General features: G+C 41.3%; 3 protein-coding genes across 10 annotated transcripts; all 3 read right to left on the reverse strand.

The window, feature by feature from the left end:
• Positions 1–21,309: 21,309 nt before the first annotated feature.
• LOC122002558 (myb-related protein 1-like) lies at positions 21,310–23,180 on the reverse strand. Of its 5 annotated transcripts, none has more exons than XM_042557765.1 (7): positions 23,019–23,180; positions 22,737–22,947; positions 22,585–22,661; positions 22,462–22,510; positions 22,298–22,376; positions 22,148–22,217; positions 21,310–22,000 (listed from the first exon to the last, which is right to left on the reverse strand). In XM_042557765.1, the coding sequence occupies exons 2-7, from the start codon at positions 22,945–22,947 to the stop codon at positions 21,431–21,433; spliced, it is 1,056 nt and encodes a 351-aa protein (XP_042413699.1). In that variant the 5' UTR covers positions 23,019–23,180; the 3' UTR covers positions 21,310–21,430. The 5 variants fall into 5 exon arrangements, with proteins under 5 accessions (XP_042413699.1, XP_042413698.1, XP_042413697.1 ...); XM_042557764.1 differs by having other exon boundaries at positions 22,298–22,379; XM_042557763.1 differs by having other exon boundaries at positions 22,462–22,513.
• A 2,726-nt stretch (positions 23,181–25,906) lies between these two features.
• LOC122002560 (E3 ubiquitin-protein ligase SIRP1-like) lies at positions 25,907–27,925 on the reverse strand. 3 transcript variants are annotated; one of them, XM_042557766.1, is made up of 2 exons: positions 27,784–27,925; positions 25,907–27,081 (listed from the first exon to the last, which is right to left on the reverse strand). In XM_042557766.1, the coding sequence occupies exon 2, from the start codon at positions 27,047–27,049 to the stop codon at positions 26,021–26,023; it is 1,029 nt and encodes a 342-aa protein (XP_042413700.1). In that variant the 5' UTR covers positions 27,050–27,081; positions 27,784–27,925; the 3' UTR covers positions 25,907–26,020. The 3 variants fall into 3 exon arrangements, with proteins under 3 accessions (XP_042413700.1, XP_042413701.1, XP_042413702.1); XM_042557767.1 differs by having other exon boundaries at positions 25,907–27,072; positions 27,784–27,924; XM_042557768.1 differs by lacking the exon at positions 27,784–27,925 and adding an exon at positions 27,477–27,777.
• A 1,154-nt stretch (positions 27,926–29,079) lies between these two features.
• On the reverse strand, positions 29,080–48,928 carry LOC122002561 (probable complex I intermediate-associated protein 30). Of its 2 annotated transcripts, XM_042557769.1 has the most exons (6): positions 48,814–48,928; positions 47,791–47,961; positions 31,757–31,848; positions 29,855–29,935; positions 29,633–29,734; positions 29,080–29,542 (listed from the first exon to the last, which is right to left on the reverse strand). In XM_042557769.1, the coding sequence occupies exons 1-6, from the start codon at positions 48,863–48,865 to the stop codon at positions 29,345–29,347; spliced, it is 696 nt and encodes a 231-aa protein (XP_042413703.1). In that variant the 5' UTR covers positions 48,866–48,928; the 3' UTR covers positions 29,080–29,344. The 2 variants fall into 2 exon arrangements, with proteins under 2 accessions (XP_042413703.1, XP_042413704.1); XM_042557770.1 differs by lacking the exon at positions 31,757–31,848 and having other exon boundaries at positions 47,801–47,961.
• Positions 48,929–72,089: the final 23,161 nt, after the last annotated feature.

Consider the following 72,089-nt stretch of genomic DNA (forward strand, 5'->3'; position numbering starts at 1 on the left):
TATAGAGGTGAAGCATCATTTTGTAAGGGATCATGTAGCTAAGGGTGATATTATACTCAACTATGTTGAGTCAAAATCAAACCTAGCTGACATTTTCACAAAACCCTTACCTGAACTTGAGTTCAGCTCTCTTAGAAGACAAATAGGTATGTGTTGGGTAGAATAGATACTATAACATTATACTCTTACATTTTTTTATAAATTCTAGGTAAAATCTTGATTTTGTCAAAATCCCTACTTTTCTAAAATTTCAAAAATTGGACTTAGCCTAGGATTTTCCCCTAGAAATCATGTTCCCCTAGGACTCAGCCAGAGCATCTCACAAACACCTAGGTTTACCTTGATTGTGTTTGTAAAATATAGAACGGCGTGAGATGCATAGGGTACAGCCTGGACTCAAGAATGCTTATATCTGTGCATCGATATGAGTCTGGGCGTTAAATATGCAATAAACATTAATCAAGTTAAGTTCTCCAGCTCTAGTCAAGTCTATCTGGACCAAATAACTTAACTTGACTAACCAAGTGAAAGCTATTGTCCTGTGGACATTAAGCAAGTAACTCAAGGTTAGACAGTTGGCAAAGGATACTCAATCTGTTAGGTAAAAATGCCTATACTTTAGGGCTCTGATACCTGATCAACAACAATTACATTGCTATTCAACTTAACTCATACTTGGACTTAAGGACCAACTGAATAGATAACCTAAATCAAATTTTTAGCTACTCTCTCTCTTCAACTTAAAAATTAACAAGTTTTTTAAGCTAAGGCACTTTTCACTTAAGCTAAATTTTCAAAGTTCAATGTTTACAAAAGGCTTAGCTAAGTGGTTCATAAAGCAACTTTCAAATTTTCTCAAACTTATCCAACCTTGAAACCTAACGTTATATATTATTGCTAAGATATTTTCTAGGTTACCTTTCAGATAGTTTTACAAAATTTTAACTCAGTGCTTTCAAAATTTTAGGTGAAAAGTGGCTTTTCAACTTAGCCTGTTTTTTAAGTCTAATTTATTTTTCAAAAAAGAAAAATTGAAACTGGATTATTTTTTGATAAAGGCAAAGGGGGAGAATAAGAAAATTCAAAAGTAAACTTTAACTAAGTTAAAAGTAAAAATTTAAAAGAGGAAACCCTGTATTAAGGGGGAGCTTCACAAGAGTTTAAGTGTTAGCTTAAGTTAGGCGTTGATTTGATTTTATATACTTAAGCTTGCTCACTTAAAACCTTTTTATGCAGTTGTTTTTACTTAACTTTGAATTTGGGTTGCCATAATCAAAAAGGGGGAGATTGTTGGTGCGGGAAGCATCCGACGATCGAACCCAAGTTTTGATAATGGCAAAGGATTCAAAGTTAAGGTATGTTGTGATCTAACATGCTGAATGAGTATTTCAGGAAAAGTCCTAACTGCGGTTAGGCAGGTGAAAAACCCTAGGGGGTGGTAACCCTAGGTCCTAGGGGGTGGTAACCCTAGGTGGAGAAAAGTCCTAGCTGCGGTTAGGCAAAGGGAAAACCCCTAGGGGGTGGTAACCCTAGGTCATAGGGGGTGGTAACCCTATGCGGAAAGTCTTGGCAGGTTGATGACTTCAGGCAAAAGTCCTAGGGGGTGGTAACCCTAGGTGGAAAGTCCTGGTGTCGCGAACCAGGTGAAAGACTGGACTAGCCGGGAAGCGGATGTCCAGCAGAAAGTCCGGAAGTATCGAGTGCTGAGCAAAAGTCCAGTCGATCTGGAGGATCGTACTGGCAGCAGGTAAATCTCCTGATTGGAGTAGGTGAGGACGTGTTCTCCGTAGAGGGAACAGTAGGCGTCGGGTCGACCTAGGGTTTCCGGTCGGAAATTCGAAATCAGACCCGGACAGTCCGGAGACTGTCATAATTTCATATTCACACTATTATTTTGTGTTAACTTTGTGTTGCAGGTATTTTTGGATTAACATAGTTGCAGGTACCAAAAACACAAAGAAGAACTCGGATGAACAGTGTCCGAGGCGCCTCGGGTTCAAAATCCTGAGCTGGCGTGAGGAGGAGGCTTAAGGCGCCTTGGAGGGGTTTAAGGCGCCTTAGACAGCTTGGAGGCGCCTTGAATGGGTTTAAGGCGCCTTCAGGTCGCGGCAGTCAAAGAATTATCCCAGCGAGCAGAACGGGATAAGATTCAGGCTTAAGGCGCCTTGAAAGGGTTTAAGGCGCCTTGAACACTGTTTATAAAGGGGGTTCGACTAGCAGCTCAGGACAACAAGTTCCAAGCCTTCTTTACTCAACGTGCTGCTCCGAAAGAGTCCCGGAAGTGCTGCTACACGTCTACGACGACCCAGAGCTCCAAGATTCCTCTTTTTCGTCGTCGGTATAGATTTCTTTTATCGCATCTCTTGTAATACTTAGTCTGTAATAATCGAGCTTATAGTTGTTGCCCACCGGAAGCGATCAAGGATCGCGGGCCTTCGAGTAGGAGTCGCCTTAGGCTCCGAACGAAATAAATTCCTCTGTGTTTGTGTGTTTGCTTTTTTATTCCGCTGCGTCTTAATTACTCGAGTGTTTTACAAATCGAACGATTTAGCTACGAGTGCTATTCACCCCCCCTCTAGCACGTCTCGATCCAACAAAATGTGACATGATTATGGCCCCATCAACTACAATCTTCTCAAGCTAATGAGAATATCGAAAGCTTAACCTAGGTAAAAGCATCTTCTCCAAGTGCTTCTTTGGTCGTCGTGTGTTGTTATCCTTCTTCCTTTTTTATCATCGTCCAGTAGACTAGTTCTTTCTGAATTTGTACATTATAAAATTAAAAAAAAAAACCTCGAGTTACATTCGACAATAGTTTAAATTTACAACAAGAATGAAAAAGATGAAGGCATGACACGCAGACCGTATTATCAATTACAACATACACACACATCCAATCACATTGGGGTCATAATCATGCACCATGTCATATAACATTCACAATATCTTTATGACATAAAATCTATTATGATTTCAACAAAAAATTATGAGCTACAACGCCAGTGGTCTTGCTAGTCGGTCAGCAGGTGGGGGGGGTCAAGGGGTAGTGTCTCTTGCGGGGTGAGGGGCAACACCCTCGATGGAAAATTATTTTGCATACTCATTGTGTGAATTACTGTGATACCTGACGTTGGATCGAGACCACGCTAGAGGGGGGGGGGGGGTGAATAGCGTTCGTGGCTATTTCTTTCGATTCGTAAAACAAACGAGTAAAAACGCAGCGGAAATGAAAGAAACACAAGCAGATGAACACAGTGGATTTACTTCAGAAAATTATTTCTTTCGATCCTTGATCGCTTCCGGTGGGCAACAACTATAATTCGTAAAAGTTACAATCTGAATTACAATTAAAGCAGTAAGTAAACTAATACCGACAACAACAGATTGAAGAGTCTAAGCTTTGGGTTGTCGACGTCGAGTAGTAGCACTTCAAGGTCGTCTCGTATGCAGTACTTCACAAAAGAAAGCTTAGAGGATTGTATCATTGAAGCTGCAACTCGACCCTCTTTTTATATGACATTCAGGGTGCCTGGATCCTTTCCGGGCGCCTGGAGTGTGACGTGGCCAACCAACCAGGATGCTCCACGTGGCGAAGTCGCGGCAGGGATAAAGTTTGGTCCCGGGCGCCCGGACCTCCGGGCGCCCGGATCCATCCCGGGCGCCCGGACCACCTTTTTCCAGGAGCTCCTTCTCCTGCAAAACAAGGTTAGTCCGAGCAATTGCATACCCTGCAAGACAACGTTAGAAACTGATATTCCATACTAAAAAAAAGAGCTGACAGTCTTCGAACTGTCCGAGTCTGACTTCGGATTTTCCAACCGGAAATCCTAGGTCGACCTGACGCCTACTGTTCCCTCTACGGGGAACGCATCCTCACCTACTCCACTCAGGAGATTTACCTGTTGCCAGTTGATCCTCCAGATTGACTGGACTTTTGCTCAGCACTCGACGCTTCCGGACTTCCTGCTGGACATCCGCTTCCCGGCTAGTCCAGTCTTTCACCTGGTTCGCGACACCAGGACTTTCCACCTAGGGTTACCATCCCCTAGGACTTTTGCCTGAAGCCATCGACCTGCCAAGACTTTCCGCATAGGGTTACCACCCCCTATGACCTAGGGTTACCGCCCCCTAGGGTTTTCCCTTGCCTAACCGCAGCTAGGACTTTCCTGAAACACTCAGCAAAAGCTGTCAGATCACAAAGCACCTTAACTTTGAATCCTTTGTCATTATCAAAACTCGGGTTCGATCGTCGGATGCTTCCCGCACCAACAATCTCCCCCTTTTTGATTATGGCAACACGTAATTCAAAGTTAAGTAAAAATTATGCAGCACAAGAAACAAGATAACCAAGATAAGCATGATAGCAAAAATAGGCATAAACATAGCTCCCCCTTAATACAATCTCCCTTTAAAATATTTTCTTTGAATTTATTTCTTTCTTTGAATTTCTCTACTCTCCCCCTTTGCCATACATCAAAAATGAGCCAGTTTTGAAAAACTTAATTTTCAACTTCAGAAATTTGTTAACAGAGTTTTCAACTTCAGACATTTGTAAAAACAATTTTTAACTTCAGAAATTTTAAACAATGTTTTTTTAAAAAAGAACTTCAGAAATTTTAAAACTTTTCAACGTCAAAAGTTTGCTAACAAGATTTTCAACTTCAGAAATTTAAAAAAAAAATTTAACTTCAGAAATTTTCTAATAAAATTTTCAATTTTAAAGATTTTCAAATTTCCAAATTTCGAAATTTCCAAATTTCGAAGAGGTTTCAGCTTAAATAAGGTATCAGAGCCCTACAGTCCAAGCATGAGTAAAGATTTGTTTTGATCAGGTATCAGATCCCTTAAGTACAGACATGCTTAAACTTATTATTTCCTTCATCAACTGTCTAACCGTTTAGCTACTTGCTGATTGCCTAGAGGGCAATAGTGTTCACTTGGTTAGTCAAGTCAAGTCAATTGATCCAGTTAGATTGTACTTAGGCTGGAAGACTTGATTTGATTACTGTTAATCATGTATTTAACGCCCAGACTCATATTGATGCATAGAAATAAGCATTCTTGAGTCCAGGCTGTATCCTATGCATCTCACACCGTTCTATGTTTTACATACACAATCAGGGTAACTCTAGGTGTTTGTGAGATGCTCTGGCTGAGTCCTGGGGGAGCATGATTTCTAGGGTAAAATCTTAGACTACATCCAACTTTCGAAAGTCTAGTAAAGTGGGGATTTTGGAAAATCAGTTTTGCCTAGAAGTTTATAAGAAAGTGACTAAAAGACTAATCTATTAGATTAAGGTATAGTCAATCAAGCCTGAAGTGAAGTCGTCTGAAAAAGTCGACATAGATAAAAGAGTAATAATCGAGCTGTTACAAGCTGTACTAGAGTCATAATAGAGCTACAGTAGGAGCTACTGAGATGATGAGGGAGGTGGTCCGGAACCCAGCGACCGGAGTAGTGTCAGGATCTCAGTGTGACGAGCCCGGTCGTCCTCTCGTAGATCTCGGCGTAGGTCGGAGAGCTCCTGTCGTACGTCTCGTCGTAAGTCGGAGACCTCCTGTCGGACCTCTCGTCGAAGATCGGAGACCTCTCGCCGCATGGACTGATGAAACTCGGAGTTCTCGTGCTGGAGACTCGATATAGCCCTCTCTAGTCCGGAAACTCGATCGCTTAGAGTGCGGGGAGCTGGGTGTGGTGCTCGAGGTGGTGGTGGGGCAGGAGCAGCCTCCTCAGGAAATAGTGCCAACATGAACTCATCATGCTCTGTCTCCTCCGCCTGCTGGTGCTGTGCCCCCCTACGCCAGGTCATGGTACCCTCATCGTCTATATGGATATTTGCTAGGGAAAAGTTCCTAGCTCCTATGATGTCAAACTCGGTCATGTAGCGGATGTCACCTCTGGTGATATCAATGTGTAGTGAGGACATGTAAGCTGTCAGAATATGACAATAAGGCATATGTACTCGTCTGCTGGTCACGTATCCAGCTGCGTAAATAATAGTGGAAAAGATGTAAAGGCTGATGTCTATGTCTAACCTATGACATAGGGCATAGAGGAGGAAGGAGTGAAATGGGCGCATCACCGCAATGTCGTGAGTGGTCAGCGGTAGAATACAAAGTACTAGAACTCTATAAAGGGTGTAGTCCTGAATTCTAAGGTTAAGTGACCTAAACTGGGTCTCAGTGGGATCACGTTGGTCCTCAAAGAAATATGAATAGATCGTATCAAGGGTAATATGTGAGTAGGGATCTCCAAAAGGTAGCTCCCTAGGAGGATAGCATAAAAAGGTGCAGGGTGACTCTCGTAACCCTAAAAACTCACGAATGGTGGTGGGAGATAATGTGATATCCGTGCCAACTGCCCTAGTGGTATAGGAGTAGTCGTCTATTTTTACTAGGTTGTTGTAAAATTCGGCACATAAACTTATGTTGACTGGGCTGGTGTTCTCAACTAGGTTTCGTAGCCCATAGTGGTTTATAGCCTCGGAGACTGGAACACAAGATCGTAGAAAAAATGATCTGTCTATACATTTGGTTCTAATGGCCATGTAATTTGTTGACATAAACTTAATCCTAAGTTCGTCGGTGGGAAACCTAGGGTCAATGCTAGGGGTAGAGGGCCCAGCACCAGACTTAGTACGCTTCCTAAATTTCAAACTAATATTATATTGAGAAATAAACAAGCATTATAAGAAATAAAGTTTAGGAGGGGATAGACATTTTACCGAGGGGCCATTGAAAGAAATTTTAGAACTGACGACCTCGGTTGAGTCACGACTCCGTATCAACCGCGGAAAATTTAAATTTTGAAAGTCTTTGCAGGAAGCTTAGAAGCTTTAAGGAAAACTTGAGTGCAAGGGTAGGGGGCGCCTGCTGCCCCCTATATATAAGGGAGTCCGGGCGCCCGGACGTGTTCCGGGCGCCCGGGGTCATGTGAGGCGAGGTGCCCGGGTTCGCTGCGGGCGCCCGGGGTCTGAATACCGGGGGCGCCCGCCCCCGATTTTTGACTTCTTTTTTTTTAATTAACTTAAAGATGCTCAAGTAGACTTGATTTTTAACATGTTTAATTGAGAATTAATTCAAATTTTCAAATGAATTAAGTTGATTTGATTTGAAATTTAGTTTAAGTAACTTTGAGGAATATTCAATTTTTAGCTTTGAGGAATATTATTATTAAGTTAACAATAATTGTGCAAGATATAATATTTATTAAATTTGAAAAGTGTTTTAAAGTTTAATTTAAAAGATTTTTGAAAGATGAGTTTTAAAATAATTTTGAAATTGGGTTTAAAACAATTGAGTTTAAAATAATTTTGAAATTGGGTTTAAAATAATTTTGAAATTGGGTAAAATAATTTTGAAATAATTTTGTTGAATTAACTTGATTTAAGTCAATTTTAATTTAGTCATCTCACCCGATCTAAATTTTCAATCAGGGAACCCTATAATTGTTGTGAGATGAATTGAGGTTCAGTTTAAGGAATTGGTTTAACTTTGTGTTAGATTCAGGTTTAGCTTTGGGTTCAACAAGTAAGCATTCTTTGGATAAACTTCTGGGCTATGGTGAGTCACAAGGAACTCATTAAAGTAACCATGCCTTCGAGGTTTTCCAAATAGTCCTACCCATTGAGCTTAATACTAAACATTAGTCTAACTAGTTATGATCCATTTAAGGGTAGCTTCGGTCAGTTCCACTTGGCCAAATGCACCAGGTCGAAGCCATATCTTTCTAGACATGCGATGCCCAAGCTTCCCTAACGTACTATCATCCAAAAACTTCACCAGTACCGTGGGTCAAGTTAAACCTAGCCCATTTTATCTAACCTTAATTACCCTGCCGGGTAGTCTGCTCTTGGTTACCCTTATCGGGTGGATTAAGTTTGGAGGTGCCAGATAATCTGGAGCCTTCCTTTGGATTTTTTATTTTAACTTGATTTTAAATTAATTTAATTTCGATATTTGAATTTAAAATTTAATTTCGAATTTTGAATTTTTTGAATTTATTAATTTCGAATTTTGAATTTCTGAATTTAATATTTAATTTTGAATTTTGAATTTAATTTTTGAATTTAAAATTTAATTTCGAATTTTGAATTTATTATTTAATTTCGAATTTTTAATTTTTGAATTTAAAATTTAATTTCGAATTTTGAATTTTTTAAATTTATTAATTTCGAATTTTGAATTTTTTTTTTTGAATTTATTATTTAATTTCGAATTTTGAATTTAATTTTTGAATTTAAAATTTAATTTCGAATTTTGAATTTTTTGAATTTATTATTTAATTTCGAATTTTGAATTTTTGAATTTATTAATTAACTTCGAATTTTGAATTTTTTGAATTTATTATTTAATTTCGAATTTTGAATTTTTGAATTTATTAATTAACTTCGAATTTTGAATTTTTGAATTTATTATTTAACTTCGAATTTTATAGGTTAATTTTGAATAATTTTTTTTTTAATTTAAATTTTTAATATCGTTTTTCTTTTTGCTCCCCCTGGATCATGGCCTCGATATGGTCTATCGAGGTAGTGTATTTGATCCTTCGGGACCCAGTATTGACTAAGTCCAACTTGATTGATCAATTTGGACTTGGGGACCCATGCTTGGACTGAGTTACTACTTTGTTTGTTTATTAAGGAGAAGTAAGATTTATATTTACTTTTATATCCCAGCCCAGTTCTATTGTAAATGGTCCTTTGTGTCCCAAGAATTAAGTCCAAGTTCTTGGAGCCCAAAGAAAACCGTTCTAAGATAGTTTTTAAATCTTTAACCTGATTTTTTAGACTTGAATTTTCTTCCTCAAGTTTTTGAACTTGAGTTGGAAATTCAGTCTGACTTTGGTCATGTAAGGGTTTAGTGTTAGCCACTTCTTTAAGGACAATTATTTCCTTTAGAAGTGACTTAACTTTCAGGTTTGACTTAGCTAATTTGCGCAATAAATAACTAACTAAAATGTTTAACCGGGAGATACTTACAGCGGGGTCTGGTCCTTCGGAAACGGATATGGATCCGTGACTTTGCTCGGACTCTGCCTCAGACTCGCTCTCGCTTCCGGATTCGACGATTTGGTCCCGGGCCATTAATGCGAGTAGACTCGTTTGTTCGAGCTCGTCGTCGTCGTCCTCTGATGAAGATTCGTCCCTGTTGCCTTAAGGACCTTTTTCTTTCTTTGCTTTTTGGCCTCCTTCAGGTTAGGGCAGTTGGATTTGATGTGCCCTTTTTGATTGCACCCGTAGCATGTAACTTCAAACTTCATCTTTGAGTTCTGTGACCCTTCCTTCGTTTTCACTACCTTCTTTATATCTCTTTTGTTGAAGCCCTTCGTCTTGTAGAGCTTCTTTACGAGGTTTATCAGCTCGGTTGTAATTTCAATGTCTTCATCGTCTGAGTCTGGTTCAACTTCCGACTCCGGTTCCGTTCTTCGTCGTGATCTCGGCTCCCGTGTTCGACTTGTACCTGCAACCAACGCAATACCTTTCTCGATTGGCTGTGCATTAGTCTGCTCATGAAGTTCAAACTCACAAAATAATTCGTCTAATTTTATTGAAGACAAGTCCTTGGAAACTTTGTAAGCATCTACCATTGATGCCCACAATGTGTTCCTTGGAAACGAGTTTAAAACATACCTTATGACGTCCCGATTCTCTATCTTCTGTCCGATTCCGTGAAGAGAATTGAGGATGTCTTGGATTCTCGCATGTAGAGAACTCGCCGTCTCGCCTTCCTGCATCTTTAGATTATATAATTTATTAAGTAAAAGATCTCTTTTACTTACCTTGGTGTCGTTAGTGCCTTCGTGGAGTTCGACTAGTTTTTCCCAGAGCTCCTTTGCGGAAGAGAACGGGCCGACCCTGTTGAGTTCTTCTTTGGTAAGGCCGCACTGGAGGGTGCAGGTAGCTTTGGCGTCGGCTTCCACCTTTTTGATTAGAGAGGCGTCCCACTTCTCGCAGGGGGTTGGTTTGCCGTCGTCATCAAAAGGTAGCTGAAGTCCTGTCTTAATGATCATCCATGTTTCGAACTGGATCTTCAGATACGTCTCCATTCTTCCCTTCCAGTAACCGAAATCATCTCCGGAGAATAGTGGAGGACGAACAGTACTGAACCCCTCTTGTTGAGCCATTTGTAATATGCAACAAAAACAACAAAAATATATGTTCCAAGACTAAGTCTTGGATTAGTAGTGCGGGAATAAAGAATAGTAATAATTACGAGCTCGAGTGGTGTTGCACCAACTTCGGGCAAAAGCCGATTCGATAAAAGAATTAGAATAAAGCTATAAGGCTAGATTCTAATTGACTCCGAAAAATATAAAATCGAAAGAAAAATTTGTTTTGAAAGGTGGTTGCACCAATTCAAAATGACCCCGCTCTGATACCAATTGTTGGATTGAGACCACGCTAGAGGGGGGGTGAATAGCGTTCGTGGCTATTTCTTTCGATTCGTAAAACAAACGAGTAAAAACGCAGCGGAAATGAAAGAAACACAAGCAGATGAACACAGTGGATTTACTTCGTTCGGAGCCTTGATCGACTCCTACTCGAAGGCCCGCGATCCTTGATCGCTTCCGGTGGGCAACAACTATAATTCGTAAAAGTTACAATCTGAATTACAATTAAAGCAGTAAGTAAACTAATACCGACAACAACAGATCGAAGAGTCTGAGCTTTGGGTTGTCGACGTCGAGTAGTAGCATTTCAAGGTCGTCTCGTATGCAGTACTTCACAAAAGAAAGCTTAGAGGATTGTATCATTGAAGCTGCACCTCGACCCTCTTTTTATATGACATTCAGGGTGCCTGGATCCTTTCCGGGCGCCTGGAGTGTGACGTGGCCAACCAACCAGGATGCTCCACGTGGCGAAGTCGCGGCAGGGATAAAGTTTGGTCCCGGGCGCCCGGACCACCTTTTTCCAGGAGCTCCTTCTCCTGCAAAACAAGGTTAGTCTGAGCAATTGCATACCCTGCAAGACAACGTTAGAAACTGATATTCCATACTAAAAAAAAGAGCTGACAGTCTTCGAACTGTCCGAGTCTGACTTCGGATTTTCCAATCGGAAATCCTAGGTCGACTCGACGCCTACTGTTCCCTCTACGGGGAACGCGTCCTCACCTACTCCACTCAGGAGATTTACCTGTTGCCAGTCGATCCTCCAGATTGACTGGACTTTTGCTCAGCACTCGACGCTTCCGGACTTCCTGCTGGACATCCGCTTCCCGGCTAGTCCAGTCTTTCACCTGGTTCGCGACACCAGGACTTTCCACCTAGGGTTACCATCCCCTAGGACTTTTGCCTGAAGCCATCGACCTGCCAAGACTTTCCGCATAGGGTTACCACCCCCTATGACCTAGGGTTACCACCCCCTAGGGTTTTCCCTTGCCTAACCGCAGCTAGGACTTTCCTGAAACACTCAGCAAAAGCTGTCAGATCACAAAGCACCTTAACTTTGAATCCTTTGTCATTATCAAAACTCGGGTTTGATCGTCGGATGCTTCCCGCACCAACACCTGAGACCATGTTGCCCAGAAAATCGAGACCTTACTGTTCACAATAGTTTGGTCGAGATCTTACTGTTCACAACAGTTTGGCTGAGATCTTGTTGTTCACAACACAAACTGTTTCATTTCCAACAAAACAAAGATTCATAATCATGCAAATCATAGTAAACATCTCATGCAATTTCTATATTATATATAAAATTCTAACTACAACTTAGTATACACCTTCGCAAGTGGCTCAAATACCATTGTAAGGATCTAGAGTACTAAACACACAAAAAGTGTAGTAGAAAACTAACTAGATCCTTTCAGAAGATCCATGCGAAGGAGAAAATCATATATTAAGTTTGTTAAAAGGGAGTTATACCTTTGTTGTGTAAACACGAACTCCCAACAGCAAGAATCTCAACACGATCACGTGTTCGTGCCTCTTTCGGTATCCACACGAACAAGCCTTCCATTCACGAACTCACAAAGTGGAAAAGAAAACTAAGGTTGTGCTAACAACCACAAGGAAGAAAAGAGAAGAAGAAGATGAAGAACACAAGTGTTATCCACCAAATGAATCAACCCCCCCCCCCCCTTTTGTATTCATTCACCCAATAAGTCTTAATTGACATTAATTCTCCATTAATCCAATTAAGTCTTGATCTTCCTCTTCCTTGGTGAATTCGAGTTCACCCAATGAGTCTAAATCATTGATCCTCATCAATTCGAATTGACTTCATGAGTCTAATTCAAATTAGACTCAATCCAATAGTTGGATCAAATTGACTTTAACTTAATGATTCTAATTCGAATTAGACTTAATCCAATGATCTATCATATAAACTCATCTCCAAATCAACTTATCCTTTGTGTGTGATCCAATATATTCTCATAACGTTGGCAATATCTTTTAAACTATTTTAGATACATAAGCAATGAGTGACATCTAGTAATACATCATTTCTACCTAAGTAACGAGAATATCGAGACCCGACCTATCCTGTCCGTGACTATTATCTTATATAACTCAATCCTTCTATTCTTGATCTCTAGATTGATCAATGAGCTATAGACCGTGTCATTGATAACCATGATTTAGCTATATTATTTTGATTCATAATGCATATTTTTGATGGTCTATTCATAGCATAATCTCACATTTAGATTGTATTTCATAAATTGCATTTGAATTTGGATTTAATTGTAAATTGGCTTATAATTATGATATTTGATGCTAATATTTGATTCTTATTTTGTAGGCATCAAAAGGGTCATAGACCCGATCAGATTGGACCACATTTGGGCTCAAATCTAGGGCTAAATGAAGCAATCAAGCCTTGGAGTGTTTTGGACCATTCATTGAAAATCAAGCAGATCTGGGCCATCCGTTAAAGTTCTGACTCATCCAACCTAATGAGGAGTAGATCTGGACCATAGAGGAATATCAGTACTGTTGGATCATATTTTGGGCTATTTTTCACCGTTGATTGAGTCTTGATCATTCTCAGCCGTCCGATCAGTTTTGAGGAGGTTTAAAAGCTTCGTGAGAAGCTACAGTGCAGCTGGGCTCGACGTGTTCGCGATTTTGCTACAGTGTTCCTCCTTCTTCTTCCTTGCGGCGCCGTTGTTCCCATTCCATAATCCAGATCCGGTGGTTTTTTCTTCTTCACCGACAACAATCATCCAGCTGCCGGCGTTCATCTTCCGGTGATCAGAGAGCTTGAAGGAGGTCTCCAGATGGCGATTTTGAGTCTGTTCCGCCGCCGCATACCTGGTTGAGGAGGTTTCCAGATCGGCGTATTCGCATCCATCAGATGCTGAAGGGAGGTCTCCTTGAAGCTACTGATTTCTTTCCAATCTCCATTTCACAGCAATACTTGGACGATGTGGCCAATTCGATCCGGTTTGCAAATTCACAGATTCATGCTCTGTTCTTCGGCTGGTGAGGTTATCAGAGGAATGTGAGCTGAAAGGAGGTTTCCTGGAGCTAGGATCGTTCCCTGGTAATAGCTGTAGGCTTCGGGATTGTTGTTGAATGCTTATAGGGGTTCCGAGAGCATTTCTGTTGGTTTTACAGCAGATTGGAGGAGTTTGAGCTTGGATCCGGATTAAGCAATGTTTAGGGTTTTAGTTTCCTTAACTTTGTCTTTGAATTGTCCATGAATTTGCTCAGATCATCAGATCTGATTTTGTTCCTTTCCATTTCATTTTGTTTGAATCTCAATTGCAATTCTATTACTGTTTTCTTACTTGCAATCCAATTCCTTTAGATTTCTGTAATTTTAAACCCATGTTCAGTTTCAAAATTAGTTTGCAATTAGTTTTGGTTTTGAATTAGAGTTCTGATTTACATTAGTTATTTAATTTTGGTTATTTAGTTAGCTAACATTGTGTTCAAAATTGAATCTATGGTTGATGTGATGAGGATAAACTTGTGAATGCTTAACTCGAGATTTTTGGTTGTGGTCATCTGTTCAATGCATCTGTGATTGAGAATTTGAGCTTAATGATTGAATTTAGTGTGAATAAGGATTGGATGATACTTCGGTTTTACAAGTTTGGTTGAAATCTTGAGTATACTTATTACTTGTTATCTTTGCTCTATGCACCGGAATAGTTATGACTGAGAAGGAATTCAAATGTTGAATGCTAACTTTAGCTTGTTGATTGTTACCTAAATTGTATGTTGAAGATCATGTGAAGTGATTGGATAAATTGTTAATGGAAGAATTCGATTTAATGATACTAAATTGATCCTAATGTTTTGAGATGAAGTGGAAAATGTTTGGATAAGAAACACATTCTTTGAGTCATTTTAAATTGTTCTAGTGTACTTTTTGTAGGACCGTTGGGCCGGCTAGAAGGGGGGTTGAATAGCCCTGCAAGAATCAAAACGCAAACAACCCTTCTCGAACTCTTAAACTAACACTTGTATAAAATTAGCTAAGCAGAAATACAAGAAAGAAACGAGGCACCGTGTTTGACTTGGTTACAACCGGGGAGGTTGTTAATCCAAGGAAAGTGATCGCACTAAAAACTCTTTCGGGCGGAGAAGCCTCTTACACCGGTGAAAGCACAAAAACAGAAGCTAAACTAGAACAGTGAGCGCACAAGTGTTTGGAATGCTAATTACTAAGTTGATGAAAAAGCTTCTGGACCAAGGCTATATTTATAGCCTTGGTCGGGGCGCCTGGAAGGGTTCCGGGCACCCTGGGGGGATAAAACTTTATCCCCCAACGTTCAGATCGCGTAAATCGCGATCTTGGTTAAAATCAGGGTCCGGGCGCCCCGGAGGGCTCCGAGCGCCCCGGAGCCCAAAGTCAACAGCCGTTGACTTTTTCGTCCGGGACCTCTTCTCTAGTTCAGTCCCGCCTCGGTCCGGTTCTTCTCCTCCGGATCCGCTCACTTGGGTGATCTCTGCCATCCGGAAAAGGGCTCACCCGAACCCAACTTCCGGTCTTCTCGAGCGTGCTTCCCTCCGGCTTCTCGTCCCTCGGAATTGCCGTGTGTTTCCTTCTCGTCCGCCAGCGTACTCATCCGCAGTCTTTGTCCCTCGGTCGTCGACCTTCTCGCTAGCTGCGTCTCTTGCTCCCCGAGAAATCTTCCGCTCCGGCTTTCGTCCCTCGGAACCACCGCGCGCTTCCTTCTCGTTCGCCGGTGTACTCTTCCGCAGCACCTCGTCCCTCGGACTGCTGTCCTTCTCGCTAGCTGCGTCTTCCGCTCGACTACCTGTGTTCCTAAGCTCCTGCACACTTAGACACAAGGTTAAATACACACAGGACCTAACTTAACTTGTTGTTCACACCAAAACAACCTTGGGGTTCCAACAATCTTCCCCTTTTTGGTGTGATCAACCCAAGTTAAGCTAGGGTCAAAAATAGATATAAAAATTAAGACAAACTTAATTTTCAATTTAGTGCAAAAGGATAGAAACATAAATTTGCAATTTTCAATTTTCTACCTCCCCTAGACTTATACTCTTTCTTCTCCCCCATTGATCACAAAAAATGGGGTTCCAAGAAAAACAATCTAAGGGTTTAGAAAAGAATATAAAAAAATCTAAGTTTTTAAGAAGTTCAGAAAATATTTCTAAGTAATTTTGCTAAGATTTCTAGTTTTAGAAAAAAGTTTTTAGCTTATCAAAAACTGATTTTTGAGAATTTTTCTAAAAAGAATTTAAGTAAGAATTTTTCTTAAGTAAGAATTTGACTTAGGCAAAAAGTATTTTTCTAAGTATAAAAATTTTGAAAAAAAATGTTTAAAAAACTTTGAAAGCATTAATTAATTCTAATTTTAATGTTTTGACAGAAAGTTAATTAAATATTTATTTCAATATTTTGGCTTCCAGGTCATGGCGAGGTACTAGGCCTTCTTGGTTATTGGAGCAACAACCACTTCCTTAGACAAAGCCTTATAGAGAAACTTATTGTTTAATTTTCTCACTGAAAAGCGCTAATTTTAATTTTAAAACTTAGACTAAGCAAGATTTAGGAACCCAATAAAGGTTCCAGCCTACTGGATTGATTAAAAATTTCTTAGGGACATATTTTCTAGAGATATTCTTAATTTGTCCCGGGTGATATCTATAATACCAATTTAAAATTTTAAACTTTCTAGAATTAGATGAGCATGCATGGTTTTTCAAATTTTCTACTTGAATTTTCAAATCATTATTTTCAAGTTTCAATTTTTCATTTTCCAATTTTGATTTATCTAATTCTTCTAGAGGGCAAGACTTAGCTAAAATTATTTTTAAATTTTTTATTTCTTTTTCTAATTTACAGCAGTCTTTAGTTAATAACTTAACAAATTTATAAAGTTTATCGGGAGGAAGAGAACGTACCTGATTTACCTTATCGAGTTCATTTTCCGTGTCTCTCCCTGAACTGCTGCTTTCTTATGACGAAGCTCCCCCTTCATCGATGCTCTCGATGCTCATTTCGGAAGAGCTTGACTCGCAGTCGTCGTCTTGATGACTTGCCATTAGAGCAAGTCCGGAGAATGCCTCGACTTCCGACTCCGACGACGTATCGTCCCACGTCGCCTTTAGGGCTTTTCGCTTTTGGATAGACTTCTTACCCTTTTCCTTATTCTTGTTCTTCAGCTTGGGGCAATTGTCCTTGACGTGCCCTTCTTCGTCGCAGTGGTAGCAGCGGATCGTCCTTTTCTTCTTCCCCTGCAGATGGTTAGTAGATCTGGATTTACAAAGTTTCTTGAATCTTCTTACCATCATTACCATTTCCTCGTCGTCGAGAGAAGATTCCGACTCAGGTTCGTCTCTCGAAGCTTTGAGGGCGACGTTGTTCTTGGGCTCCTTCATTCCTGCACATCTTGACTCATGCACTTCAAATGTTGAAAAAAATTCTTCTAATGAAATTTTTTCTAAGTCCTTCGAAATATAAAAAGCATCTACTAGTGATGCCCATTTTGAATTTCTTGGAAATGAATTTAAGGCGTACCTGAGCGAATCTCGGTTACTTACCTTTTCTCCGAGATTCGTGAGTCCGATGATGATTTCTTTTATTCCGGAGTGCAGATGTACGACTGTCTCGTCTTCCCCAAGTTGCAGGCTGGTAAGCTGATTGCGAAGCAGATCTCGTCTAGCTAGTTTGGCTTCGGACGTACCTTCGTGCAGCTCGAGGAACTTCTCCCAAAGTTCCTTTGTGGAGTTGTATTTACCGATCCTGTTGACTTCTTGAGGCGGAAGAACGCTTAGCAGATGGTACTATGCTTTGCCGTTCGCCACGAAGTCAGCCTGCTCCTTTTTTGTCCATTTGTCTATTTCCTTGTCCTCTGGAGCTTCAAAACCAAATTTCATTGTTAAAAATAGTTCAATATCTGTTGTAAGAAATACCTGCATCAATTTTTTCCATGTAGCGAAGTCCCCTTCGTATTTCGGTGGGTGGATGCTTGGTCCGGCCATGACGTTGCTTCATTCGGCGGTTAGTCCTCCTGAAGCGCCTCGGATCTGATACCACTTGTAGGACCGTTGGGCCGGCTAGAAGGGGGGGTTGAATAGCCCTGCAAGAATCAAAATGCAAACAACCCTTCTCGAACTCTTAAACTAACACTTGTATAAAATTAGCTAAGCAGAAATACAAGAAAGAAACGAGGCACCGTGTTTGACTTGGTTACAACCAGGGAGGTTGTTAATCCAAGGAAAGTGATCACACTAAAAACTCGTTCGGGCGGAGAAGTCTCTTACACCGGTGAAAGCACAAAAACAGAAGCTAAACTAGAACAGTGAGCGCACAAATGTTTGGAATGCTAATTACTGAGTTGATGAAAAAGCTTCTGGACCAAGACTATATTTATAGCCTTGGTCGGGGCGCCTGGAAGGGTTCCGGGTACCCTGGGGGGATAAAACTTTATCTCCCAACGTTCAGATTGCGTAAATCGCGATCTTGGTCAAAATCAGGGTCCGGGCGCCCGGAAGGGTTCCGGGCGCCCCGGAGCCCAAAGTCAACAGCCATTGACTTTTTCGTCCGGGACCTCTTCTCTGGTTTAGTCCCGCCTCGGTCCGGTTCTTCTCCTCCGGATCCGCTCACTTGGGTGATCTCTGCCATCCGGAAAAGGGCTCACCCGAACCCAACTTCCGGTCTTCTCGAGCGTGCTTCCCTCCGGCTTCTCGTCCCTCGGAATTGCCGTGTGTTTCCTTCTCGTCCGCCAGCGTACTCATCCGCAGTCTTTGTCCCTCGGTCGTCGACCTTCTCGCTAGCTGCGTCTCTTGCTCCCCGAGCAATCTTCCGCTCCAGCTTTCGTCCCTCGGAACCACCGCGCGCTTCCTTCCGCAGCACCTCATCCCTCGGACTGCCGTCCTTCTCGCTAGCTGCGTCTTCCGCTCGACTACCTGTGTTCCTAAGCTCCTGCACACTTAGACACAAGGTTAAATACACACAGGACCTAACTTAACTTGTTGTTCACACCAAAATAACCTTGGGGTTCCAACACTTTTGGGGTTTAGTTGTATTCAAGTTAAATTAGATTTTTGATTGGAACCAATTCTAGAATGCACACACATACTAGTTATCCTTGGAAAAATACGACTTGGGACTTCTTACTACACGCATTTTCTTTAGCTTAAATGGGTTCCAATCTTTATTAATTTGGGGTGCCTTGTGACATGCAAAAAGGCCGACATCAGTCATCCTCTTATCAATCTTTGTGTTTCTTGTTCTCTAAGTAGACACACTTAATCAAATAAACTCAATATCTCATATTGACTCATTTGAGTATGGTTATGCATTCTTGTGTCCTACTAATCAAAGGGTCCACAGATATTGCTTCCGTCATATGAAAGGGATAGAACTCATCTACATCACTTGCATTCCTCCGCATAACTTATTACATACCCAGTAATTGACTTTATAGTTCACCCTGTTACAGGTGACGTTTGTCGATACCAAAGTACACAACTCTTTATATAGGAAACTGTAGTGACTTCATGTCTAAAAACTATTCATACTAATAATTACTGTGAAAATATTTATGACACTCCTATAACGATCCATGAAACATCTAATAGCAGATCAATTCAGTACATGTTCTCTAATATTTACACATGTGTCAACGTGATATCTCATATGATCATATTCATGACTTGTGAGATTAAGTCATCAATTGACCTACATGCTAATCTCAACGCATTAATATTATCCTTGCATATTAATACTTAACTAGGAATAGTTAAGAGTAGCGTTCTATATATCTACAATATTCCACTATCAATTCAATCAATTAATATGTTATAGACTAGAACCTCCTACTTAAGGATATTATTATACTTATTCATTCGGGACTAGACTGAAATAAATATAATAACCAACTTTATCTTTTATTAATTAGTGAAATATAATTAAAAAATATCTTTATTAATTATTTTATAATTGATACTAGGACTAATTCTAATAAGATTTTATGTCTCATTTGATATTGTCTCAACCATTAGACCCCGTTTTGCTTTTCTTGAATATTCTATGCCGGCTTCTTATTTCAAGGAGACCAAACTTACTAATCAGTAGGTGCATTTTTTAAATATTTTGAAACCATGTATGATGGGATTGAACTTTTGATATATCTGTTTGAATGCTTGACATTTAGTTTGGTTTTGGAATAGATGATGATTGTGATGTTGATGACAAATGGTATATAAATATTGTAAATGTATGTACAGTTTCAATAAAAATTAAAGCTTGATTGGGGGTACAGATTCAATAAATAGACGCGGATATAATAAATTTTCATCGTAAATTTAATCACCGATGTAAAAATTCTCCGTCACTAATTTGTGATTGATTTTTTAAAAGTGATCTCTAATTTAAAGATCGAATAATAAATTTTTGTTGCTAATTTAGTGACTGATATATTAAAAATTATCATTAACGTAGAGATCGAACTGCATATTTTTATTCTTTAAATTTAACGATCAATTTTAATTCGGTCTCTAAGTCTCTAAATTGATCATCTATTATATACAGTCACTGAAAATTAGCGACTAAGAAAATAAAGAATGATCCTTTCGGTCGTTAATTTGTCATTAAATATCGAATTTCTTGTGATTTATGTCAGTCGTCAAGTTATCACAACAACGCTAGGTAAGCTAAACCTTGCAAATTAGTATTTTAAGGTCGAGATGAAGGTGAGATCTTTTTTCTTAAGATAATATAATCTCACTGATGTTTACGATCGATTGACAATTTTCTTCCAAAATATAATAACTTAGGATTCAAAATAGGAGCATTCCAAATTTCAAATCTCGACAAATTTTTGAAGTCTTAGAACTCTTTAAAGAGGAGAGAGGAGTGAAGAATTCATGTAGGAAATTTACAATTTGAGTGGTGAATCGAGGAGAAGGAATAGAGTTCTTTTTAGGGGTGGAGGATTTCTCCCAAAGATGCTAAAGACACTTTTAATTAATTATTCTCTTTAATTAATCAGGTCGAGTTAATATTTTCATTCGATCATTCTAAACTAACCCTTTATCACTCAAATAATGTTAAATATTAATTTCTTAATCACTCAAAAAAATTAATTTATGATGATCTACCCTTAAAATAGTCATTATGTCCCTATCAATTTGGTTATGAAAATAATTTTCCAAACATTTTTATTGATCCATTACAATTGCTATCCTTCCCTTTACTATGGCGATCAATTTTCTGTCAACATTTTATATTTGTAAATGAAATATTTGTTCACCCCTCAGTCATTTTTTTAGAATAAGAAAATATTACTTGCAGTCATTCATGGATCACATGCAATTGTTTACTTCAGTTTTTCCAACGTATTGTCCATACCATCAATTAGTCTCTCGTTACTAGTAATGGGTGAATCTATCATCCTGGTGGTTCTATACGGTCGGTGTTATGATCATTTGTGAAAAAGTAAATCAGGAAGTTATAGTTGGTCAGTGCGGGGAGAAATTTTTTTTTCTCGACTTTATCGATATTCAAATCCTTATCATATGGGAGTAACGTAACTGATCTGCCCTGCACTAACCAACTCAATCATGCCCCAGGACCAATTAGTCTCTCATATGAAACCTCCTTCTGAGTCATGAAAACTTAAGAAAATCACTTGCAAATGACGAGCTTCAAAATATTACAAACACTTTAATGTCTTTAAAACTCCGAAGGATATTTTAGAAGATAAACTTTCAGTGGAAAAATCAATCTATCTCTTACTACATAGAGTTTTATTATTCTTAAAGATCGAGTGATTCAATGACGACCACAAAAAAATGTTAATTCAAGATTCTTTAATGTAAGAGTTTAGGGTTAATAATATGATCATAACAGGTAAATAAATCATAATTCTGTATGCTATCTTGAATGCTTTTGGCAACATAATGTTTTATTTTCAGCTTCATCTTAGCAGTAATCTTTTTGGGTCAATAATTTATTTGGTAAGCTTCCTTAAATCTCTCTCTTTCTCTCTTTTTTTATCAACTCCATCTGAAATCATTCAGGTCCAGTTCTTTACAACTTGATGAACCCTCACTACCATGATGGATGTTTAGTTCTAGTTCAGTTTTAAGACATGGCAACCCAAACTCTTCTAATTGCTTTTTACTACCTTTATCCAGAGTTGGTCTCTTGCTTTTTGGGTGTTCAAGAAATTTTTCTTCATCACTTTCCTCTTTCTCTACCTCAGCTTCATCTTTGCATCGAGGTCTAGCACTCGATTGCGCAATGTCTGAATCTCTTAGCATTGATGCAGTAAAAGGCTTCTTCTGCTCATGCTCATTCAAATCACTGTACCATGATGATAGAGGAAAATCTTGATGATATGGTCTTAATGCCATTCTAGTAGCAAGTGCCTCTTTCTCCTTTTGTAGTCCGTCGGATGAGGCTAAGGAAGGACCTACTCGAACCGAGTTACTGAAATATCCATTCGAGACTGTAGAGGCCAGATCAGAGAGGTTTCGGTTTGTGATCGTCTCCTGGGCCTTCTCCAGCACTGACTGCAAATATTTTCCTTGAGCCTCGATCCGCAATTGCAAATGTCGTTGCACCTTCACAGAAATGTCATTTGTCAACATGTATGATCCAATGAAACAGCAATGTGTTTAAGATGTTTTGCTACTACTCTTTCTTGTTTTACAGGATGCTATAACCAAGCAAATGAGTAGTCGTTCGATATGTTTGGATTGGCAAATTACCTCAACTTGTTCATGTAACTGCCTCTGTACTTCAATTTGCATTTTCAGTGCCTCATCTATCTGCATGGATCTGTGCTCAATGCACCATCAGCAAATGATTATCCTGTGTATTGAAATAGCAAACTCATTAAGGATTAGTTGTCTACATACTTGTTCGATGGCGTTGCAATGTTCATCAAAGATTCGTTGTTCTCCGGTGCCCTCTCTTGTACTAGTGCACTGCCGATCACTGCTGATTAAAATAAATCACCATTTAGCCTATACATTATGCAGAATTTTGGACCATGAACATAAACTTCAGCTGCTCTCCTTACCATTTTTGTTGCTTTCATTAATTATTTGAGTGTTTTTGCCAAGTCTGTACTTCTAGTGGACAAACAAAAGCAGGTTAGTGAATGCGATAATCACAAACAGATCGAAAAACAGTGAGTTAGTACCTGAAGATGACTTTTTAGATGGTACAAAGTTAGTCCTGGAATCCCCATTACTCTCATGATTGTTTTTGGAGTAGCCTCTGCAAGATGTAGTCTTCTTATGTAACTCATTAAGATCGATCATTTAGAGACAACAGCGACTGTTCTATACTCACTGTCGGCTCCTCCGAGTTGGTTCACTGCTTCTATAAACCTCTTGTGGAGCTCTGCATTCCATTTAAGCCGAGGCTTTACGTCGGTTGAGAGAACTAAGCCTGAATCTTCTGAAGCACTTCCTCTTTGTAGAAACAAATGCCTCTCTGGGGAAAATGCTGTCACAGAAGATAGGAGGCTGTTGTTTCCTTGATGAGGCTGGTGCTGATACATCTGCTTCAGAAAATTATACAGACATGTTGGATCGAGTAGACCGTTCTAAGACAAACAAATATATTTCTTACCTTTTTTCACTGGTTAGCTTCTTGCGCTGTTCGGTATACTTGAATTCCAAGGCATCCTCAACTAGAACATCATGTGTGCTCTTGTTGTCTAGGAAGGTGCTCAAATTCTCTTCAGCTCCCTTGATGATGAGGAAGGACCCCAAGGGCCTCCTTATAAGCAAAAAGGAAAGGGAATTTCGAGTTGTTCGGGCAGAACAGTCAAGTGCAATCTAATCTGCACAGCTTGAAAAGTGGGTGTCCATCAAATCCATTCGGCAAATTGTTTTTGCACTTAAAAGTATTGTTATGGTCCTTGGACAAACCATATGATTTCGATACCGTATCATGCTTACACTCGGTGTGCTTCGGTGCGTGCCAAGTCACACTTGGATGAACTTGAATGAGCTTCGCTATTTTAACTGCTATTTTAACTTCATTTAGTTCATTTGCTTCTAAAAATAAGAACATAACAATTAGATAGCCAACAAGGCGTAAAGATGTATCAAAAACTAGTCAAATTATCATTAGTAGAATTCATCTAGGCCGACTAGAACTTCGGTTTCATAACATACAAAAGTAACTAATCCTATTAATAGAAAATTATCCATGAAGAAGCTGATTGCTGATTTCTCGAGAACTTGGAACTTCCTTTATTCCCAGCCAATCAATAGCTAATAAGGAGTTCGAAAAGAGCATCTTATATGGTTGGTTATGATTTTTCTTCTTCTTCTTTTTTTTTGGATCTCATGGAAATCTTTAACATTTCATCTTTTATATAGCTAAATTGAAGAGTTTTATAGGTATTTTGATAGGAGGAGGTTGAAAGCTCAATTTTGACTGTTGCATCCAGAACCAGAACTGGATTCTTACTTTCCATAAAGAACAGAAAACTCTACTGTGCACAATTCCCCTATGTGCCTTTCATATAGTGAGTAGGGGAATCCGGCATAAGAACTCGATTCCCATCTATCTCCACTTAGTTTGGTACTTATTCAGTTATCCCAAAGAAAGAAAAGACCGGGAATCTGGAAAGTGTTCATTAGCAGTTAACCATAAACTGAATCAATTGTTCAGCAGATGAACTTGAGTCCCTATGGTTTCTGATGCAAGACATTACCTCTGGCTATCAGAACAGGTCGATTGTATTGCAATTCTGATTCACTAATGGAATCACAGTTTTGTGGTTGCGAATTGGAAGTCTTTTAGCTTTATCTTTCTTTCTTGCTTTGCATCTTTGCATATCCTCCAATCACTTCTTTTCGAAAAGCTGGCCTGCTTTTTTTCTCCTTTGGTGCATTTGCTTACCAAGTTAATGGTGGTGTTTGAATTTGTAAGAGTGCAAATCCCATATCTGAAATTTCTTCATGTCGAAATCCATGGGTTGTTTTAGATAGCGAAATAGGAGCCAGCGATATCAATTCTAATGACTTGATCGAGTTTATATTCAAATCGAAATTGATAATTTTAATTAGAATGCAAATTAACATTAGACGATAAACCGACCATTTGCATTTCTATGAGAAATATTTTTCTTAATCAAATGTTCCTTTTAGTATTGTAAAAAATGATTCATCATCCAACACCGTAGATAAACAAAAGGTGAACGGCAATTTATCAAAGTCCACACTCAACCTTGTAAATTGATCCAAAGACGCACTGTACTTTTTATATTAGGTCAAATCATTGGACCTAATATGAAATCATATCAGACCCAATGTAAACTCAATTTGAATGACTTTATGTTTTAGTTGGTTTTCCCGATAACATTTCAACAGTTTTAGAAACACCAAAATATACAATCGACAGTACTATTAGACTCTTTGCAACCTCAAAAATTCACAGAACTTTAAATGGATCTAATCTTAGATCAAAATTCATTGATAGATCTAGAGACTTTAAATTTGATCCATTTCAGATCCTTTGGATTTATGAGACGGTAAGGAGTTTAATGGTACTATCTATTGCATATTTCGACTTCTTTAAAGATGTTAAAATATTATAAAAAAAATACGTTAAACTCTAGCCTCATTTTGCTTGCATGTATGCATCATAAAGAGGGAGGAAAGAGAAGAAAGGTTCCGTGGATACAAGAGAGGAAAGAAAAAAAGAAATTGTATGTATAGAAAAGAAGAAAGAGAATAGAGAAACAATGAAAGGATAGAACGGGAAGAATAAAAAATTAAGTGTGTTTTTTGATAAATATCTAAGTATAATACGTCTTTTAATCAATCTGTAAATCTAAAAACAAATAAGTAGGTTAAGATGAACTAAAATTATTGGATTGTCAACTATTTCCATCGCACTTGTAGTCGCATGTCGCCCACCCCCAGCCCAATGCCTCGCTCATCCACACCGTTGCCACTATCACACCACTAAAATCGCCATGGTGCCTGTTGGGGTAGTTTAGTTCCATCGAGTCATCTTCTTCCTCAAAGAGGTTCATCGCCGGCGCGTCATTATTGGACCTCCAACTCAAGCATCCTCCGTCCAATTCCTGATAATGCGATACCTACTAGTGTCAACTCGAGTTCTCCGCAAATTGGTCGGTCTTGTTCGATCCAACCACAACAATCGTGATAGAGGATTCAAAGGGGGTCGTGTTACAATGTTGTATTCACTTCCCTCCCTCCGCCAATTCATGACCATGAAATACTTGTTAGTGTCAACTCTGATTCTCCACCTTCTTGTCTTCTTCGATCTAACCATGGCCTCCGAGCAAGCACGAACTGTGATGATCATGACGGAGCTAGTGTGTTTCAAGGTGGAGAGTAACTAGGACTTGTACTTAGCTCTCTCGTCTTACTTGCCCAACAAGTGAAAAACGGACTACTGAATTACAAGTCTACCGAGTTTACTTGCATCCACTTGCAGTCAATATTGTTAGCATTTGAACAGATGAAAAAGGCGAGTTAGGATCGAAGCACGGCCAAGTTATTCTTCCATCGTTCAAATAGCGAACAAAACAATATTTACAACAAACCACATGTCACTCATGAAACAACAGCAGAATGAATCAACATTTTTCAGCTTGCATCAGGATGAGAGTTACCTCCGGTGGTGGGCTGCGAGGAAGAGGATGGTTGTGTTGAGGAAGAATTTCCACTCCGGTGAGACCCCAGCAAAGAGAACAAGCCATTGAATGGCCAAGGAACGGGTAACCAGGAACCCCTCTCGCTCCCTCCATCGCTGCTGTCGCTACTACCACCACCACTATCACGAAGCTCCTCCCGATTAGCAGCATCTGAGACCTTTGACTCCTCTGTAGGCACCTGAAAACGGCAAACCGGACAGGAACTGTGGAGCTCAAGCCATGGCAGGATGCAATTGCCATGGAACTTATGCTTGCAAGGCATCTCCTTGGCCTTAGTGCCGATTTCAAAATCATCCAAGCAAATTGAGCAGCTCAGGTTCTCTGTAATCTTTATGGTGGGCATTGCCTCCACTGCTGATTTATGAGCAGGTGGAGTGCCATGAAAATTTGGATCGCTCTCGGCCAAATGCTGCAGGAGGAGATCTAGGCCTGGTCCGAAGAATGAATCTCTCAATGAGACACCGCTGTTGCTGCTGTTCGAGCTCTGTCCTCGTGCATTATTCGCGTCTAGAGAGCCCTCCATGGCATTGTTGATGAGATCCATAAGCAACTGTGTCCGGTCCCTGTCCCTCTCCCTATCATTCTCATCTCCATCAGAATCCAATCCATTGCCCTCCCTAAGGGCACGGAGCATCTGTAGAATGGCTGGGCTCCGTCTCCGCCGCCGGTTACTAGCAGCTTCCGAGTCATGTCCCCGGCCAGAGTTGCCCTCTTCTTCTTCACGGCGGAGACGGCGGCGCCTCAAGGAGCTACCACTGAGCATTTCAAGCAAGATGGGAGCCCAGAGAGAGAGGTCCCTGTTCAATTCTAGGTCAGGAGATGTGGCTGCTTCTCCTCCCCCATTCATCTCCTCCACAAATCCACTGTTGCAGATTGGGCATTCGATCTCGGCTCCCATGATCGGACTCACCATTCTTGAGCACATGTGGCACCAATATCTTGCAGCTAGATATTCATCCATTGATTCTGCCTACTCGTTTCACCCTGTTGAATCTACAAATAATCGCAATCAAAGAACCCTATGAACATTACTCTACAAGGACTACAAAGCCATGTCCTTCTCTAGCACACCAAAAATAAAAAATAAAAATAAAAAAATAAAAACAAAAACTCGTCGATTCTAGGGTTAAAAAACGATTTTGGATGGCTAAGAAAAAGGAATGCCCAATTTAGGTAACTCTCCCACAAGACGAAGAACATATCAGAGAGAAACAATAGATCTGCTATCAAATATCCTCAATCTCCTTAAGAAAAAAAAAATACAGAGAAAAAAAGTAGGATTTCCAATTTCCATAATGAAGATCAATCATTGCAGCTCGAACAAAGACGATCTGATGGAATAAACACAATCATCAAGAACAAGGACGAAGAGAACCAAAGAGATTTACCAGCCTCCCCCTCCGCCGCCTCGGATTCGAGAACGAAACCCCCAAAACTTATCACACGCCATCCCAAAAATCCAACTTTTCCATAAATCTCTCAGAAAAAACTGGATTTGGAAGATATTTACAGCTGAAAACAGGTAAGATTGCATCTAAAAAAGGGGGAAGTGCTGGCAACGGAACAATCTAGAAGGGCTTAATTTCAAATCATCGAACCACCGGAAGAGGGCTCATGCACGCTAATTGCGTGCACCTGAACCTGATTAGATTACGAAATGGGTAAAGAATGGAACTTTAATCGAAGAAAATCTACCTCGGTGAAGGGAGACGAGCAGGTCTCCAGCGACAGGGTGAGAGATCGAGATCGAAGAGGGGAGGAGCGGATGGAAGATGGAAGTCAGCGAAGAAACAAGGCCGGCAATTAATTATATTCAACAAATAAATTACTATTATTATTTAAAATTTATATATTTCTTGAAGATAAGCAAGGATTAAATTTTATTTTAAATCTATTTTTTTTCTTTCCATTTTGATGTTTTTTTAAAACTAGTGACTCGGCAGTGTTTATCTCGTCAAATATAAATTCTCAAATTGATAAAATAACAATTAAAGTGACCTAGTACATACAAATTTTACAAAATTAAAATAAATAAACAAGAATTATTTTTTATTATTTAAATTCAGATTATATTTATAGACAGAGTATTTGATTATATTAATATATGGCAGAAGCTTCCAAGTAAAAAAGAAGATTAGAATGATCCATCTGAACATAAAAAAAAATGAGTAGGGTTTCATATCTTCAATATTAGCCACTTGCACCACTAGTGACATTGACTCTTGCACACCCGACCCTTGACCTCAATATCTCTCACTCGCAAAATTGATCCATTGGGTATCGCTTGCATCCTTAACCCTGATTGCAATCTCAACACATTGTCTAGGCTAGAGAGATAGATTACTCCAACAACTAACTTCGTCGTTAGCCTCTCATTGTCTAAGCTCAATGACAAGTGAAAAAATTTCCTCGTCATAACTTGTTTTTAGTTTTTCTATCCCTACTTTTTCTTTCCAGCTCCTAACAGATCACTTTTTGCAATTGCCTAATGCTTTTCCTTTTCGGATATAATAATATAATATGATTTCCAAACAATGCGCGTGAGACAGTTCGAACAGAATGAACATGACTAGAAAATGGAGGAATCATGGATCACACGCAATGAATAATTGAGTACGATGCTTCACCGGCTACCAAACAACAAAATAGAGCCAGATTGAAAGCTCAAGATGTATTAAAATATACATTTCCAATTCAATTCATGCCAATGGCTGCTGCTTCACAGAAGCCTGACCCCGAGCCTGACACCCACCATGTTTTGGGAGCCCTACACCACAGGAATTCTAGTACTTTGGCTAACTTATGATAGCTATTTCATCCGATAGTAAGCGAAAGAGATTTTTTTAAAAAAAACTTCAATAAAGGTGATAAATTCAAATCCATGTATAACAACAGTGTTAGACAAAGAAAAGAGTTTTAATCATTTCTACAAAAATATTCATTTAACTGAACATCATGCGATGCCAAGATTGGAATTGAATAGTACAGAAATTATTAAATACTTCTCGATGTTACCTTTATTTGACTCTAACAACTGCGTCAGCAAATAGGCGGTCTTTTCAATAATTTGGCCAGAGTTGGTCCCGTCAAATGCATAACAACTGGAGACAAATGTAACAATTTTCAATATCCTGTTGGCTGAGTCGGATGAGTTTTGAGTCAATCCGATGACAAGTGTGAGTGAAATTTATACTGGTGAAAAAGTCGAAAGTAGGGTATGAGATGATCCCTAAAGGTTAAATATTTTGAATGGTTTCTAGATGAGATCTGTTGTTCTCAGTGCTTTTATCCAATCAATTTCCAGTCTGAAATCTCCAGGTCCAGATATAGGAACACGAACATCCCTTTCAGCATTAACGGAAAGAGCCATTGCGACAACTCGCGATGGATTCATCTCCGTCTCTGAACTGATCACACGGCCTTTGTATTTTGCTACATACTGATGTAGAGGGATCTGATAGAGCCAAAAGATCAGAGTTGCAACCCACAGACGACTCAAATCTTAGATCGATGTTATGGTAACAACATTAAAGGAGAAACTTGCCTTTGTGACATGCCATTGGTTCTTGGGAGCATATACAAGAGCTTGCCATGAATTGTCTTCCTGCTGCCCCGGTGTAGTACTTAACCAATTATCTGTATATATCTGCAAATGTAATTTTAAACGGAGGCATGAACTCTATTAAAAATCCAAAAAATCTGGCGTGGGAAATCAAATGAGTGAATAAAGTCAATAGTTGTGTAAATACGCAACATAGAATCTTACAGTAGATATATAGCATCTTCCATCCCCCCGGACTCTCATGGCTAATGTATCATATGACTCCAAGTCAATAAAGCCGTTGAACTGCAGCCAACAGTATTTGCATGAGATTTGCAACTGACAGGTGTTTTCAGATTATTAATCAACAGGGGAAAAAATATCGTTTGACAGGAAACACCGACACTTTATTTAGATCTCCAATGTACATAATAGTAACATGAGAACATTTTAGTCAAGCCATGTTAGCTCCCAGTTCTTCAAGATTTTTAACTCATCCAACTAAGATTTTCAACTACTATTTTAGTTTTTTTTTCTTTCTTTCCTAGCAACCTCACACATTCATTAATAGTTTCTCACACATTCAACTTAACAGTTTCATCTTTGCTACATTAGCATTGGTAAGCCTTGTTTCTTAACCGTCCAACACTCTGTTTATAGAGTACCATGTGCCATGGGCCGTATCACAGACATTTTTTTTTCCTTTTTAGCCTTAGGAAAGCAAAGCTCACACGAGACTCCTGAAGCCCCTCTCTGACTGAACTGCACACACATTCTCAATAGCAAGACAAGATGAAACAAATAAATTAGTCAGAATTGGTTCATCAAATTTCATAAAATACTGAAAAAAATAAAGGCTCATGCACAGCACTATCTTTTCCCTCTTCACCTTAGTTACCTCTCAATAGTAACATAAGGTTAAACAACAAAATTAGTCTGAAATTGGTTCGTCCAAATTCACAAAATAGTAAAAAAAAAGAAAGATTCAAGCAATATCTTTTCCGTCCTCAGCTTAGCTATCATACATGTGGCAGGCAAAGTCTTCAGATGCAAGTCCAATCAAAAGTGTGTCCTTACCTCTAAGGTAACCCAAATGCAAGGAAAATATCAGATTGTCCTCTTGATCTTCCTGAAATGATTTAAACGTTTATAAATTATCTGCCAAATCCTTTTCTCACTCATAACATTTGCAAGCATTTCCTTATAGAACCAAAAGGCAACCATCCTTCTTATCACTTGCAGAAGAGCAAGTCTAGTATCACATTAATGATATCCACGGCCATAGGACTAATTCCAGATGCATATAACAATTCGGTTTTTTGAGCATAAAAAATGACAAATTCAATCATTCAACAGCAAACAGCCAACTATAGCCAAAGAGGAAATACCAGCAGAAGGGATAGGAAAAGAAAGCAATAAAGGATGAGATAAAAAAATAAGAGGGAAAGAGAAGTCTTAGAACCCAAAAAAAAAATGGAAGACAAGAAAAAAGATACTATGTATGACGTCAAGAAAACATGCATATTAACAGTTCTCCAACACGCAATGGGCTAATACTGAATCCATATTAGCAGACACACATAGGAATAATCCACCTGACATATACTGTGCTAAATCAGTCTTATTTCAATTAACAATTCCTATTTAAAATGCATGCTAAAGTTCCAAGATGCCTAGGATTTGATACATCTATAGACATCTGAATGTTATCAGATGCAAATTCTTAATCCATTTTGATTCTCGATGAGATAAAATTACCACCAAACTGAACTTGAAAATATTAATTTGCATTAAGTTAAATGGTTCACCTTTCACAATATGATGCATACAAGTAAAAAAAGGACAGCCCGGTGCACGAAGCTCCCGCCATGCGGGGTCCCGGGGAAGGATCCATTGTACGTAGTCTTACCTTGCTTTTTACAAGAGGTTGTTTCCAGGATTCAAATCCGTGACCTTTTGGTCACATGGCAACAACTTTACCGATGCGCCAAGGCTCCCCTTTTGGTCACATGATGCATACAAGTAATGATACCAAATCTATTATTTGCAAGAAGAAGCCTATGTAATAGAATAGCATCATAAACATAATCCACATTTGTGTTTAGTACATATACCAATGCAGGTTACCTTTTTTGACCGCATTCCACAGAAACCACTGTGTTTCAATTTCCATAAGGACCCCTCAGTTATATCTAATGAAAGATTGCCAGAGAATACACCTTTAATAGAAACAAAAGAAAAAGGTTCAGCACCAGATTGACGAGCGTGTAATCTCATAACTATTATTATTGTTTGCAGTTCAATTATTTGCTTGCAACACTCAGATAAGTATTATGCTTGTAAAATTAAGGCAGTGCAAACAAAATCATAATAGTTACGAAAAAAGGATTATCCCATTTCTAGGTAATAATAGTTATCAGAGAATACTGAGTCAGGAAAAAGAGCAAACTCATTAACACAACCATTAAAAGTTAGTTCATTAATGGTGTAATTCACTTACAATATTAGAGTTATTGTCAGCTTGTGCTTCAAATGCCCTTAAGTAAAATTTTTGAATTTATCTAATTTAACAATTAGGCTTCAAATGCTCTTCAAGTAGACAAGGAGCTGTTAATACAATATTATAACAGCCAAACGAAAGATGACAAGTAACCTAACTAATGTCTTTGGAGTTGGAACATTGTACATACCCAATGACTCAACTCCAGAAAGTAGCCTAAATTTCCATTAACATGTTGCTTCCAGTTTTTTTCTCAAAAACAAATATTAATATGTAAATTTAGACCAGGCTACATGGTGAATCTGAGTCAATAGATAAGATACTGGAATTTTTATTATTAAACAAACAGCAAACCAGCACACTAATTAATGTTACCAACAACATATAAGGTTAGAATGAGACCAAGTAAAAAAAAAATCTAGTTAACGTAACAAAAAGTGATTCAAGGGATTAGCATTGTTTGATAATGATGATAACCAAAAAAGGGCACACAACGACAATATTTCTCTCTCACAATTTATTTCATTGTCAAAATAGTAATTTCACATGTGCACTGAAATACACGTGAACAACAAATTTATAGTCCAAATCAAAACGTTGGCAAAGAAATATCATAAAGATCTAATGCAGGTAAATTATGCTTATAGATTACACAAGAAAACTGAATGCTATCATCTGTACATCACTTCTTTTTTTTTCCTTTTTTCTATTTTTTTTTTAAAAGTTTGTATGGTCAAAGTTGCATTTTGGTGTCTAAACCAATCTGTTCCAGAATCTTGAGAGTAGAAGTTTCTTTCTTTTATCACATGTCTACTTGAGTGGAGGAAACAAGGGAAGAAAGCATCAGTAATGGGTAAGGGAGAAAGGGAAGGAAGGGAGAGGGAAACAGGAAAGAAAGGAAAATGAGTGAACTAATATTTGATTTTATCATTCATTCCTAAGGCATGAAGGGTTAAACTAGTCTTTTTAGTATTTTCCCCCTCTTCTTCAACTCTTTCATCCACTTTGGATGAACCAAGATTGGGGAAAAAATCATCAAATTTAAAATCCCTTCCTTGCCCTTACTTTTCCTTCAATCCAAGTAGAAAATGGAATCTTGCTCTTTTCCTCTTCCTTTTTCCAAAATTGGGGAAAAGATCACCAAATTTAAAATCCCTTCTTTGCCCTTACTTTTCCTCCAATCCAAGTAGAAAATGGAATCTTGCTCTTTTCCTCTTCCTTTTTCCTCTATATGGTTCTTTTCTTCTCATGTAGGCATGAATTACTATCACCCCGTATGATCATGCAATATCTAACTTTCAGCAAGAGAAATAGCATGAAACTTTTTCTTTGACGGACTATTCTTTACTTCCTATTGAGTGAAAAAGGAACCTTTATCTAACACTAAGCCCAGCGCACTTTTGGCTTCATGACTTATCATTCTTTTTCCAACCCCTGTCTTCTTTCCCATACATGCACCAATCAACATCTGGTGTTAGCAAACAAAAATGGTCAGCCTCTATCAGAAAGAGTAGACTAGAGCAGAGAGAAAGGATAGTACTTTTTATTGTTTTTCCTTTCCCTTGTTCTTACCAAATCTATGCATCATATGCAAATAGTTTGACAAATGATTGTTTGGCCCATGAGTTGCAACATTCATGAGAACTACAAAGTGATTTTATCTGCGATTGCGAGAATTAGGAAAATAATATATAAACAATTTATAGGTGGAACTTGGAAACCTTCTCATTCCTCAATACAACAACCAAGTCTTATCCCACTAGGTAGGGTCGGCTATATGAATCCTTTTATGCTATTGAGCTCTATCTCCTACTATCATCATGTATACTTAAATAAATTTTATCTTGTTTTATTGTTGTTAACCAAGTCTTTTTTTATCTTCCTCTTCCTCGTTTGATATGCGTGTTTGTCATAGCTTCACATTACCTAACTGGAGCATTTATTGGTCATCTACGTACATGCTCGTACCATCTTAAACGTGTCTTTCCGAGTTTTTCCTCAATAGATGCAAACTTTCTCTCTAATGCTCTGATTTTTTATTCTGTCTGTCCTCGTATGTCCACACATCAACCTTAATATTCTCATCTCTGCAACTCACATCTTCTGCTCATGTGCTCAAGTACATAGCCCAACATTCAGCTCCGTACAACATAACAAATCTAATTGCGGTTTTGTAGAACTTTTCTTTAAATTTTAGAGGTATTTTACGATTACATAAAACACTCAACGCTCTCCTCCATGTCAACCATCCTGCTTGTATTCTATGTAAGACATCTCTCTCAATTCCTCCATCATTTTGTAAAAATGATCCTAAATATTTAAACCTCTCGATTCTGGGCAACTCGTCATCTTCGATCTTAACAATTGTTTCATTACGTCTAATATTGCTAAACATAAATTTTATATATTTTGTCTTTATTCTACTAAGTCTAAAGTCTTTCCCATCTAGTATTTCCCGTCAAGATTTTAGTTTAGCATTTAGTCCTTCACGTGTTTCATCTACCAAAATAATATCATTTGCAAATAACATGCATCACGGTACTGTGTCTTCAATATGTGAGTGAGTTCGTACATAATTACTAATTAGTGTAAAAAGATAGGGAGTTGATCCTTGATGTAACCCTATCTTTATTGAAAATGCTTCAGTTACTCCACCTAAAGTCTTTACTTTGATCGTTACATCCTCGTACATATCCTTAATTATTTCAATATATGTTACGTTAACACCTCTCTTTTCCAGAATTCTCCATATAATTTCTCTTCGGACTCTATCATAAGCTTTTTCTAAGTCAATGAATATCATATGTAGATCTTATTTTTGCTCTTAATATTTTTCAATTAGTTGTCTAAGAATATGTATAGCTTTTATTATCGCCTTCCAAGCATGAACCCAAATTAATTTTCGATCACCGTGATCTCCTTAATCTTTTTTCTATTCTTTTTTCCAAAGTTTCATGGTATAACTCATTAGTTTAATACTCATATAGTTTGCATAATTTTGTACATCTCTCTTGTTCTTATATAAGGGAACTAGAGTACTTATCCTCCATTGATCATGCAATTTTTTCGGTTTCAATATCATGTTAAATAATTTTATAAGTCATTCAATACCTTATTTCCGTAGACACTTCCATATCTCTATTGAAATATTATCTAGTCCAATGGCTTTTCCATTGTGCATCTCATTTAAAGTTTGTTCTACTTCTAAAGTTTGAATTATAAAAATTTAAATTTCTATACTCATTTAACTTACTTAAATTACCTAAGTTAAATTTGTTACCTAAACCTTCATTAAAAAGTTGATGAAAATACCTCTTTCACCGCTCTTTTATTTCTTCATCGTTTACTAGTACCCTATTATATTCATCTTTAATACATTTTATTTGGATAAGATCTCTTGTCTTCCTTTGTCTCACTTTAGCTATTCTATAAATGTCTCTTTCCCTTTCTTTTGTATCCAATTTTTGATATAATCGTTCAAAATTTTCATTTTTTGCTTCATTCACTACTTTCTTAGCCTCTTACTTGGCTATTGTATATTTTTTAAAAATTTTTGCATTTTTATAAATATATAATTCCTTATATGCTGTTTATTTTTCCTTCACTTTCTCTTGTACTTTCTCATTCTACCACCAAGATTCCTTAATTGTGCATGTCCCTTTGACTCACCGAGTACACTCTTAGCTACTATTTTCAACTTTGATACCATCTTATCCCATGTCGTATTGGAGTCACCATATATTTCACCTAATATTTGTACTTCTACCTTCTCCTTAAATATATTTTATTTTTCATCCTTTAGCTTCCACAACTTAATTTTAAGAGTCGTATATATTTTCTTTCGATTGATATTATGCTTGAGACATATATCCAATACTACTAACCTATGCTAGGTGATCCTGTCCGAACGGCTGACTCAACGGACGCTGGGCACGTGGCGCTCTCCGGTTGCTGATGTGGGTCTTCGACTGGTCATACGAAGCTCCGGCGACCCTACACAGAAGTCGGGCCGGGAAGGGGTTCCCGGCGGCAACCCTCCGACGCTCAAGTCAGGCAAGCAAGCGGTAAAGAAAGGGGCTCCAAAGCTTGTAGAATGCGTACCTCCGGCGAAGTCTGCGGCTCTTTATATAGAGCGGTGAAAGAGCCTCTACACGTCCACCGAGGTCCGTACGTGTCCGTAGCCCATACCTCGGTATGTGTGTGTCAGAAAGCTTACCTAACGCCATACTGCAACAGTCCCATCGCACCTTCGATGGGACAACAGAACACCTTGTTGTCAGGTTTAGAGTATGGCCTAGCCATAGGACTTGACGGCTGTCAGAAGATGTTCCTATCCTTCATCCACCGCCCGACCGGGACGTCCGTCCGGACGGCCGACGCGAAGAGCGTCGTCCGGACGGCTTTAATTCCCTGCGCCGGCCGGCCGGAGCGCCCATTATGTCGTGGCTTCTCTTAGGCCTTCCGTTCGGTCATTATTTACTATTTCATTGAGCGTCGGAACCCCGACCCCTGTCAGGGCGTCTTTCACGGCAAACCGATCGGCTCGCCCTCCTCTCGAGGTCCGGTCGGCTCACCATTCTTCGACGGACCACCCGGCCCTCGACCTCCACGCGGCGTTGACCCCTCGTTAGGGGTCCCGTCTTACCACCGGATCACTTGCCTTCCCCTCGAGTCTAGTCGAAGGAGGCGAAGTCCGACCGACCGGACTGCCGATCCGACCGAGCAATGATCGCTGCATTGGGCCGCTCGGCCAGGATAAGGATGCTCGTCCGTTCGGCGGTATCTCGTCCGTGCCTTGGTTTTCTTGAATCCACGTCCGACGCTCTCCCCTACTATCCATCACGTGCGCTGCGCAACTCATTAACGCGCCGATATCCCGCTACCACGTGACGATCGTCGTTTGTCGGTATATGGCGGTGGCGTACTCACGATGGACGGTAGTCGTTTGAAATGAGCAGTGGATGATGACCTCGTTATCAACGACCTGGATCGGACGGTGGAGGTTGCTCCCGGGCGGCGATATAAAGCCCACGACTCTGTTTCCGCCGCATTGTTGCTTCATCTCGTTTTTTTCTCCGTCGACCTCGCCCCTCAACTCTTCGGCAACCCCCAGGCCCCCGTCGATCATCTTTCTTGCTCGTAAGACCCTCTTTCTGTTAATCGTTTCCTTCAGTCGGTTTTCCTCCATTCCTTGCTTGAACCTTCCCTTTTGGTCCCGCATTCCTGTCTTTCGATCATGACTAGTACTTCGCAGTCAACCGGCGGTGCTCCGGGTCTTTGGTATTCGACCATGGAAAGCCGGTTCGACGAGGAGGATGCCTTGCGCCTCACTCGAACCTATGACCTGCCGACCGACCACCAAATAGTGTTAGCCACACCGGCCGATCGGCCTCATGAACCGCCGCCCGGCACCGTTCTTTTCTTCCGAGACCAATTTCTGGCCGGACTGCGTTTTCCACCCCACAAGTTTTTCTTACAAGTTTGCAATTATTTTCGCATTCCGCTCGGCCAGGTAGTTCCCAACTCTATCAGGCTGCTGAGCGGAGTGATAGTTTTGTTCAAACTGAACGGCATCCCCTTAGACCCAAAAATTTTCCACTACTTCTACAATCCCAAGCAGGCCGAGTGGGGCACTTTTGTTTTTCAATCTAGGATAGGTTTCGTCCTCTTCGATAGCATGCCGAGCTCCAACAAACATTGGAAGGAGCACTTTTTCTATATACGTTTTCCCGAACGGCCAACCTTTCGTACCAAGTGGCAAATTTAGAGGCGACGCGGCCTACCTTCATGCAGCCGAACGGCTAGTTGGCCAGCGCTATCATATTGACAAGCTACTCCTCCCGGGAGTAATGCACATATTCGGCTTGTCCTCTACCACAGCCGATCTGCCCTGCAGCATGAGTAAGTTCCCTTATCTTACCGTTTGTTTTGTTCTAATTGATTTATTTTTTGCTTCTGCAGCTGAAGTCATGTGGCGCACCAAGGCAACCGAAAAGCTCAAATTGAAAGCCACTCAGATTGAGGCGGTGACGAACAAGGAGGTCGCCGAGCGGGGCCTTGGTCCAGCCGCTCCGACCGGCGAGTTAGGCGAGGGGACTCGGGATGCCCCTGAAGCCTTAGCAGCTACTACCTCTCAAGAGGAGGCAGCGGGCGGCACAGATCCTTCTACCCAAGCCGAGGTGGAGGGCCGTTTAGCCGACGATGTTCCGTTAGTCACTCGGAAGCGCCGACGACCGGAATCTGCGTCTGCCTCCACTCCACTTGATGAACCACAGCCCGAGCGGAGCGCGGATGCTCCGGTATTGTCCGGGACGGTTTCCCTCGAGAGCACTCCGACCCCACATGGCTCTCCGAGGGCTAGCTCTGAGGTGCCGCCATCCAGCCCTTCTAGAACTCTGCGCCGTATCAGGCGTTTGGGCGAGCTTCCTCCTCGTCCACCGGTAAGGCCGATGCCTCTCAGAGCGAGTCGAGCGGCTCGAATTTAATTAAGACCGTTTTGCGCCTCCCCTCAGAGGAATACATGGCTACTGCTGATCGGCCAGTGGTCCCCGAGCAACAGATCACCTTGACGGACCCTCTTGCAAAAGCTTGGGAGGACGCTCGGCGCCGCATAAAAGCGATGACTCCCGGGTAGCTCGGCGACAGCAACCTCCAACAGGCCACCGGGGTATGCTCTTCTTCTTTATTTGTGTAATTGAATTAAGTTGTTAACCTATTCACCTTTGCTCGTAGAACTGGGTGGAGCAGATTGCCATTAGCAATCGGTTGGCCGAGCTAGAGGATGAACTGAGAAAACTTAAAGCCGCCAGGGACAATCAACAATCGACGGCCGCTCTGGAGAAGGCCAAAAAATCACTGGAAGCCAAACGGAAAAGGGCTTCCGATCTGGCGAGCAAGGTCGTTCGGCTTGAGGCGATGATCAAGCAACGAGATAAGGAGATCAAGACGGTGACCACCCGGAAGCGCCAGGCCATCGATGATATGGACCGGATGAAGGTGGAGATCCGAGGGCTGGAGCAACGCATCAAGGATCTGGATGCTCTGCTGGCTACCGAGAAGGAGAGCCGCTCGGCCGATCTCCAAAGATTTGATGGAGACTTGAAGGATCTCCAAGCCGCCAGCGACGCTGCCCACGCCGCTCTCAAAGAATATCAAGAGGGGGAGTCGGCCCGTTCTGACGAAGTGAGGAAGGCGTATCTCCGCTCGGAAGATTTCGGAGAGAAGTTTACCGACAAGATATCCCTCACTTTCGAAGAAGCGATCAAGGCGGCGGTGGATTACCTGAAGACCAAGGGCCACCTGCCCGCCGAGCTAGCCATTCCCCCCGAGGACCTCGCGACCGTGATGGGCGCCATCCCTGACACTCTTTTTAACTTTGACGCGTGATAAGCGTTTTTTCTTTTTTGTATTCCAGCCGTTCGGCCCAACTTATTTCTGTAATAACTTTTTTGGTTAGCCTTGTGCTTAATAGATAATCTTTTCTTTTCCTTCAGTTTTTGTTTTGGCAAGAAATTTTCCTCTCGTCATAACTAAAGTGTTCTGTAAAACTCCTCCGCTCGGCACTACGCTCCGTCAGACAAGTCGGTTGTCTTTAATGCCTTTCATTATGCGACTGAGTAGCCGCTCGGCGCGCGAACGACACTCGTTCACTTGCTGGCATTTTTAATTCCGCTTAACCATTTTTTGCTTCGAGCCTTACCTCAAAGGGGTTTTCGCTAGATTTTCGCATGCGAGCCGCTCGGACGTTTATAGACGCCGGCTCGTCTCTCGATATTTAACGTCGGAGCTCGACGGTCTTCCGCTACGTTTATAGACGTCGGCTCGTCTCTCGATTTTTAACGTCGGAGCTCGACGGTCTTCCGCTCGGACGTTTATAGACGTCGGCTCGTCTCTCGATTTTTAACGTCGGAGCTCGACGGTCTTCCGCTCGGACGTTTATAGACGCCGGCTCGTCTCTCGATTTTTAACGTCGGAGCTCGACGGTCTTCCGCTCGGACGTTTATAGACGCCGGCTCATCTCTCGATATTTAACGTCGGAGCTCGACGGTCTTCCGCTCGGACGTTTATAGACGCCGGCTCGTCTCTCGATATTTAACGTCGGAGCTCAACGGCCTTTACGGCTAACTTCGACACTGCCGATCGGCAGAACCCTTGGCAATCCTTTGAATTAATTTTGCTTCCTGCATTACAAGGACACGGGCGACTAACATATACAAAAATGATTTACATTCGTGCACCTTTCACCCCGCTCGATAAGGCTGGAGATGATTCGCACTCCACGGTCGATCCAGCTGCCGCCCGTCTTCATCCTCCAAATAATAAGCTCCCGAGCGGAGCTTTTCAATAACCTTGAAGGGGCCTGCCCAAGGAGCTTCAAGTTTGCCGACGTCGCCGACCGGCTTGATTTTCTTCCAGACAAGATCGCCGACCTGGAATGATCTGGGGATTACGCGGCGGTTGTAGTTTTGCTTCATCCGCTGCCGGTATGCCATTAGCCGAACGGCTGCCTTGGCTCGCTCCTCGTCGACCAAATCTAGCTCCATGTTCCTCCATTCGGCGTTGCCATCATCATAACTCTGGATCCGGACGGACTCAACGCCAACTTCGACCGGAATGACCGCCTCACCGCCATACACCAAATGGAACGGCGTGACGCCCGTCCCTTCCTTCGGCGTCGTTCGGATGGCCCATAAGACGCCCGGCACTTCATCTGGCCAACTTCCCCCCAAATGGTTGAGCCGAGCGAGCAAAATACGAAGAATTTCCCGATTGGCTACTTCGGCTTGACCGTTGCTCTGGGGATAAGCCATGGATGTGAAGTGTTGCTCGATGCCGTAGCTTTTGCACCACTCCTCTAGCACCTTCCCTGTGAACTGCCGCCCATTATCGGAAACCAATCGGCGAGGGATGCCGAACCGACAGATGATGTGTTGCCAGATGAATTTTTTGACCATTTGCTCGGTGATCTTTGCCAGCGGCTCGACCTCCACCCACTTGAAAAAATAATCCACCGCCACTAGCAAAAATTTCCTCTGCCCGGTCGCCATCGGAAATGGACCGACAATATCCATTCCCCATTGGTCGAACGGACAGGAAACGGTTGATGCCTTCATTTCCTCGGCCGGTCGGTGGTTGAAGTTATGGTACTTCTGACATGAAAGGCACGTCGACACGGTCCGAGCGGCGTCTGCTTGTAAAGTCGGCCAAAAGTACCCGGCCTGTATCTAATGATCGTCCGCCCGGATGCCCTCCGCACGATCCTTGATGTACCTCTTGGAGGATGTAAGCCGAGTCTTCCGAGCTCACGCATTTCAACAGCGGGCGAGAGAAAGCCTTCTTATAAAGCTGATCGCCGATGAGTGTGAACCGACCGGTCCTCCTTCTCAACAGCTGGGCTTCGTTCCGGTCGGACGGTGTGGCTCCCGAGCGGAGGAACTCTATGATGGGTGTCTGCCAGTCGCTTGGAAATGTGAGGCCTTCCATCCGGTCGACGTGCGCCACCAACAATACTTTTTCAATTGATTGCTGAATGGCGACCGGCGTTATTAAGCTCGCGAGTTTGGCTAACTCATCGGCTGCTTGATTTTCTGCTCTGGGTATCTTCTGGACAATAACTTCTCTAAAATCAGCTTTGAGCTTCTCGAAGGCTTCAGCGTAGAGCTTGAGCCGAGCACTATTGATTTCGAAGGTACCAGAGAGCTGCTGAGCGGCCAACTGTGAATCCGAGTGAATTGTTACCCGACCGGCTCCCACATGCCGAGCTGCCTGCAAGACGGCTATGAGGACCTCATACTCTGCTTCATTGTTGGTTGCTTTATAATCCAGCCGGACGGATAAGTGCATCTTTTCTTCTTGAGGGGAGAGTAACAATATTCCAATACCGCTTCCGAGCCGAGTGGACGACCCATCCACATATATTCTCCACATAGCTTCCGGCTCCGGCCTTTGCATCGCATGTGTTGATCACCAGGGGCTGATATTGGATATCAAATTCACTTAACTCCGTCGTCATTTGATGAGCCGTCCGGATGCCTCCGGGTTTAGCAGAACTCGGCAAGCGGACTATTGGTTTTGACAATGATGGTATGCCCTAGTAGGCGCCGAGCGGCGAGGACCAGAGCGAAGGCTAGCTTTCGAGCCCAGTGTAACGAGATTCACATCTTTAAAATGTGACTAAGGAAATACACTGTTCTTCACCCTGCCTCACTAAAGCCGAGCCGATTGCATACTCGGTTGAAGACAAGTGGCTCGCCCGCATTGGCTTAGCTAATACCGGAGAGAGTTCAGATATGCCTTTAAATCTTGAACGCCCGGTCGCGTTCTTCGTCCAGTGAAATTTTGTAGCCTTGCGAAGATCTTGAAAACGGAAGGCTCGGTGGCGCTGAGATGAATCTGACAGAGCGGTTATCCGGCCCAAACAGACTTCCCTCAGATTTCTGGAGGCGTATCTTATAGAGCTTTCACCTTGTTGGGATTTGCACTATGTACCCCAGAAGCGCCTCCTTTTGCTCCGAACAGCACTTCGGGATTTAGCTTGATTTGCGCAGCGTTCGGAAGGTTTCCTCCATGTCTCTGAAGAGATCGGCCGGACTTTATGAGAATGTCGTCCACATAAACTTCTAGATTCCACCCGATCCGCTCTCCGAATACTTTATTCATCAAGCGACGATATGTGGCCCCCGTTCTTCAATCCGATCGGCATCACATTATAGCAATAAGTCCGTCACGGTCGACTTTTCCCGATCTTCTCGAAGCGGCGACTGGTGAGATAGCCCGGTAGGCCGAGCATGATTAATTCAGTAAAAGTCCACCAGTGATCTATCCGGCAGAGGATAAAATCTTTCTGCAAGCTTTGTTGAGATCCCGAAAATCTACGATACTCTCCACTTGTCCGGCTCGAGACTAATACAACGTTAGCCAACCAGCTCGGGAACGCGTATATGGTCGGCTTCCTGAAGCTTTTCCACCTCCGCCGGATGATGACATTCGCTCAAATCTCTTTTCTCCGCTTATCACCGAGTCCGGACATGAACTCAGGTCTTCTGCTAGGTAAAATCTCATGTATCGACGAGACGAAGACATCATGATTTCTTCTGAGGCATCGGATCAATTCTTCTTTCTGCTTCTCTTCCATCGGACGCTATAAAGGTTGTGGCCTCCGCTCGGGTTGGATGAATCTGCACTTCTCTTTTCTTCATAAATTAAAGAGGGTGGCTTTTCGGTGATGGCGTTGATCCGTCTTCCGAGCGGAATTGGCCTCTGCCCGGACCATCTCGATGTAGCATCACCGAGTCGCTAGTTGATCTCCCGCACTTCTCCCACTTTGTCCTCCACGGAACTTGATCTTCTGATGGAAGGTCGAGACGACCGCTCGGAATTCGCCGACCCCAAAATGACGTTGTAGGATGAGAGAGCTCGACCACCACGAAGTTTGTTGTCCGTGTCCTCCCGAGCGGCTCTTCTCCCGCTGAGGTAGTCACCGGATCCGTCCGATGAACTTCATATCTGTGAAACCCGTAGAGCGGGTTATCGTGGCAACGGCTCGATCAATTTGCACCGTGATCGAACACCTTCTTGAATATGATGTTGATCGAGCTCCCCGTGTCAACAAATACACGGTGAATAGTGTAATCACATACCGCTTTGATGAGCAAGAGCATCGTCGGGTACTTAACTCCTTCCAGTCCTCGGGCCCAAACTAATTTCTGGTCCTTCGCTTGCCATGACCGCATGAATCTGAGTCACGGACGCCGCTTTTCCGCTCGATTGAGTCTCCGGCCGCCCACCAAAGAATAACGTTGATTTAGAAGTATTGCTATTTTCCTCTTCCCGAGCGGACGGTCCGAGACCGTTCTCTGACGCCCGCGATTCCCCGCTGAGAACGACGCCCGGGAATCCGTCATTGTTGTCATCACCGTCCGATCGGCCATGAATTCTCTCGCCATCGAAGGCGACTGCCGTCGATTCGGCGGTACGGACGAGCCACGAAGGAAGACTTCAATCCTTGTGTTTGCGTGATCCGGTGGAAGGAGCGAACATCGTGTCCATTTCTTCTTTGGCTTGGGCGGCTACCTCGCACGTGGGGCCCGGCAGGGGATCGGAATTGCCTACCGTCCTCCAGCGGTGATGTGGCGTGTGGTTTCATCGTGGGAGGAGCCCTCTCATTGAGTTTTTCTTTTTCCCAGCCAGGCTCTTTCACGCTGATATATTCGTTCGCCTGTAGCATATGATCGTAGTCTCGGGCGGCTTTCGACGAGCGATCGAAAAATCCCCATCCACCAGCCTCGAAGGCATTCATCACGGTTTAGGTGGCGTTGGAATGTCCATCGCCACTGGTCGAACCGACGTAGGCTCAAGCGATTCACGGCCTCTTGTTTGACGGCCAGCTCACTGCTTTTTGATAGCGACCGCTTGCAAACGATGGAGGAAGGCCGTTCAAGTCCTTAAAGCTCATGTGATGGATCCGTCTGCCCTCCGAACCACCGCCGAGCCGCTCCTAGAGAGTGGTAAAAAACTCAGACTTTACTCCATCCGTATCACGGAGAGTGGGCATATCGAACTTACCCACGATCATCCGGCTCATTGTCTCATCAGACTCGATCGTCGGAGGCACGTAGTGCTGCAGAGGGTCTTGTAGAATAGCCTCCGAAAATCGCGATTGATCCGCCGGAGAGGCGCCCACCGGGCTTTCCCTTCGTTGTCTCGCCTCGTATTTCATCCAAGACGATCCCTTCTCGATTAGTCACAGCCTTGGAGTGCGGAAGAGAGCCCATGGAATGGTACCGTCACGGTGGTGCTTCCGCCGCCACCGTGACACCGACGCTGTTGCCCGCCGCCTACCGCTTCTGTTTTGCTCCACGAGCTCACGCCCTCATCTCGATCGAGCGCCGAGTTCCTCGCTCGAAAGCGCCACCACGTGTTGTCATCCACCTCGCCCATTGTTCCTGCTCGGACGCAGAGCGCCCACGACGGCGCCAAATCGATCCCGTCCGAACGGCCGACTCAACGGACGCCGGGCACGCGCGCCTCCGGTTCTTGATGTGGGTCTTCGATCGGTCGTCTGAAGCTCCGACCAAGACAGAAGTCGGGCCGGAAGAGGTTCCCATGCGACCCTCCGACGCCAAGTCGCAAGCAAGCAGAAGAAAGGGCCCAAAGTCAGAGAACGCTGCATCCTCCGGGTCTGCGGCTCTTTATATGAGCGGTGAAAGAGCCTCTACACGCCCACCGAGGTGCGTCGTGTCCGCAACCCATACCCTATGTGTGTGTCGAAAGCTTACCCGACGTCATATCGCAATCCCCATCGCTCACGGGACAACAGAACACCTTGTTGTCAGGTTTAGAGTATGGCCTAGCCATAGGACTTGACGGTTGTCAGAAGATGTTCCTATCCTTCATCCACCGCCCGACCGGGACGTCCGTCCGGACGGCCGACGCGAAGAGCGTCGTCCGGACGGCTTTAATTCCCTGCGCCGGCCGGCCGGAGCGCCCATTATGTCGTGGCTTCTCTTAGGCCTTCTGTTCGGTCATTATTTACTATTTCATTGAGCGTCGGAACCCCGACCCCTGTCAGGGCGTCTTTTACTATCAGACGTTTACGGGCAGACCGATCGGCCTGCCCTCTTCTCATGCGTCCGGTCAGCTCATCCTTCTTCGACAGACCACCTGGCCCTTTGACCTCCACGTGGCGTTGACCCCTCGTTAGGGGGTCCCGGGCTCTTACCACCGGATCACTAGGTAATTAGGCTTTCTCCCGAGATGACCTTGAAATCTTTACAAATCTTTCTATCTTTTTTCCTACCTATAAGAAAGTCAATTTGTGATTTATTATTTCCACTCTTGAACGTGACTAAGTGTTCTTCTCTTTTCTTAAAAAACGTATTAGCTAATATAATGTCATATACTATCGCAAAATATAATATAGTTTTCCCTTTTTAATTTCTCGTTCCAAACTCATAACCCCCATGTACCCTCTCATATTCCTTATTTTTCACTCAAACATACCGATTTAGATCACCTCCTATTAAAATCATTTCATTTGGCGGAATGTTTTATGATATTTCATCTCATCCCAAAACCTTGATTTGGTAGCTTCATCTAATCCTACTTGCGGTGCATATACGCTAATTATATTCATACTTTTTTTCATCACTATTATCTTAAGGACTATAATTTTATCCCCTTTTCTAACTACTATAACTTCATCCTTTAACAAACTATTATAACAATGCTCACTCCATTTCTTGCTTTACTCTTTCCTATGTATCATAACTTAAAACCTGAGTTCTCTATCATCTTTACCTTCTCGCCTACCCATTTTATATGTTATACACAAAAAATACTAATTCCTCTCCTAATCATCATATCTACTACCTAGGGGTGGCAATTCGGTTCGGGTTCGGGTTGACAGGTTCGGGTTGACAGGTTGGCGGGTTGGCAAATGACAACCTGAACCCGACCTGATTATTAATTCGGGTCAAAATATTCAACTTGAACCTGATCTGTTTATTTGCACTTGACCCGAACCCGACCCGTTTGACCCGTTTGACCCGTTTAACCCGTTTAACTCGTTCGACCCGTTTGACCCGTTTAACCTGTTTGACCCGTTTGACCCGAATATGACCTGAATTTATTAAATAAAATTTGTATATTTAATTAAAAATTAAAAATAACATTTATCTACACAAATTGAAAATTCATATCATAAATGATAAGCCATAGCAACATTGCAATCATTAGCATAACATATCTCTATGTTTAGGGTTTTTAACTTTTTTAAATTTGTAATTTTAGTTTAAATTTATAATTATTTATAAACGGGTTCGCGGGTTGTAATTGGGTCATTTCAGGTTGACCCGAACCTGACCTGTTTATTAATTGGGTCAAATGGGTCGACCCGATTTCGACCCGAATCCGAAACTACCCAACCCTAACCTGATTTTTTCATGTTCGGTTCGGGTCGTGTTTTCGTGTCGGGTCAAAAATTGCCACCCCTACTACTACCTCCATTGATTTACTAGTGAGAGTTCCCATATTTCATGTTTCAAATCTTAAGTTATTAGTTTTCCTATCATATTTGTTCTTATCCAACATATGTGAGAGCTCTTGCCTATTTAACACTACATCGAAGTTCTCATGGAGATGTAGTAGTCATTGTCAATACGCTATAGTCGGACTCTGCAACGCGAACTCTTGCATATTTAGCACCTCACCTGAGTTCTTGAGATGTAGCGATCCTTGCCGAAACGTTACAGTCGGACCCTGCAATGCGTTCCTTCTAGGAACAACCTAGCATTAGCACAATAGTTTAATAGACTCATTCATAGAACATTTGTTATAGTTTTAACGCTAGCTGGCAACCAAACACAACCCTCCTTTATCCGGGCTTGGTACCGGCCATGACTGGTTCGTCATGGGCGGAGCCTCAATCAATAAGCTAAATATCAGTTTCAAGTAATCCATCGTAGTGATTAGATCAACAGTATTAAATTAATCAATCATCAAATCTGTATGAGACATGTTACAAAGGCATGGATTTTGTTACAGAAATGAACATAGCACTTGCAGCAAACTATAATACTAGAATGATAGGCATGTATAAGAAAGTAAAGAACCATACCACTACTAGAATGATAGGCATGTATAAGAAAGTAAAGAACCATACCACTTAGTACCTCATTACTACCAACATCAGTGATCTCCAAAGAAGCTGTAGACAAGCCTCCAAATTCTGAGTCAGAATGCAAGTGCCACCTCTTCAATTCCTCTTTTGAATTGAAGTTGAACACAAATTTTTCACTTGGCGGCATTAAATCTTCTACATTCCAAGCCAGTGCTGTAACATGGAAATACATGAAGAGAAAAATATTACATCAATATCTAACACAGAATTCCCTTTTAGCAACCTTTTCTTTAAAAAATGCAATCAAGTAGCACATTTGGTATTTTGAAGATCCAGGTTGTTTATTATGCCTAATTCATTTTCCAGAAACATTGTAAATCTCAACAAGCAATATTGTCACACTGTAACTAGATAGAGCACTTTTTTCATCAAGCATAAAAGAAGCAAACAAGCATAATATGATTTCCTGCAAATCAGTTGTGAACTTATCAACCTCTTCATATTAGATACTACAAACTTCCACACAGCGTCAAAAGGTATTTTCATGTTCGAATTTATGAAGGTTCCTCTAATAACTATAAAAATGTAGATAGTAGCGCATAAGTTCAAACATTTGGTCAATTGGAAAGACACCAATCCAAAAAAATCACGACTTTGAATTCCTACAGAAGGGACAAAAGAACATAAGATTGAAGTTCAGTAGACTAATAGAAAAACACCACATTCACACACCATTCAAACAACCCAATGGACAAGTGATGCAGTCTAACTGGAAATGTCAACGACTATAAATTCCTAGCACTCCAACCCATCTTCTAGCCTTCACCTTACGGAAGGAATAGAATTATAGCTCAGGGTACAAAAATTGATGCTGAAACCTTCAAAGCAACGATGGAAAGACTATCGACATACTGAAACCTAGATCGGGACAGATCAATGAAAGACGCTTGCCCTAGATAAACTGAAACCTAGATCGGGACAGATCAATGAAAGACACTTGCCCTAAAGGAGACGGCCATAACATGCAAAAGACGTTCAGGAGAGCGATCGATAAGACGGGAGTACCTCGCTTGGTAGCGGCGATTGACGCTTGCAGGAGAGAACGGAATCTGGACATGGATCGGGCTGGAGAGAAGCAACCTGAGAGGGGAGATAGCCGCGTGGAGGTTGAGTTCGAGTGTTATCGGACAGGCGGCGGCGACACGATGAGATGTGAGCCGTCCGATAAGACGATGGCAGCCATTGGATATTCCATTCTGTTACGTCGGACTTAATTATTTAATAATCGCATTTTAATTAAATTTAGATTTATTTAAATTTAAATGAAAATTTGCTAAGCAATTTTGGTCACCCTATAATAATTTTAATTAAAATTATTCTAATTAGAATATTAGTTTTAATTTAAAATTATTTGATCATTTTTAATTAACTTAGACTAATCTTAATTAAATTGAAATCACTTTAAATATTATTTGAATAGTTCTAACCAACATTAAAATTTAATTATAATTACTTAGAAATTTTTAATACTTAGACCAACTTTGATAAAAATTTATACAACACCATTGGTACATGTTGCGCAAAGAGGAAGATAGCATCTTCCAATCTCTAATACGGAAGAAAAGGAAGAGAGAGATTGTACATAGCAACAAGATAAAGACACACAAGAAAGAGCAAACATGAGGAATAAGAAGAGGGAGAAGAGTTATCATGGTTTGGCAATATGCTTATTTCATAAAACAGTCGAAGATTTATTAGAATTCTCTTTATATAAAAAAAATCCACACCATGATGGTGATATTATCAATAAGTTCACAATGATCCCTATAAATAGAATCAAATCCCAAACATGCTCAAACATACCTGAAAAATCGTAATATAATTCTATTATGAAAAATTATAATAGAATTCTGTTATAGAAAAATCTTAATAGAATTCTGTTATGAAAAATCGTAATAGAATTTTTTCGCCATTTCTTTCTTTTCATCTGTAATGCCCCTCATCTTGGTCTTCACTCATATATGAGTCACCCATCAATAATCTCCACCTTGGCGAATATTCACCTTTCGAAGAACACGAGTATCTGAGCAAAACTCCACCTATATCTCTAGTCTGGGCTTTCTTCCTCTAGTATCTAAAGATATAGATCAAGTTCAAGTAACGCTTGAACTTCTCAGTGATCACTGGTTTTGTCAACATGTCTACAGTGTGAGCATTCTCAAATTGAATTTCTTCGGAAACAATCCGCTCTCTGATCTTATGAAACTACACATCAATGTGTTTGGTTCTCGCATAATACACTTAATTATTCGCTAAATAGATAGTACTCTGACTATCGCATAACAACTTGACTCCACCTTACTGAACACTCAATTCTCTGACCAACCGTGTAAGTCATAGAGTTTCCTTCATTGTTTCGGCTACTGCCATATACTCTGAATCTGTAGTAGACAATGCAACAATAACTTAAATCATAAACTTCTAAGAGATAAGTCCTCCCGCCATAGTGAACATGTATCTTGTAGTTAACCTCCTGTCATCTAATCTTCTGTATAATCTGCATCCACGTACCCAACAACTAAACGATCTTGCAGTTGTCTACGAAACATGATATCATAATCAGTTGTATTTTTCAAGTATCTAAAAATTCACTTCACTGCAGTCGTCCAGGATTTAAGAGAAATTTGCTTATCATACTAACTGCTTGCGCTAAATCTGGTCTCATGCAAACCATGGCATACATGAGACAACAAACTGTATTGGCATAAGGAACCTTTGACATATCTTGGATCTCCTCATCCATCTTTAGGCACAATGTACCGAATAACTTGAAGTGATGTGGCAGGGGTGTGTTCACTGACTTTACATTCTTCATATTGAGCATATCTAACACCTTCTTCACATAGCTCATAATCTCCCTATATCTCTATCCTTGTAAATCTCTATCCCAAGAATCTTCTTGGCCTCACCAAATCCTTCGTGTCAAATTCCTTGCCCAGTAGTCCCTTTAATTTATCAACCCCTTTCTTCTTCTTGAACAACCACTTACACCTTATAGCTTGTTTTCCTTCAGAAAGTTTCACTATATCCCACATTTTGTTCTTATGTAGTGACTTCATCACTTTTGTCATAGCACTCATCCACTTATTCTTCTCAAAGCTGTGAATCGCCTCCTAAAAAGTTGTAGGTTCTTTGCTACTGGTGATGAGTGCATAAGACACCAAATCCTCAAAACTGTATTTGATAGGTGGCTTTATGACCCATCTCGTCCTGCCTCCCGTTATATGCTATATTTTAGAGGTGTCCTAAGGCAATCACCTTATGATTTGTACTTATTTATTCAATAAATAAAGTTTTACTAATTGAGTGCACATTCTCTATGTGTATAATTTGATCTTAAACTCATTTACTGAATATTTACAATACAATTCATAACATGAGAGAACTTGTAATTGGATCACAACTTGTTAACATCTCTACATGTGTAATTTTGAATGTATTGAAATAATCTCTAATCGATGAAGTGATGAGTTTGGACATCATCGATTTTATGAGACTAGCATGAGTTATACTCCTTGGTCTAACCAAGCAGTTGTTCATCACTAGCTTGAGACATTGAGATGTTGAGAGTTAAACGTGAATGTTAGTTATGGTAACTAGTTCATTAGAGTGGTCTGCTGTAAGACTTCATATGATTTTCTACATATATAGATATGTCAATGAAGATTTTATTATAGCTCGACTATAAGTTTTCTTTGACTTAAGGTATTCAAGTCACCTTGGTATTCAAGTTTTATTCAGGTCACTAATTGATTTCATAATAAACTAAAAGGGTTTGGTTTAATTATGAACCAAGATAGTTTGATTTTGAACTAAACTTAATCTTAATAGCAATGGATCATGCTAACTTTGCTTATTGAGTTTGGAAGATGACTTGCTCCCCAAGCCATGTAGTCCCCAAGCCATGTAGAGGTGTATAAATACCTTTCTATGAGAAGAGATGAGTGATTTTATTTTTTGAGAGAAAACTCTAATTTGATTAGAGCTTCTTTTCATCCTCTTCTCCCTCTCCCTCTCTCTAGTCGTCACCCAAGCTCTTACCACCCAAGAGTTACCACCGGCCATCTCCAGGCACCGAGTTTAGTGCCGACGAAGTCGGTGCCAACGAATTCAGCGCTGACAAATTTTACACTGACGAATTTGGTGCCAATGATTTCGAAGTTGACAAATTCAGTGTTGAAGATTTCAATCTCACACCGCCCACCAAATCGTGCCATGGGAGTTCTCTCAGATTGCATTATTTTTACTCTTGACTAGTATCGATTGGAGATAAATGACTCGTGGCTTCATAAAGTCGTCTTGACAAAAGCTCGGCATGGATATAAATAGAGGCAAGGCTCGAGAGCATTATTTTTGTTGATGTCATTTCCACTGCACGTTATCCATCAAGTACACCTAACGTAAATTTACTTTCCGTAAATTTGATATTGTGATCATATTTGTATGACATATATCCTTGTATGCGTGTGGTGTGTGCGCTGTAATAATTAGGAATTATTATTTTATCTTCTGTTGTGCATGTTTACGAAACATGCTCTAGCACGCAACCACATCGAGCATTACCTAATACTCTAGTGTGATATTCCGTGTGCCCTGAGCTATCATTATCATAGGCATGAGTTTCTAGCTCTACCTGTACAACATCCTTCTGCTTGCTCTGTGATGTTCCTTTCCATCTTCTTGAGTACTTTGTAACATGATCTTCGCATCAAACATCACATTTCTGTTAATCCCCATCTTGTTTATCTTAGAATCTCAAAGTTTGAAGCCTTTAACTCTTTTCTGATACCCTAGAAAAATGTATTGTTTTAACTTCGCATCCAACTTTGATCTTTCCTCATTAGATATATGTAAATAAGCTGGACATTCGAAAACTCAAAGATGAGAGTAATCTACTGGATTCCCTGTTCATACTTCCTCTGATAGTTTACCTTCTAGTGTTATTTTTGGTGATCTATTAATGAATTAACATGTCATGTTAATCGCTTCCACCCAAAATTCTTTGATAACCTTGCATTCAGCCTGAGACATCTTGCATTCTCAATGATTGTCTTTTCAACCTTTCGAATCGACAAATACCTTATTATCCCATACTACTCACAAAATTCCTGAAATTTTAAATTTGTGTACTCAGTTCCATTGTCTAGCCTAATATATTTGATCTTCCTTTCGGTCTAGTTCTTTACTTCAATTTTTCATAGTTTAAACTTCGTAAAAGTTTTCAACTTGTGATGCATGAAGTATACCTAAACCTTCATGAGTAATCATCAGTAAAACTCACAAAATACAAGTGTCTTTTACGTGATACTACATTAGCTGGTCCTTGAGATCCGTATGTACGTAGTTCAGAATTGTCTGTTGGTGCAAGTTGCACCAAAATCAAACCTAAGCTTTGATGTTGTCAAAGGTTCAAGTTAAGTCTTGTTGTGATCTAACAAGTAAACTAAGTGTGCAGGTTGTTTACTCAACCAAGAAAGACCTAGTTGGAGGCTAGGCAGGAGAATTCTTAGCAGATCGTGGAATCCAGGTGAAAAAACCAAGTGGGTCGAGAGGATCCGACACTTGGCAGTGAGATCGAGAGGTCTGGAGGGCCGAAGATCGAGAGAAAGTCTTAGTGAGCTGATCAAGACTAAGTGAAAAGTCTAAACAGATCCGGAGGATCAACGTTTGGCAGATAGGTTGAGGTAAGCAACTAAATGAGAGACAATGAGGTCATGTTCCTGAAAGGAACAACCTAAGATTGCTGATCTAACTGAAGAAACTGGGAAGATTTTCAAGTTGAGATCAAGACAGTTGAACTGTCTATTATTATTACTCATGCATTAGATATATTATTACTGTGATAATTGTTAGAGCAATCTGGGTATCCTAGGTTTTGATGTTTGGGCAAAGGTTTAAGTTAGGTTTATTGTTGTATTTGATATGCATTGTGAGTGTGCAGGATATAGGTACAACAAGGAAAGTCCAAGTGTGATCTTGGCAAAGGAGGAAAGTCCAAGGATGAGCCTTGGCGGTGTAAGTCCAAGCATGTAGTCTTGGCAACGTAAGTCCAAGTGTGACTTGGCAATGGACGAAGTCCCGGAGGTGCGACCTCTTGGCAAAGGAAGACCCGACAACAATAACAAGACCGATGGAAGCTCCAGAAGGCAAGACGTGAAGAATGGGGAGGCATCCGAGGGACGCAATGCTGATGGAGGAGGCTAGAAGGCTAGATCTAGGTTGGTCGGGCGAGGACAAGTGCTGAGTCAATGTACTCGAGGGTAAAATCCTAGAATTAGGATTTTACTGTAGCGTTATTATAGCAGTACTATAGCAGTCGACTGGTGGTTTCATCAATCGATTGGTGTAGTCGACTAGGCAGTCAACTGGGAGCGAACAGAATGCTTCTATTCGCTCGGCCAGTGTGGAGCAGTCGACTGATATTTTTACCAGTCGACTGGTATCGAGCCGTTGGGATGTAACAATCAAATTTCCACAAGAGGGCAGTCGACTGATAGCCGGGATTTTCCAACCCATGTCCTATATAACCAAGCCTTGGGAGCTTGATTGAGGTTGATGAAATTAGTGGTGGTTAACCCTAATTAGAGTCTCCAAGTATCCAAGTGATCTAGAGTGCTTGTATAAGGTTGTGGCGAGGTTTCTCCACCCATAAGGAGCTACGCGAGCTAGTCGGAAGTTCTTCGAGGAGTCATCCACCGACGGATCGAGATCGTCCACCTTACAGGAAGCCGTGGAGTAGGAGCTTTATCTCTGAACCACATTAAATTAATGTGTTAGATATGCTTTCTATTGTTAGTATTTGTTTTTGTATTCCGCTATGCGTACTAACCATTGTAGGAAGCGACGTTTTAGGTGAGACACTATTCACCTCCCCTCTAGCGGTCGTCAAGGTCCCAACAAGTGGTATCAGAGCAAGGTGAGCTCTTGTTGGACTAATCGCCAAGGGAGCAAGTGCTAGAGGAAGAAGATGGAGTCGGAAGGTCCGCTAGGATGGGACATCCAAATCCCACCTCCATACGAGCGCGAGGACTTCGACTGTTGGAGGAAGTGCATGGAGATGTGGTTCCAAATGAATTGGAACCAATAGATTGCATTGGAGGAACCGTTTAAAGCTCCAACGGACAAGAAGGGAAAGCGTCTCCGATCTCGATATTGGACTGAGGAGAAAGGGGAGCAATCGGAGACAGACAAGGAGGTAACTAGAATTTTAATTAATTTATTGTCTCCTAATGTGATATTGAATGTAGGTGAATACGAGAACGCAAGTGACCTTTGGAAAAAGGTAATTACGCTTCATGAGAGTCCTACACAAATCCAAGAAGAAGAGAAGCCTAAAAAGAATGGCTCATTGGTCCAAGAAGAGAAGAATCAATTGGATGTTGACACGGGTTCAACATCTGAGGAGGAGAAGGAAGATGAGGAGGTATTGTAAGGAAATAGATTGCTAAACACACAAATGTGTAGCGGAAAAACTTATTTCCTCCAGAAGATCCATGCGAAGGGAGAAAAAATATACTAAGTTTACATAGGAACATGAGAGATTATACCTTTGTAGCGTGCTCAGGACTCCCGACATCTCGGATCACAGCACGATCTCGCGTATGCGTCTCTACGGTATCCACACGAACAAGCGTTCGTTTGTCTCACAAACTCACAAGATGGAGAAAGGTTGTGCTAGCAACCTATAGAGTGGATTTCAGCCAAGAGGAGAGGAGCAATGAGAATGAAGATAATTAAGTCAAAATGAAGAGAAAAACACTTAAGTATTTTCATCCAATGAAAACACTTAATTAGCATTAATAGCATTAATGAGCATTTACACTCCATTAAGGACCACACACTTGTAACTCCTTATTTCAAATAACTCCTCATTTTAATTTCGAAAATTAAATCAAATGTATCATTGAATGTCTCATTAATCCTCTCTTGAGTCTAACTCAAGTCTCCTCACTTGAGTCTAACTCAAGTCTAATTCACTTGAGTCTAACTCAAGTCTAATTCAATTGAGTCTTGCTCAATTAATCTCATACAATTCAAATTCAAAGAATTACATTTCATTAATTTGAATTGACTCCTTGATTCTAGTTTGAATTAGACTTAATCCAACAATTATATCCAATTAAGTCCAACTCAATAAGCCCAATTTGGATTAGACTTAATCCAATGATTCATCATATGAATCCATCTTCAAATCTACTTATTTTTTGTGTGTGACCCAATAGATTCTCGTAACGTTGGCAATGTACCCAAATCAACATTTAGATACATAAGCAATGAGTGGCATATAACAAGGCATCATTGCTACCCAAGTGACGAGAAAGTCAAGATCCGACCTAACATGTCCATGGCTATTATCTTATATGACTTGGTCTCTCTATCCTTGATATCTAGATTGATTAATGAGGCATAGACCGTGTCATCCTCTTATCAACCTTTATGTTTCTTGATCTCTAAGTAGACATACTCAATCAAATAAGTTCAATATCTCATATTGACTCATTTGAGCATGATCATGCTTTCTTTGTGTCCTACTGATCAAGGGGCCCACAGATATCGCTTCCGTCATATGGAAGGGATAGATTCTATCTACATCACTCACATCCCTCCGCATAATTCATTGCATACCTAGTGATCGATTTTATTGTCCACCTTATTACAGGTGACGTTTGCCGATACCAAAGTACACAACTCCTTATGTAGGGAACCGTAGTGACTTCAGGTCTAAGGACTATTCATACCAATAGTCACATGAGAATGTTTATGACACTCATATAACGATCCATGAAACATTCTTATGGCGGGTCATTTAGTATATATTCTCTAATATATACCCATGTGTCAACCTGATATCTTATATTCATGACTTGTGAGATCAAGTCATCCGTTGACCTACATACTAGTCTCAACGCATTAATATTGTCCTTGTATATTAATGCTCAACTAGGAATAATTAAGAATAGTATTCTCTACAATATCTCACTATCAATTCAACCAATTGATATACTATAGATAAGAACCTACTACCCAAGGACATTATTATACTTATTCAATTATCACCGAACTGAAATAAATATAATAACCAACTTTGCCTTTTATTAATAATGATATATGATACAAAATGAGCCCTTTACAATCATCTCATAATTGGTACTAGGGATAATACTAACAGGTATCATCCACATCATCAAAGGAGGAAGAAGTGGAACCGTCCACATCTTCAAGTGAAGAGGAAGAAAAGCAATCCAAGGAAGAGGAGATCTTGGAAACTCAACCCTCCACCTCCACTACCAAGAAGAGCACAAAGGATCACATCAAATGTTTTGAGTGTGGCAAGATGGGGTACTACAAGAGTAGGTGTCTGGTGTCGGCCTTTTTGCATGTCACGAGGCGCATCAAATTAATAAAGATTGGAAACTCATTAAAATTAAGACAAGTGTTGTAGTAACGAGTCCCAAGTCATATTTTTCCAAGGATAACTAGTAGGTTGTGTACAAACTCTAGAATTGATTCAAATTGAATTATTTCATGATCAAGGTCAACTAGGCATTTCCACTTAATTCACATAACAAATTAACTTCATCTAATAAAATCACTATTAAAATAAGATCAAAGAAAGTTCATTCTAATCTAAACATGATCCATTTCCTTCTCATCAAATATGCATCAACTAAGCTCGGATTCTAATGCCTCATTGAATCAAATAGATTAATTATTATCTCTTAAATTCACAATCACAGTGATCATGAAACTCAAGAGCTCATATCACTTCTAGAAACCGAACTAGCATCCTATTCTCAATAACAATTAACCTCACCAATCAATCTCAAGCAACAAATCTTCAACTCTCACTCTCATTCAACAAAGTTTACTAGAGGATAATAATGAAAGGCTCAAGACAAACATTTGCATTCAAACTCCATTCACATTCACCACAATTCCAATGCTTAGAACAAAAGTTTCATTGACTCATTAATTGAAACTAACTCTAAATTACATAAACCAAAATAGAAAATTCAAACTAGGAAATAGATTGCAACTATGTTAGTAGTTAAACACTATTTTATATGCAGAAATTCAACAAGATCAGCAAGCAAGTGAGATAATTCAGATTCGGGAATTTCAAAAAGCATGAAACAAAGAATAAATGACAAGTAATGAAATCAAACCAAAAGATCTGAGCATGTATATGGACAATTTAAACTAATTGCAAGAAAGGTAAACGTTCACAAACTCCAAATCCAAGACCAAATTCCTTCTCATCGTTGATCTATGAAGGAACCTCAGAGAACGCCCATGCAACTCTCAACAACAGCATCTGGAATCTTCAGCCAATGAATAAGGACCTCCAAGCCGCAGAGAACGCCCTTCTGGCCGGTGATCCTTGTTGGTGCAACCCTAGGTCAAGGTTGACCTGGTTGACTGATAACCATGATTTAGCTATATTATTTTGATTCATAATGCATATTTTTGATGGTCTATTCATAGCTTAATCTCACATATACATTATATTTCATAATTGCATTTGAATTTGGACTTAATTACAAATTAGCTAATTTTCATGGTATTTGGTGCTAATATTTGATTCTTATTTTGTAAGCATCAAAAGGGTCATAGACCCGATCAGATCAGGCTGCATTTGGGCTCAAATCAAGGGCTAATCAAGTCGATCAAGCCTCGGAGCATTATAGGCCGTTCATCCAAGATTGAGCAGATCTGAACCATCCGTTGAAGATCCGGCTCATCCAACCTAATGAGGGATAGATCTGAACCATCCGTTGAAGATCCGGCTCATCCAACCTAATGAGGGATAGATCTGAGCCATAGATGAGGATCCAGAGGTTTTGGTCCAGATCTGAAGACATCACAGCCGTTGATCAAGCCAGAAACGACCTGGACCGTCCGATCAGTTTTGAGGAGGTTTAAAAACCCCGAGAAGCTACAGTACCCAGTGGACTCAGCGTTCGCGATTTCTCTACAATAGCTCCTTCTTCTTCCTCGCGGCGCCGCAGTTCCCATTCCATAATCCAGATCCGGTGGCTTTTTCTTCTTCATCGACGACGATCTCCAGCTGCCGGCGTTTATCTTCCGAGGGCAGAGAGCTTGAAAGGAGGTCTCCCGATTGCGCTTTGGGTTCTGTTTCATCGCCGCATACCCGGTTGAGGAGGTTTCCCGATCGGCGTTATTTACTTCCACCAGAGCTTGAAGAGAGGTTTCTCAGATGCTTCTGGACGTTTTCCGATTCACATCCCGCAACAAACCTGGATCGATTTGGCCGATTGATCTAGTTTGCATTTCTCAGAACCTGAGCTCTGTTTTCTTTGGTTGATGGGATTACCAGATGAATGTGAGCTCGACTGGAGGTTTCCTGGAGCTGTGAACATCACTTGGTAATAGCTGGGAGTTCGGGATTGTTGTTGAATGCTTATAGGGGTCCCGAGAGCATTTCTGCTTCACGGCAGATTGTGAGGAGTTGAGTTACGGTTTTGGGATGTGGAATGTCATTTAGGTTTTGTTTTCTTTATCTTGTCCTTGAATTGTTGATCAATTTGCTCAGATCTTCAGATCTGATACTTTCTCTTGCAATTTCAATTTCGCTTGAGTTTTTATATTACAGATTTTGATTTTTTGCTTACAAATCCAGATTTTACTAACCCATTAGAATTGATTTAGGTTTTATTATGTTTCTGAAAATCTATTACTGCTTATTTATAGGTTAGGTAAATTTGTTAGCAATTCCTTGCTCTATACAATCAATCTTGTTACTGTGATCTTGTTTTCATGTTAAATGCTACTTGAGTTTCCGATTATTACCTCTATTTCACATTATGTTGTTGAAGATTGAATGTTTAAGTTGATTGAAATTGTGAATTGATTGTTGATTTTGTCCAATAACATTGTATTTGAACTCTTGAGATTAAGTGTTGATTGTGATTGAGAATTGAAGATTTGGAAAGTGAGATGAGTATAGAATTGGATTATAATGGTGAATGCAATGATGATTTTGGTTCACAATTGTCTTTAGTTCTTGAGTTTAATGGCTACTACGAATTTGAATGTTTTGTTATTGTGGATTGAAATGGTATGTGTATTAATTAACTCATTTGATGAGATGATACTTAAGAATCTGAATTCAATTGCGTTTATCTGATGAGAAGGAAATGGATCATGTTTAGATGAGAGTTATCTTTCTTTGATACTATTCTTGATCAAGTTGAGATTAGATTTTGATTGGAACCAATAATATGATTCATACACATCTACTAGTTATCCTTGGAAAAATACGACTTGGGACTCCTTACTACACTTGTTTCATTTAGTTTAGTTGAGTTCCAATCTTTATCAATTTGGGGTGCCTTGTGACATGCAAAATGGCTTACATCATTGACCTGACTCGAGTTGTATTTTGATGTTTGATGAGAATAGAAAAGTTCTATTATGATGTTTGACGAGAATAGAAGAGTTGTATCTTGATGTTTGACAAGAATATTAGAAAACTTGGGAGGTTGTGGGTGCAACCCTTGGTCAAGGTTGACCTGGTTGACCCGACTTGAGTTGATCTATTTCGAGAAGTCCAAGTAGGGAGCTTGGCACGGGAAAAGTCCAAGTATGGAGACTTGGCACGGAAAAGTCCAAGCAGGGAGCTTGGCATGGGAAAAGTCCAAGCAGGGACTTGGCACGGAGAAGTCCAAGTATGGAAGCTTGGCATGTGGAAGTCGGAGAGGGCTCGGTAGCTCATTCTCTGGACCTGATGGAGTCGGAGAGGGCTTGGTAGCTCGTTCTCCGGACTATGGTCAGAGAGGGCTCGGTAGCTCGTTCTCTGGACCGGATGTGGAAGTCGGAGAGGGCTCGGTAGCTCGTTCTCTGGACTAGGTCAGAGAGGGCTTGGTAGCTCGTTCTCTGGACCGGACGAAGTCGGAGAGGGCTCGGTAGCTCGTTCTCCTGAGCAGTCGGAGAGGGCTCGGTGGCTTGTTCTCTAGACCGGATAGGAAAATCCCGTGAGTGAAGTCGGTGAAAGTCCCGTGAGTGAAGCCAGCAGACGGATGAGTGAAGCCGGGTAAAAGTCCTAGTGAGTGAAGTCAGCAGTTGAATCCTGGTGAGTGAAGCCGGTGAAAACCCTAGTGAGTGAAGCTAGGTGAAAGTCCCGTGAGTGAAGCTGGGCCAGGAAAATCCAGATGGATCAAGGATGATCGACATCTGGTGTTGAGAAGGTCAAGTAGGTGCGGAGGACCGGATACTTGCACGAAGAGAAAAGTCCAAGTGGGTCAAAGGATTGACCGGACACTTGGTGGGGAGTCTTAGCAGTCAAGGGAGTGACCGGATGCTAAGCATGATGTACCAACAGTCAAGGTTGACCAGATGGTGTGGGAGACTTGGGACTTGGTATTGGGAAAACCAAGCTCGGATCGATCCGGGACCGATCGGTGATCGATCGATCGGTCCGTGACCGATCAAGAACCAAATGTAATGCTTCATGGATTATCTGATCGGTCAGAAGACCGATCAGGAAGCAAACAGAAGAGAAGAAGGAGAAAGGCTGATCGGTCTTGGGACCGATCAGACTCCTCCTGGACCGATCAGGACATAGCCTAATCGGTCCAGGCTTAGCCTGATCGATCCCCAAGACCGATCAGGGACAGTGTGGACCGATCAGGTTGGAGCCTGATCGGTCCAGGCCTAGCCGTTGTGAGTGACAACAGCTAGATCTCGTTCTTCTGTGTTTTCTTCTGCCTTCACAGGTTTGCAGGTTCAGCTATATAAAGAGTCGAGCGACTCTACAGGACCTTCTTCTTGCTTCTGTAAGTTCTTCCAGGTTCCTTCTGCGAGCTTTGCTGAGCTCGTACTTCTTGAAGCTTCGCGTGAGCTTCCCTGCTGCTGGCATCCGAGAAGTTGCTGCTTCATCAACGGACTCCAGACGAGAAGGCAAGCAAGTGTGTTTACAATTTCTATTGTTCTTGTTTGCTTCCTCTATTGTTGTACTCCTCTGTTTTGCTGTTGCAAAGACTTTGTGGTGAGGTTTCTCCACCCAGAAGGAGTTCATATTAGCCGGTTATCCGGGGTTTCATCCACCGACGGATTGATAAGCTTCGTCCACCTTACGGACACGCCGAGGAGTAGGAGTATCATCTCTGAACCTCGTTACATCGCTGCGTCTAAGGTTTGATCTTCTCGTTCTCGTTTCTATTATTTTATTTCCGCTGTGCTAACCTAATTCGTAGGAAGAAACGAAAAATTGGGGTCGGCTATTCACACCCCCCCTCTCTAGCCGCATCCGAAGGTCCCAACAAGTGGTATCAGAGCAAGGTTGCTCTTCGTCGGATTAACACCCGGGGGAGCACAAGCTAGAGAATGGATCGACTCGGAGAAGACATCACGATTCCACCCTTCTACGAGTGCTATGACTTCGCGTATTGGAAGGTAAGAATGAAGTATTTTCTTATGACTAACCTAGCAAATTGGAATTGTGTACAAGTAGGTTTTATTCCTCCGGTGGATAGAAAGGGAGAACTTCTCAAGAAAAAGAAGTGGACGAAAGAACAAATCCACCAATCCACAATCAACGACAAGGTAACGAAAATCCTTGAATTTTCATTACCTAGTGATATCTTGTGTAAGATAGGTGGATACAACAATGCCAAGGAGTTGTGGAACAACTTGGCTAAGTTCCATGAGGAGAGCTCCAATTCAAGTCATGAAGAGGAGTCAAGTGAGCCAAGTAGCTCACATCATGGAGGTAAGGAATTAGAAGTTGAGGGCTACTCAACATCTATGGAAAAAGAGGAGGAGAGTTCTTCTTCAAGATTTGTGCAAGAAGAAGCTTCTACCTCCGGAAGGGATGAAGAAGAGAGCTTACATCCATCCTCAACCCTAGGTAACTCAAGCGATTTAATTTCAAGTAAATTACATATAATGTGCTTTGAGTGTAGGGAATATGGGCATTACAAGAGTAAATGTCCAAAGAGGATTAGGAAGACTCCACCGGCACCAAAGGTCAAAGAAGCCGGAGTCCCGAAACGCAAGAGCAAGGAGCACGTGGTGTGCTTCCAATGCAAGCGAAGGGGACATTATAGAAGTCAATGTCCGAGGGGGAGTCAACCTCACAAGGACAAGAGACCAAGCACATCTATAGGGGGAGCTAAGGCAAACCCTAAGGTATCCTTTAAGGCACATTCTTGCAATCCTTATAAGACACATGCTAGTAATTTTATTGCAATTGTCAATAATGATAAGCATGATAATCTTAGAAACCGATACATGTGCTTAGGTGCAAAACATGTTAGCCTAGACAAGAACAATACTAGAAATGCCAACCCTAGGACTAACTCATCTAAGGTTAAGGAAAACCTAGGTAGGAATCCCAAAACAACTAGACATATGCCTAGGAATACCTCAAAGAAAAATGACAAATTAAAACTTGAGGTATTAGAAAAGGAAAATCAAGTCTTGAGGTCAAGACTTGACACTTTAGAAAAGACCCTTAAGAATTTAGAGAAATCATCTTTAGGGCCTAAGGGTCAAAAGCAAAAGCCCAAGGACATGAGAGCTTTGAGTCACAAACCTAAGTCTCAAGTGGTCAAGCCCACTTATCATAATGTTTCATTCGATTATGGAACAAGACCTAGGGCTAGGAAGACCATCACCAAGGTCACAAGGGGAGTCACCCCTAGAGTTGATCTTGATGAGTCCCAAATGGCCAAGGCTTTAAAGCCTAAGAGGGTCATTAGGAGGGTTGCTAGGGAAGTCATCCCTAGTGAATATTTAGTGAACCCAATGAGCTCAAATAGGTATTGGGTTCCTAAGAGCATGATTCCATCACGCTAGATGGATTAGAGTGTGCCAACCTTAATTGAATAGGTAGTTAATCTATTCATGACAAAAGGTGGCACTTTAGGAATTTTCAAGGTGTAATCAAGTCTTGAAAATGAAATTAAAAATTATTCCTAAGGTGATTAAGATGTGCCAACCACATTTGAGGAGTTTTCTAAAGTCAATCTAATTGGCACATAGTGATCTAAAAATCTTTAGTATATGATTTTAGATCTATTACACTTAGGAATATAGAATTTATGGCAAAATGATCAAAATTATCAAAAATGACAACTAAAGCTAGAATTAGATATTTTTTATACCTTTATATGTTATTTGCCATATATTATTTGCCATATGCCATGTCATAACATCATATTTAATTTATTATCATTTGAAATGTCATGATAATGCTTAGGTTAGTTAAATGTCATGCTCTATTTAAGTTTCATACTTTATGCCATGACATCATGACTTTGGCACATGTTTTTACTTATGATATCATTATATGCCATGTCATCATCTTTTGCATTTATAATCAATTAATTTGATTTAAGGACAAAAACACAATTTGATATGGAGATCAAATTGTTGTTTAGAAAATGCATGAGAACTTAGCCTAAGATGACCTAAACCCATATCTCACATCAAAATTGACTTGGATGTGTTTGATACACCTTAGATGTGTGTGAGATATTAGGATCATGAGTTAGGATCAAGGTGCATAGTTCTTGTACCTAGATGAGCCTAATTCGAAATTGAGGATCATAGGGAAAGCTTGTGTACAAGTCATGTACATTTAGCCCTAAGATTGTGGTCCTAAATTAAATGGTTTAAAATCATTTCAAAGTTGATTTGAAAAACTTTGATGAAGCTTTTCTAGTGATAGCATTCATCATTGAGTAAGTTGATACAAAGATTGATTAACTTTGAGTTATTTCAAAATCTTTTGAACTTTGTATCAAGATTTGAAAATGGAAGTTATTTTCATAGAAAACTATTTTTTCTTGATAGTATATGTTATGAGGAATGTATCCTCAAAGTTTTATAATTTTTTGAATTTTCTGGAATTTCCTAGAAGTTTCTGAATTTCGGGAGGAAAATCAGAAATTCTGATATCAATCTTGTGGACCGATCAGAGAGGATTCTGATCGGTCCAGGAAAGTGTGGATCGGTCACTAGGACCGATCCAGGAGAGTGTGGATCGGTCTGGTGACCGATCCAGTGAAGGCTGATCGGTCTGGTGACCGATCAGAGTGTGCCAAATGCTGATTTTTCGACTGTTGACTGAAATTTCAGCTATGGAAGTTGGTGGTTTAGATTTCTAAAGGTTTGAAACTCTCCACGACATTGTTGGTGCAATGGTCAAGAGGGAGTTGACCTTTAGGGGGAGTTTTTACTCCTAAAGACTTGAGTGATATGAGATTATCACTAAGTTAATTGTTGACCTTAGTATAAGGGGGAAATTAAGGATTTCAATGAAAGGTATGAGACTTTCATTAGGAAGAAACTCTTGACCTTGAGTCACTCTTTTTGATGTGTGTCAAAAAGGGGGAGAATGGGAGAATGTCCAAAGAATGTTCAAGGAATAACATTAGAGTTTGGGGAGAATGTTCAAGGAAGAACATTGGGAAACCTAAGTTAGGTTATCGGGTTAACCTAACTTGTTTATGGTTTTGTCAAATATCAAAAAGGGGGAGATTGTTGGTGCAACCCTAGGTCAAGGTTGACCTGGTTGACCTGACTCGAGTTGACCTGACTCGAGTTGTATTTTGATGTTTGATGAGAATAGAAAAGTTCTATTATGATGTTTGACGAGAATAGAAGAGTTGTATCTTGATGTTTGACAAGAATATTGGAAAACTTGGGAGGTTGTGGGTACAACCCTTGGCCAAGGTTGACCTGGTTGACCCGACTTGAGTTTATCTATTTCGAGAAGTCCAAGCAGGGAGCTTGGCATGGGAAAAGTCCAAGTATGGAGACTTGGCAAGGAAAAGTCCAAGCAGGGAGCTTGGCATGGGAAAAGTCCAAGCAGGGACTTGGCACGGAGAAGTCCAAGTATGGAAGCTTGGCATGTGGAAGTCAGAGAGGGCTTGGTAGCTCGTTCTCCAGACTGTGGTCAGAGAGGGCTCGGTAGCTCGTTCTCTGGACCTGATGGAGTCGGAGAGGGCTCGGTAGCTCGTTCTCCGGACTATGGCCAGAGAGGGCTCGGTAGCTCGTTCTCTGGACTAGGTCAGAGAGGGCTTGGTAGCTCGTTCTCTAGACCGGACGAAGTCGGAGAGGGCTCGGTAGCTTGTTCTCCGGACTAGGTCAGAGAGGGCTCGGTAGCTCGTTCTCTAGACCAGGAAGGCAGATAGAAAATCCTGGTGAGTGAAGCCAGGTGAAAGTCCTGGTGAATGAAGCCAGGCAGACGGAGAAATCCTGGTGAGTGAAGCCAAGTAAAAGTCCTAGTGAGTGAAGTCAGGCAGATTGGAAATCCTGGTGAGTGAAGCCAGGTGAAAACCCTAGTGAGTGAAGCTAGGTGAAAGTCCTGGTGAGTGAAGCCGGGCAAGGAAAAATCCAGATGGATCAAGGATGATCGGACATCTGGTGTTGAGAATGTCAAGTAGGTCAAGGGAGTGACCGGATACTTGGCACGAAGAGAAAAGTCCAAGTGGGTCAAAGGGATTGACCGGACACTTGGTGGGGAGTCTTAGCAGGTCAAGGGAGTGACCGGATGCTAAGCATGATGTACCAACAGGTCAAGGTTGACCAGATGGTGTGGGAGACTTGGGACTTGGTATTGGGAAAAACCAAGCTCTGGATCGATCTGGGGACCGATCCAGTGATACGACTGATCGGTCTGGTGACCGATCAGTAACCAAACAGAATGCTTCTGTGGATTATCTGATCGGTCAGAAGACCGATCAGGAAGCAAACAGAAGAGAAGAAGGAGAAAGGCTGATCGGTCTTGGGACCGATCAGACTCCTCCTGGACCGATCAGGACATAGCCTAATCGGTCCAGGCTTAGCCTAATTGATCCCCAAGACCGATCAGGGACAGTGTGGACCGATCAGGTTGGAGCCTGATCGGTCCAGGCCTAGCCGTTGTGAGTGACAACGGCTAGATCTCGTTCTTCTGTGTTTTCTTCTGCCTTCACAGGTTTGCAGGTTCAGCTATATAAAGAGTCGAGCGACTCTACAGGACCTTCTTCTTGCTTCTGCAAGTTCTTCCAGGTTCCTTCTGCGAGCTTTGCTGAGCTCGTACTTCTTGAAGCTTCGCGTGAGCTTCCCTGCTGCTGGCATCCGTGAAGCTGCTGCTTCATCAACGGACTCCAGACGAGAAGGCAAGCAAGTGTGTTTACAATTTCTATTGTTCTTGTTTGCTTCCTCTATTGTTGTACTCCTCTGTTTTGCTGTTGCAAAGACTTTGTGGTGAGGTTTCTCCACCCAGAATGAGTTCATATTAGCCGGTTATCCGGGGTTTCATCCACCGACGGATTGATAGGCTTCGTCCACCTTACGGACACGCCGAGGAGTAGGAGTATCATCTCAGAACCTCGTTACATCGCTGCGTCTAAGGTTTGATCTTCTCGTTCTCGTTTCTATTATTTTATTTCCGCTGCGCTAACCTAATTCGTAGGAAGAAACGAAAAATTGGGGTCGGCTATTCACACCCCCCCTCTCTAGCCTCATCCGAAGGTCCCAACAATCCTATCGCGTGAAGAACAGAGGATGAAAGTGGCAATCGAAGCTTCAATCGGGTGATCGGTTCGATTTTCAACAGCTCCGAGCTGATGTGGAAGCGGAACGATTGCAGAAGCTTCAAGAGAACTCCAGGTAGCCTCCACAACGTCTGGAAGCCTCAAATCTAGAGAACGCCCTTTAATCTGCTAGAGAACGCCCACAGATCGCGTTCTGAACTTCATTCACTGATTGCCAAGAGATTCCTGAATTCGTTGTTGAAGACGGGATCAAAATCTGGATCGGGAGATGGTGAACGGGAGCCTCAGCCGTCGCGCGAAGAAGAAGGATTGTAGCAATGTCGCGAGGAACCGAGCTCAAGCTTCACTGTAGCTTCTCACGAGGTTTTTATATCCCTTTCAAATTTGATCCAATGGTCCAGAATGTTTCGGGCTAGATCAATGGCTGGATCGTCTCTGATCTGGACCAAACTTCCTGGATCTTCATCTATGGCTGTGATGTGCTTTCTCGTAGCTCGGATGGACCAGATCATTGACGGATGGCTCAGATATCTCCGATCTTCAATGGACAGTCCAGAACACTCCAAGGCTTGATCGACTTGATTAGCCCTTGATTTAAGCCCAAGTATGGCCTGATCTGATCGGGTCCATGACCCTTTTGATGCCTACAAAATAATAAGCAAATATTAGCATCAAATACCATGAAAATAGGCTAATTTGTAATTAAGTCTAAAATCAAATGTAATTTAAGAAATGTAATATAAATGTGAGATTAAGTTATGAATAAACCATCAAAAGCATGCATTATGAATCAAGATAATATAACCAAAATCATGGTTATCAGTGTCCTTCACTCAAGAAGGTAAAGGAGGTAAACCATAAACTCACTAAAGTTAATTTAGAAACTAATGTGAGTTGTAGGAAGAAGAAGAAGGAGAAAAAACACATTAAGTGTTTCACGTGTAGTGAGTGGGGACACTACCACACAAAGTGCCCAAGGAGAGGAGAGCTCAAGAAATTAGCTCACTTGAAGAAGTGGGAGAAGAAGAGAGCTTCAATGGTAAGGGAGGTAAACCCTAACATGAATTTAAGTTAAAATTTAAATTCTTCCATTCATTCTATAAATAATTTTTATTATTTACCCAAACATAATCATAGATTTAGATATAATGATAGAAATAGGGTTAATGTAGGAGATAACCTAGGAGACCTATTGATGCTAAATCTAGTAAGAGTAGACCTAATAAGACTCAAACCAATTTGCCAAAGGGAAGGAAAGTAGATGAAAACCTAAGCATTAATCCCAAGAAATGAGACATATGCCTAGGAAGGTGGGTAGGTCTAGGGATGTCTAAGGTGAACATGTTGACTTTAGGGTTAGAACCCTAGAGTTGGAAAATCAAACCTTGAAGGCAAACCTTGAGGAAATGGAGAAAGTCCTTGTTACGCTTCCGCAAGTCCACGGATACGTTGTTAGGACCAAAAGTAGCTAGAGGGGGGGGGGTGAATAGCTCGTCGCGTTCGCTCGGTGCTCGGTGGTGCTCGGCGGTGCTTGTTCCTTCAAAGATGTGCAGCGGAAATACAAAGAAACAATCACACAACGCTAACACGGTTGGTTTACTTGGTATCCACCTCACAAGAGGTGACTAATCCAAGGATCCACACCACGCACGCACCCTCCACTATGAAACACTCCTTTTCGGTAACTACCGAGGGCGGAGAAGCCCTACAAGACTCTCGGTACAAGAAGAAGGAAAGGGAAACAAAATACAAGCACAAGGCTTACAATGAATGCAGAAAACCCTAACCCTAGCTTCTCTTCTTGCCTTTGATCCGCCTCTTGACTCGGAGAGCTTCCAAGAACCTTCAAGAACTGGCGATCACGAGCTTTGAGAGTGCTGTGGAGGAGCTGGCGAAGATCTGAGTTGAATCGGTGAAGAGCTTGCGCAGTCATCGCACGCCTGCAGCTATAAACGACGCCAACGGTCGGATCCCGATCGATTCGAATGTTCCCAATCGATCGGGGAGGCTTTGGATCGATCCATGGATCGATCCAGAGCGCCTCTGTGCTCTGGGAAACACGCCTGGATCGATCCAGCACTTATCGCGCGAAGCAGCCGCGTCCCAATCGATCCACTGATCGATTGGGACATCTGGATCGATCCACGGATCGATCCAGAGGCTTTCTGTTCGCTGGGAGAAGCCTGGATCGATCCAATGATCGATCCAGCTCCTGGATCGATCCCCTGATCGATCCAGCACTTGGTTTTTGCCCAAAACCAAGTTCTAAGACTCCCAAACCAACATCCGGTCAACCTAGACCTGTTGGTACATCATACCTAGCATCTAGTCACTCCCTTGACCTGCCAGGACTTCCCACCAAGTGTCCGGTCAATCCCTTTGACCCACTTGGACTTTTCTCGTCGTGCCAAGTATCCGGTCACTTCCTTGACCTACTAGGACTTCCACCAGATGTCTGGTCAATCCCTTTGACCCATCTGGATTTCCTCGTGCCAAGTATCCAGTCAATCCTTTGACCTACTTGGACTTCTCAACACCAGATGTCCGATCAATCCTTGATCCATCTGGATTTTCCCTTGCCTGACTTCACTCACCAGGGCTTCCACCTAGCTTCACTCACTAGGGTTTTCCATCTGCCTGGCTTCACTCACCAGGACTTTCATACTGCCTAGCTTCACTCACTAGAACTTTCACCTGGCTTCACTCACCAGGATTTTCCTTCTGCCTCACATCACAGTTAGGACTTCCCAGTCAAGTATCCGGTCATCCTTGACCTACTTGACTCTTCTTCAATCAACCTTGCATTGTCAAACATCGAAACCCAAACCAAGACTCAAGCTTGGTCAACCAGGTCAACCTTGACCTGAGGGATGTTGCACCAACAATCTCCCCCTTTTTTATGTTTGACAATACCAACACTATCACTTACAATACCACATGTAAGTTAGGCTAATCCCATAGCCTAAACCTTCTTCATGCCACTAGGTAATGAATACATAAGTTAAGCCCTTCATTCTCCCCCTAAGAGGGCAAACTCCCTCTAGGTAATGAAAGCCTAACTTACTCCCTTTCATTCTCCCCCTATTGGCACACATCAAACCATCTTTGAGCACACATCAACCCGTGCCTCAATTTTGGGCACTCTTCAACAAATGCCCCATTGTTGAAAACTCTCCCCCTGAAGAGTTGCTCATCGTTGTTCATAACTTCACTCGTTGTGATCAACACGATAATGAAGGTCTCATACCCTTCATTAACCTTAACCCTACATTCTCCCTCAATGTAGGCAAATGCCCATCCTTGAGCATTATCCACTTGAAGCCACTTGAACAATGAGGATATCCACTCCCCATTAAAGTTCAAACGCTCAACCTTGAGCATCTTCTTAACGGAAGGTTAACCACCTTCCAAGGTTCATGAAAAATAATTTTTATGTCTTTAAAGAGTCCCTCCCCCTAAAGACATGGTGGTAACTTCTGTCATTGCACCAACAATGACTTGGAATCCCTAAGACTTTAGGAAACCCAAATTTTAGAAGTTTTGAGGTTCAAATATTCAAAATTTGAAACAAACCTCAACCTAAACTTCAACTTAGCCTTCCTTAACCAATCCATCCTTGTTTTCAACATGAAAACACCCTCTAAAGGTATACAAACGTGTCTTGAGGGGTTAGGAATGGTTACATTGACTAAAATAGGTTTAGAGTGCTGAAATCAGACCTTCCCAGCCAAAATCAGCGTCCTGGATCGATTGGAGTTGGGTTCCAATCGATTCAACCTATTTGAATCGATCCACTGATCGATTCAGGATGTGTGGATCGATCGGCTGATCGATCCAGCGAGCTTCTGCTCGCGAGAATTGCCTTCTGAATCGATCCACTGATCAATTCAGGCACTCCAATCGATCCATGGATCGATTGGAGCTCTGATAGTTGCTGAAATTCAAAATCAGCCAACTTCAGAAATCCCTAGAAAATTCTACAAAAATCCAAAAATCATGAAATTTCGTGTAGACATTATTTAGGGCATACTTTATCATGGAAAAATAGTTTTCTATGAAAATACTTCATATTTTCAAATATTGACACAAACTTGAAAACATGCTAAAACTTTAGCGTTTTCTTCAAGTTTGTGTCTAACTATTCAATGGTGATTACTATCAAAAGATAGCCTTCACCAAGGTTTTCCAAAAATCTTTTAAAATAATTTTCAAAACCAATATCCCATCACATTCCTTGGGCTTAATGCACATGACTTGTACATTAGCTTTTCCAATGATGGGAAAACACATAACTATGTGTTTTGATGAACCTAAAACTCAAAAGAATGCACTAAATCAACATGTTGAGTTTTGTTCATCATCCTAACATCTCACTTGTATCTATTGTGGACAAAACACATAAAAGTCATCTTATAGGTCTTTGTGAGATGTAAAATTTGATTTTGCCCTATTATAGGCATCATGCATATCTATCTAGGCATTTTAGAGATATTAGACATCCACCCAGGATGACACTTGTTAATAAGTGTTGTTAAATGCCATTTGTCCTTAATTACAAGGAATTAAACTTAATGCATGATTATGTTATGGCATACATCAAAAGGAGATAACGTTCAAAAGAAAGTACCCTATAGCTACATGATGCATGTGTGTCATGACATGGTATTTTTTTTGGATTTTTCATAGTAAGATATGAATGCAAAAATAGACATGATGCCATGGCATATGATGGGCAAACAATCATGGTAAGATTTAGCATAAATAAAATATACC

The sequence above is a fragment of the Zingiber officinale genome, chromosome 7A (assembly GCF_018446385.1).
Source record: "Zingiber officinale cultivar Zhangliang chromosome 7A, Zo_v1.1, whole genome shotgun sequence".
Lineage (NCBI taxonomy): Eukaryota > Viridiplantae > Streptophyta > Magnoliopsida > Zingiberales > Zingiberaceae > Zingiber > Zingiber officinale.

Coding starts and splice junctions, on each gene's coding strand:
- LOC122002558 (XM_042557761.1), bottom strand. CDS start 22,947: ATGTATCAGCACCAGCCTCATCAAGGAAACAACAGCCTCCTATCTTCT. Junction 22,380..22,461: donor TAATGAAAGCAACAAAAATG/GTAAGGAGAGCA, acceptor TATTTTAATCAG/CAGTGATCGGCAGTGCACTA. Junction 22,001..22,147: donor AGTTACATGAACAAGTTGAG/GTAATTTGCCAA, acceptor ATTTCTGTGAAG/GTGCAACGACATTTGCAATT.
- LOC122002560 (XM_042557766.1), bottom strand. CDS start 27,049: ATGGATGAATATCTAGCTGCAAGATATTGGTGCCACATGTGCTCAAGA.
- LOC122002561 (XM_042557769.1), bottom strand. CDS start 48,865: ATGTCCAGATTCCGTTCTCTCCTGCAAGCGTCAATCGCCGCTACCAAG. Junction 29,735..29,854: donor GAAGATGCTATATATCTACT/GTAAGATTCTAT, acceptor TTACATTTGCAG/ATATATACAGATAATTGGTT. Junction 29,543..29,632: donor ACCAATGGCATGTCACAAAG/GCAAGTTTCTCC, acceptor TGGCTCTATCAG/ATCCCTCTACATCAGTATGT.